At 42.5% G+C, this 72,089-nt stretch overlaps 2 protein-coding genes and 4 long non-coding RNA genes across 6 annotated transcripts; 4 read left to right on the forward strand and 2 right to left on the reverse strand.

The window, feature by feature from the left end:
- The first annotated feature begins 15,711 nt into the window (after positions 1 to 15,711).
- Positions 15,712 to 17,374, forward strand: LOC125727147 (uncharacterized). Its single transcript, XR_007388570.1, has 3 exons — positions 15,712 to 15,767; positions 15,954 to 16,117; positions 17,256 to 17,374. It is a non-coding gene; the product is annotated as an uncharacterized LOC125727147 (long non-coding RNA).
- Positions 17,375 to 18,114: 740 nt separating this feature from the next.
- On the forward strand, positions 18,115 to 18,636 carry LOC125727148 (uncharacterized). The gene is made up of 3 exons (XR_007388571.1): positions 18,115 to 18,205; positions 18,302 to 18,407; positions 18,538 to 18,636. It is a non-coding gene; the product is annotated as an uncharacterized LOC125727148 (long non-coding RNA).
- Positions 18,637 to 26,728: 8,092 nt separating this feature from the next.
- LOC125727145 (uncharacterized) lies at positions 26,729 to 28,047 on the forward strand. The gene is made up of 4 exons (XR_007388568.1): positions 26,729 to 27,127; positions 27,250 to 27,500; positions 27,703 to 27,780; positions 27,977 to 28,047. It is a non-coding gene; the product is annotated as an uncharacterized LOC125727145 (long non-coding RNA).
- A 1,539-nt stretch (positions 28,048 to 29,586) lies between these two features.
- LOC125727146 (uncharacterized) lies at positions 29,587 to 33,461 on the forward strand. The gene is made up of 5 exons (XR_007388569.1): positions 29,587 to 29,741; positions 30,694 to 30,852; positions 31,679 to 31,770; positions 31,966 to 32,120; positions 32,880 to 33,461. It is a non-coding gene; the product is annotated as an uncharacterized LOC125727146 (long non-coding RNA).
- Positions 33,462 to 44,186: 10,725 nt separating this feature from the next.
- Positions 44,187 to 51,744, reverse strand: LOC125727122 (uncharacterized). The gene is made up of 3 exons (XM_049003830.1): positions 51,067 to 51,744; positions 49,081 to 50,571; positions 44,187 to 44,205 (listed from the first exon to the last, which is right to left on the reverse strand). Exons 2-3 carry the CDS (start codon positions 50,277 to 50,279, stop codon positions 44,187 to 44,189), a joined length of 1,218 nt encoding a protein of 405 aa, XP_048859787.1. The 5' UTR covers positions 50,280 to 50,571; positions 51,067 to 51,744.
- A 16,395-nt stretch (positions 51,745 to 68,139) lies between these two features.
- LOC125727144 (uncharacterized) lies at positions 68,140 to 71,456 on the reverse strand. The gene is made up of 2 exons (XM_049003872.1): positions 71,040 to 71,456; positions 68,140 to 69,520 (listed from the first exon to the last, which is right to left on the reverse strand). Exons 1-2 carry the CDS (start codon positions 71,045 to 71,047, stop codon positions 68,755 to 68,757), a joined length of 774 nt encoding a protein of 257 aa, XP_048859829.1. The 5' UTR covers positions 71,048 to 71,456; the 3' UTR covers positions 68,140 to 68,754.
- Between the last annotated feature and the right edge of the window lie 633 nt (positions 71,457 to 72,089).

The raw sequence follows: 72,089 nt of genomic DNA on the forward strand, positions 1-72,089 counted from the left end.
CAAGACCAAAACAAACGAACATTAGTTTTGCAGTCACATTCACAGAAAGAACAGCTTGTGTCAATCTCTCTCATCCTTTTAGATTGAAAATATTTGGACGGATAAACTTTATGTGTCAATTTAAAGGTGACTTCTTCTACATTATTTGTTAATAAAAATTTACATGGTAAAGTCCACACCTTTTTCCAGGGTATATTATCCACTATGCCATTCCAGTATGAAACAACATATGGAACAAAGGTGTAGTTTTGGGTAAAGAATGTCCTGATTTTTTAATTATTATTTCTTGAAAAGCATGTATAGAAAAACACACCTTACCAACAGCAGATTCAACAGGATCCATAGATGGAACAAAATTCTTCAACAACATAACTACTCCATCAGGGATTGTATCAAAAACAATGGCAAACTTTAGCGCTTATTGGGATTTCAAAAACTGACAGAAACTCTGAATAGCTATAAAGCTGCCCAGCTCTGCTAAATAGTTGACTTATTAAAAGTACACAGCAAATGTACCAGTGTTAAATTAACACTGCATGGTGTCTATATGGGTTCACAGCCATATAATATCAAACAGTGTGTCATGAATTTCTGAAGGCATGATATATATGACCATTTGTTGGATACGTCCCTTGTAGTTGCAGTTTGTCAGGACAAAAGACTGTTTGGCTAATATGACATGGTGAACAAGTCCTGTGATTAAACATATCTGCTGCTTAAAACATTGTGTTGTATGCTGAATATTTCTTGCTGGTAGAGTACATGTTGAATTACCGTTCTATTAGAATATTCTTGAATAATTAGTGTATGTACTGAATGAAAAATACAGCAAGCTTTAAAAGCAGCTAAAAATGTTATTGCTAGCCAGCTCCCTCCTGGCGTTGACAGCAGCATTAAGAGCAAATATACACGAACCTGGCTAAAGTGTCTCGGGGATAGTTAGCCGCATCTTAAAAACGTAAGAGCCCCACTGTTCACAGCGTTACATCAGCTAGCAGCTCGCGCCACACCGCACACTCCCTCGCGCTCAGTGCCATTGACGTGTCCGACATATTACCGACCGATAGGTGGTAAAGTAAGAAAATGAAACTTCGTTCACTTTTCGCTCAGAAATCTCACTGCAAAGTGAATGACGACTGGTTCTGTTGAATTAGGACTAGTTTCATTAAGTGTGACACATGGTGCAGCTCAGTTACCGGTGTTAACATGGCATCCTCAGTAAGCATCTCAAATCAGGCACCCGGATGCTATAAGCATAGGCCTCGGGGGTCACCTTGTAGGAAAGCCAACATTTACTGAAAAGCCATCTTTATTAAAAAATAATTAAGGCTTTATTCTTTAAAGTCTTTAACGTGTTTTAATGCGACTGCTAAATGCAGTTTACTAGCTCCTACTGTTATAAATTAAGTAAGGAATAATTGTCGACGGGCCGTTGAATTATTAAAAAATAATGCACACTCGAGGTGGTAATGCGGCCACGACGCGAAGCGGAGTGGCCGTTACACCTCGGGTGTGCATTATTTTTTAGTAATTCAACGGTCCGGAGTCAATTATTCCGCTTATACTACGGTTGCCACACCTCAAGACATCGATCAGATGATATATTTCAAGGGATTCGTCCGGTTTTTTCTACTTAAATCGCTATTGTGAGTAGGATTATTTCTTCCGCATCTCATCCAACGACTCTTTTGCTAGTTCCAAAACGTCATTTTAAAGCTGGCAATGGAGGCTTGAGCCGTTGATAGCAGACTAATGCAGTTAATAATGAAGTTATTAGAAAGAGAGCGAGAGAGACAGAGACACAGAGAAAGAGAAACAGAGAGAGAGAGAGAGAGCTTGTATGAATTAGGCTACCTCTGTGTGTCCCTCAACAGTGTTCTGAAGCACCGTCTCTAAACTGTAAGTCTGCTTTAAGATGCAGCGCTGTTATTACCTCACTAGTGAGAAATGTCATGTGTAGCCTTTAAGTTGCTACACTAGGCTAACTGATAAAATCGTCAAGGCAGCGCTGACAACAAGTTTTTGTTGTGAGTGTGTAACCGTAGTGTGCGTGTGCAAGGACGTGTGATTGCAGTAATGAGACAGAAAAGCTTGTGCATGTATATTTATTCATTTAATTATTTATTTGTTCGTTGCATTTTTCTATTTATCGCAATATTATTACAGTTAACTATGCAAAGTGATATGGAACTGTAATGCGGTCAAGAGAGCTGCCTGGAACTACGTTCGCCGTGCGTTTCCCTGAAAATAATTGCACACCTCAGAACGTTCATCAGCCAATCAGATTCAAGCATTCAACGGTCCCGTAGTATAAATGCTATTAACCAGGTGCACTCATAGTTCTCTGGACCTGACCCTACACTGGGTACATGCGTGGGGACCATTGCTGACATAAGGATCTAATGCCTAGGTGTCGAGTCTCACGGTTATAACCCCCAGTCCCCGTGTGGCTCAGGGTTCATCAGCTGGTAAAAGATTGGTAGATTCCATGAGAGGTACCCCTTTAAATACGCTTTATTCCCACCACCCCACAAAATTAGTACATTTTAAAAACACAACCGTGCTGCATACATATAACAAAACATATGTGCAACTTTTATTTTGAATAATAAAACACCCGGTCATGTTACATTTTTAAAAACTCATTTGATAAATGTACACAAACATTTTTGTACCAGCTTGAAAAATACAACAGACATATACATGATACATTTTAAAACACTTGTGCAAATCTGAAAATAAAAAAAAACTTCATGTTACATTAACAAAATCTCCTTTGATAAAAAGCCTACAAAATTTTTACAACTTTTGTAAAATAAAAGCCATGTTCATATTAGATTTCAAAACTAATTCACAGAATGAATGCATAAAACTTTGTACATTTTAAAAATACGCTTGGGCTGCAAACACATAACAAAATGTTTTTGTAAAAACGCCTCTGGAAAATATAACACCCAAACATCTTACATCTTAAAACATCTGTACATCTTACTTTGAAAAAACTTTCATGTTACATTTTAAAACATCTGTATATCATTGAAAAACTTTCATGTTACATTTTAAAACATTTGTACATCTTTGAAAAACTTTCATGTTACATTTTAAAACATTTGTACATCTTACTTTGAAAAACTTTTATGTTACGTCTTAAAACATCTGTATATCATTGAAAAACTTTCATGTTACATTTTAAAACATCTGTACATCTTACTTTGAAAAACTTTCATGTTACTTCTTAAAACATTTGTGCGACTAAAAATGTATGGTCAAGTTATATTACCAAAAAAAAAACTCATCTGATAAATTTATACAATTTGTGTAACAAATTTGAAAAATAAACAATGTATAACTATGTTCAAGGTAAATTAACAACAACACATTTGATAAATGCATACATTTGGTGTAACATCTGTAAAATGTTACACTACTTGATAATGGTTGTCCGTTCTTCCCCATTGCTAGCATTCCGATCTTTTGCTCACCCCAGACATGGATATTACATTACAAGTTTTTTCAACGTTTGCATCTCCTTACGCCCCTGACTATCCTTGAACAGCGAGTGGAAGAAATCCCCCTTTTCTTCAAACATCCGCATCCAAATCACAAACGGTATTCTCAGCCCAAAACAGTCGCATTTAGGCCGCTGACATATATATATTCAGCATTCTGTCCCCAAGCTCCCCGGTCACATCCCACTTTATAAAGGTCCTCCGATCTTTACCTTCGTCAGGATTTTTAAACTGCATGGCCATATTGTAGATGTTCCCCCGATTGTCATGGTTGGTGGTCACTTTCATCATCGGGACGCTGATAGACTTCAAGTTTTCCCATTCATCTTCAGAGAAACTCAGTAGATGCGGGTCGTCTTTCGCGGGGTCTGCGCCGTCTACGGCGATCTGAAACGTGCAGTTCCTCCTCATCGTAGTCAAAGAGCCAGATCAGTTTATCCCCGTTGGGCATCTCCCAGGTAGCCCTCAGGTATCCTGACGCTCGCATCGTAGGTACCCGTCTACGTACGAATCTTCCTGGGAGCCCCCGGAGGCCGTACACCATCCTCCTCCTCCTGAATCTTTGACCGTGCCGTAGAATCTTTCATTTCGGGCGTGTCGGACATGTCTGTATCTATATTCTCTGTATTACCTCTTACTGTTAGGCCTACTGCTCGAAGCTTGTTATATTACCCACGGCCCTCTGGGGGGGGGGGGGGGGGGCGTGGTACTCCCGACATGCATCTTTTGCGTTAGACAAACTTTTTTTTTTTTTCTTAGGATTCTTTAATGTCGTGTCAAGTTTTAGGTGACCGGGGATTCCTAATTTTTTTTTTGATCGTCACGGTGTTTATTTCGTTTGTAGTTATGCGCAAACACTGCCGGTAAGCTTGACCCAGGGATGATCTATGACGGGGGAAAATAACAGGTGCATGGGAAAAACTAAACAGGGTATGTGTAAAACTACCGGACCCCCCAACTTCAAACAAAAAATAGCTTGTTATATACTGTAAGACAAAATGTCAATTTGATGTGTGACTTTTCTATTCTGTCACTTAGCCGACAGACAGGTGCACAAACGTGGGAGCGCTGCGAAGGTGGGGGTCACGCACTACCCCCACCCACACTCCCCCTCCCCTCCCCTGCACTTTTCACAGACACACATCCGAACCGCTGCAGGAGGGAGGGAGCAAAGCGTTCGTTGGAGGAGGATAACGTCGGACACACCTCCTCTCATTCTACGCTCTCTCACTTTCACAGGGTTTCTTTCATACTCATACAACACTCGCTCCAACACAGAATGTCCGAGTCTTTTGCAGACACAACCAGCCTACAGAGGGTCAGCCTACAGAGACCCAGCCTACAGAGACCCAGCCTACAGAGACCCAGCCTACAGAGAGTCAGCCTACAGAGAGTCAGCCTACAGAGAGTCAGCCTACAGAGAGTCAGCCTACAGAGAGTCAGCCTACAGAGATCCAGCCTACAGAGGGTCAGCCTACAGAGAGTCAGCCTACAGAGAGTCAGCCTACAGAGAGTCAGCCTACAGAGATCCAGCCTACAGAGGGTCAGCCTACAGAGAGTCAGCCTACAGAGAGTCAGCCTACAGAGAGTCAGCCTACAGAGAGTCAGCCTACAGAGATCCAGCCTACAGAGGGTCAGCCTACAGAGACCCAGCCTACAGAGATCCAGCCTACAGAGATCCAGCCTACAGAGAGTCAGCCTACAGAGAGTCAGCCTACAGAGAGTCAGCCTACAGAGGGTCAGCCTACAGAGATCCAGCCTACAGAGATCCAGCCTACAGAGAGTCAGCCTACAGAGAGTCAGCCTACAGAGAGTCAGCCTACAGAGAGTCAGCCTACAGAGAGTCAGCCTACAGAGATCCAGCCTACAGAGGGTCAGCCTTCAGACTTGTATACTCAGATATTTTCCACTCGTGTTTGTCAGAGTCCTCAGACGCCGAGCTCCTGGCCTGCGCAGTGGAGCATGAGACGTCAGGTGAGTCTAAATGTATTTTTGAATAAATGAGATTATTGTGAATTGCGCACAAATCTGTCAAATGGTACAAAAACTATGAACTCTATATTTACTGTCATTGTCATTGTTGTTATTATTTATCTCTGTTAGCCCTAAATGCTGAAGTGGGTTAAGGTAAGCAGCAAAGCTGAACATTAGCCTTATTGTACTTGGTGCTGGTAGCCTAGGCTGCATTGGTCTGCATGTTCTGTCTGCCTGTCTGCCGTAGTAGGTGAATTACATAGAGAATTTTGTTCTCACCCAGCTTTTCTTTACGTGCCTGTGGCCCTGTGCTTAAGCTTGCCTTTCAATTAATTAATTCATTCATTCATTCATTCATTCATTGACTTGCTCATCTTGTCAATCAATCTCTATTTACTTTTTAATCATTTAGTGCAATCAAATAACAGTACGGCTTCTGCTAGTCGCTTTGTAACACTGCTCGCAATAAACTAAAAGAAATGCTGTATGTCATGTTTCCAACAACACTGGCATGTAGCTGCCAGTCTGTCCGCGCCCCCCACCCCCCACCCCCAAAGCGGTCGCTTCACGCTCCTCTCCCCGGAAAGCCCCCGCGAAGGGAGAGGTTTCCCGTGCTGCTTCTGAGGTGAGATGTTCCCATGACTGCATTCTTCTTTATTTATTTCATGCTAAAAATGCGGAATAGAACGAGGTAATATTGACATTATTATTACTGTTGTCCTCGTCTTTGTAGGACGTCCCCCTTCCAGAAGCCTGGAAGGCCCAGCTTCCAAAGGAGCAGCACGAGTGGCTCAGCCGCGCCCTGTTTAGGAGGAATAAGGACGGAAGGCCCGTCCTTATCGACTCCTTGCAGTTGTGGTGGCACCCGCCCGCACCACGCCCTGTGTTCCACCAGCCGCCAGCTTCACCCGCCCCCTTCTTCACCCGCCCCTTCTTCCTGTGGATGCCCTACCGCATTTGGTCGTTCAGGCTCCTGTGCGGGCAGCCCAACTTCCACCGGGCCGGGCAGCGTCTGACGTCCTGCGGACTGTACAAGACGGTCAGGAGGGTGCTGGACATAGACGGCTGGTACTTCATGGCCACGGAGTACCTGGAATGCCGTCTGTGTAAGAAGAAGGTGGCGGGCTGGTCACAGGACGTCTTGGAGCAGCTGGACCCTGCGCACCGCGCAGAGTTTCCGGCCATCCTGACGTATAGGTAAGCATTTCTCTCTTGACGATGCGTCGGGACGCAAACATCTCGGAGCCCCGGTGTCTGCTACGATCTCTCTGATCTGGCAGCTTGGCCGCTTTGATCTGCTGTCACCACTCGCTTGGAGATTTCGAAATAAATTCTTCTGTGAGAGGGCGGAAGGGATGTCCTTTGAGGACTGGAAGGCACGGCAGGAGGAGCCGCGCTAAATCACATTTACATTTTTACTTGTTTTATATGTATAAAGTGTGTATATGTAAGTATGTATGTATGTATAATAAATATGTTTTATATATATTTATATATGTATATTATATGTTATTTGTTTGAATATTTTTGTATGTTTTTATAAATAAATGTTTTTTTTTTCTGAAGCAAAGTGTGCAGGAGACTCCTCCCCCCCCCCCCCCCCCCCCCCCCCCCGTATTCATACCATACAGGTATAGATATATATACACACACACAGAGGAATTCTTTGTTTTCCCAGGTGAGGTGTATATGTGACTTTTGAATATCTAATAATAAATATCATTTTCAGAGCTGGATCACCTTTGACTTTAGTAATTATTTAGTAATTATACATTAGTAATTATTAATATAAACTTGCAATAATAAATAGTGATGATAAACTTGCAAAATAAATAAAATAAAATACAATAAATTTATTTTCTTGAAAATTTTCACAAGATTGCTCGTAAGTCTTGCCAAGGTAAGGGGTAAGACAATTTAGGGGTATCTTTTGGAAGTTCTCGGAAGCGCGGCCGAGGCCGGATTCGAACACGCGACCTCCCGCTCCGCAGCCCCGTCTCGTAGCCCTAGACGGCCGTCTTAAAGCGGCGACGGCGCCCGGGTACGCCTGTGGGGCCCGCCACCCCCGGCACCCGGGCGGGGCGGTAGAACCCGCCGGGATGGGGCCTCCGGGGGAAAGTAGGGGTGCCCCTCGGGTGGGGGGGCCGGACCCTCTGACGCCCGGGGGCCCGCAGAGAACATCGCGCGCCACCTTAACCTCAAGTGGATGCCCGATGTTATCGGCTGTTTCTTCTTGTTTCATTCAGTCCTGTGTATTTAAGTCCACGTCAGAGTACGTATGCCTAGTTCCGTCATTGACGTCGTGCTACGCTTCGTCAGTTTGCTCTACTGAAGGGGGGCTAGGTTGCGTGCTAAACTTTGTCACACTGAGAAAGGGGAACAAACTGGAACGCAGGCAGGAAGAGAAGGGGGGCTCCAGCCCTCCTCGTAGGGTAAGTAAATTCCGGAAAGCAGAAGGTACATTGACAGGGTCGTGGTGACATTAAGCTTACGCTTGACCTGCGGGGACATAACAAGGGAGGGGGTCGCTGACGCTGCTAAATTGCAACATAACAAGACAAGGTAAAAGGGAACGGGTGTGGGGACTAATGCCAGCAATGTCAAAACAATAGTTGTATGTTACGCCAACTGGAAAGATACCAACAAGAACAGTAGACGCCCTAAACGGGGTATAAAAGTTAGACACAGACAACAGGGAGCTGAGCTTCCCTTGGTGTGTACTTTTGTGCATCTGAGAGTGGCTCCCGGATCGATCTGTACAACAAATAAAGAGAGCTGACTTACAACCATCCTTTGCCTCACGAATGCATCTTTTCCTCATCAACGGACTCGGTGGAGTCTAACTCCAACACTACCTAATAAGCCGAAGCTCCTGATTCTCCGCTCCCTGCTCGCCCGACGGCGATCGTGACATGTATTCTAACAGTCACAAAAACCCGCAAAAAACATCTTTACAAGAAAACTGAAAATTATGACATACATTTGTTTGTATCATGTTAAGCATATCAGAGTAGAATTTTTCAGAAAAAGGGCAAGACCAAAATAAACGAACATTAGTTTTGCAGTCACATTCACAGAAAGAACAGCTGGTGTCAATCTCTCTGATCCTTTTAGATTGAAAATATTTGGATGGATAAACTTTATGTGTCAATTTAAAGGTGACTTCTTCTACTTTATTTGTTGATAAAAACTTAGAAGGTAAAGTCCACACCTTTTTCCAAGGTATATTAACAGGTGTTGTGCCGAATTCTGCACCCCTGCCGTGAAATGTACCCTCTGTCGGGAGCGCGCACCGCTCTTTTCTTCTATTAGAAGTGGGAAAATGCGCAGTTCCGTCATTCTAAATATGCAACAGAAATATTAAATTACGTTTGCACATTTAGAAGACCACTGTCCTACTTCACGAAGGCTGCATTTAACCCATATAAAACTGATAAACTGTAACGTAAACGATGAGCCCCAAACAAGAACGTAGGTGATTTATTTGTCTCGTCATCAGTTTACTAGTTTGACAATAAGGAAGTCCTTCGCTTTAAGAATCAAAGCAAATTACACAATATTATTCCCAATACATATCTAGTAATTATCTTTTTCCACAATGAAGAGAGTGTTCTGGTACAGTGATCCGAAATACCTAAACAAAAAAGATATTTATCTTTATGAGGGCTAATCTGGGAGGAACTTCATTTCCAATCTCCCCTTTGATTCTATCATGAAATGCTGCTAGCAAGCGACATATTTAAAGAAATAGATATTATAAGTTCATGAATGCCATATCACGTGCAGCGCGCGTGGGGGGGGAGGGGGGGGGCGCATTTTACGGCAGTTTACTTGTTTTGTATTTAAGAAACTGTCTCAGTACCTGTGTTATTAGTACCTTACAAAGTTCGCTCTGTTTATTGATCTTGTTCTATTGTGCAGGTTTATGAAAAACATATTAGGAGGAGGTGAACTGACAGGAACATGCAGGGGTGGAAGGGGGTGTGCCCTTTAGCATAAGGGTATGCACCCTTTTCAAATCTATCTGCTAAGATAACTTTAGGGGACCTGCCGGGAATTGCACCCCCTTTGAATTCTGGGTCTGAATGTCCTACATAAATTAAATTTGCTCAGGTAGTACTATTTGTTACTGTTAGTAGTATTCTTTTCTTTTTTTCTCGGAACTATTTTTAAAAGCTGTATGATTTATTTTTCATGTTTTGACTGTAAATCAATTAGAATCAATAAAAGTGATGACACTGAAAATTGTTGTCTACAAGGCTGTGCCCTTTATTTTTGCACTCATCAGCAGGACTCCGTGTCTAAATCTAAATAGATGAGACCTATAACTGCAACACAATGCATAATAATCATGTTCCAAATCTGGCTATTGGCTGTGTAAGTTCCCAGTTTCCCTGTGATGTGCTAAAGATTATTAACTGGATATGTGGGTTAGTACTGTTCGGCATTACTTCATTATTCATATATATGTTTTTGTCTAAAATATAGCTTCAGAATTACATTACTCATCAACTATTTAATACTGACATTTTGAATATTTAAAAAGATTTCAGTTTTTTTATGTTACACGTACACCTTTAAGGCGCTCTTTGACATCAGCCAATTAGGCAAGGTCCTCGACTCAGAGACTCTGTGCTAGAGAACCGGTTAGTTACATTTCAACTACATAAAATCGCATAATCTAGCCATGGATACTGAAATTTATCAGTAGATTTTTATTTATAAAACTAAAGGACAATACCCACCAGGTTTTTCTAAAGCCCAAAAAGGTGATCTTCGACGCAAAGCATCTAAATATTGTGTAGAAGGCAAGTATGAAGTTGCGCGCACTAAATTGGCATTTAGTCAGAATTTCATTATGTACAACCATAAATAATTTTTAATTGAGGCATATGTGGATTATGACCTTAGAGCTGAGTGATTTTTAGGGGTCCAAGCGATTTATATGGTAGGCCTATTTGGCAGCAACATTAATGTCCAAAAAGATTTAGGATTGCGTGCTGATTTTTATCGATTCGTATTTAAAATGTTATTCTTAGAATATTTGGTACCACTTTACAATAAGGCTCCCCTTCACCACTTATAATTGGTAGGAATGCATTGAAAATGTCACGATCGGGGCTAGCAGAACGGCGATCGTGCGGGCAGGCAAGCAACAAACAGGCTGGAAGCTGAAAATCAGGGCAAACGAGGGGTTTATTTGGAGACGAAGCACGAACATCGACTAACATCCGGAAGGCCGGAGCCGGAGGGGACCTCGGAACGGCCGAGGAGGCAGGGCGAGGGACAGACAGAGGGGACGAGAAGGGAGTCGGAGGGGACCCTGGTGAGGGCAAGGAGAGGGGGGGAGCTGCAGCAGGTGGCGACGTCCTCCGACGAGCCGGAGCGGGAGGACCCGCAGGCGACCGCCGAGGAGTCGGCGGAGGGAGCGAGGCAGGGCGACGAGGGTGTGAAGGGGGACCCACAGGCGATTGCCGACCCGGGGGACCAGGACCTGCAGGCGCCGACCTAGCTGCAGCGCTGGCGAGGGAGGACGAGCCAGGAGTAGGGCGGGAGGGACCCCAGTCCTTCGTCTGTGTCCCGTAATGGGGTGTCCCCGGTCGGGGTCGAGTTCGCCGAGGTGCGGGCCAAAGAGTCATTAGAAGGGTCCCTGAGGGGTCCCATTCGAGCTCCTCCACCTCTGAGGAGGGAGGAGCGACGGTGGGGTCCTCCGGGACCTCCTCGGGGACTGGGGCAGAAGGGACTGGAGAGGGGTCAGGGACAGGAGTCACCGGGGTAGAAGGGACTAGAGTGGGGCCAGGAACAAGGGCCCCAGGGGCCACAGTTACAGGAGGTGGAAGGAGCGCCTCGGGCGTGGGAGCTGCAGGCAGAGGGGACACCTGCCCGGGAGCTGCAGGCTGCTACAGAGGGGGCGCCTGTCCGGGAGCTGCAGGCTGCTACAGAGGGGAGTCTGCGCAGGCGGCGGCTGCGCAGGCGGCGGGAGCGGGGTCCGAAGGCAGAGGCGGCTGCACGGGAGCGGGGTCCGTAGGCAGAGGCGGCTGCACGGGAGCGGGGTCCGAAGGCAGAGGCGGCTGCACGGGAGCGGGGTCCGAAGGCAGAGGCGGCTGCACGGGAGCGGGGTCCGAAGGCAGAGGCGGTGGCTCCGGAGCAGGGTCCGCGGGTAGGGGCGGCTGCGCCGGCGCTGGAGTTGTGAGCAGAGGCAGTAGCTCGGAAGTAGGCGCCGCAGCCTTCCGGAGCTGGATCAGCCTCCTTACACCCTCTGCCAAGCGCTCGAGGTCCCCTTGATCAGAGGAGGGGGTGAAGGCATCAAAGTCCCTCCTGAGCTGTCCGGTGAGCTTGTCTAGCTCTGGGCTACCCGGGGTGGCCGAATCTGCAATCACCCTCCAGTAGAGCCCTTGGAGGGTGAAGAATTGATTGGCCAGGGCAGCCTTTGCGTCTGGCGGAGGCGTGGGGAGCGCCTCAGGGGCGGCTGCCGCTCTAATGCCTCCCCCGTTGGCCAGTGGCTCAGGCCGGAATAAATACCGCTCGGGGGGCGGTAGATGTCCCGGGGGGAATGGCTCCGGGTCCGGGAACATGAAGGGCTCTTCCTCTTCGTCGTCACTTGCGAACCCCAGCCGGGCCAATGAGCAGGCTCCCAGACGTATCGGTCCTGGGTCTGGGAGCGAGACAGGTTCCTCCTCGGTCGGGAGCCATAGCCTGGAGAGCAAGCGAGCTCCCAGGTAGATCTCCGGCTCCTCCGGGATCCTCCCTCTCCTCTGTCTCCTCTTTTTTTTGGGGTCTGTCATTCTGTCACGATCGGGGCTAGCAGAACGGCGATCGTGTGGGCAGGCAAGCAAGAAACAGGCTGGAAGACGAAAATCAGGGCAAACGAGGGGTTTATTCGGAGACGAAGCACGAACATCGACTAACATCAATGACAGACAAGGGAAACAGGTAAGACCAGGACTTAAAATAGGACAGGACTAATCAAAGTAATCGGACACAGCAGGAGACGATCAGGGAATCACACATGGCTAATCAGGGGGCGTGGCACAGACGAGAAGCGGACGAGCCGGGCATGACAGAAAACTGTGGTATAACTTGTTTATAATTGTCTATTAATGATTTACGAAGTGGTACAACCTAATTTATAACCTGCTTATAAACAATCCATAACCCCTTTATAAAGGTAGCCTTATTGTAAAGTGGCACCGAATACTTTGTTATACTTGGGAAATTCTCTTTTCACCTCCCCCATTTTGCGCTCTGAGAGCAAAAGACGGCTTTCTGCTGTAGTACCTCAGGGATGTAAAGGCCTTGTTTAAGGACCCACAAACATGCCGAGAGTAGATTTGAACCAGTGACTTTCTGATCATGAGCACTGAGGTTTAACTTGCTGAGCCAAACACTGCCTCCGGACGTTTTGTGTGCGAAGTACCTTTCTACATCTTTTTTTTTCATTATTATATGCGCAACCATCATAATGTGCGCTCCAGACTTTGTCACATGCGCATTCGCCCGTAACTGGTGCGCACAACTCGCGTGACTAAAATACATCTCCCTATAACTACTTTAAAGTAAAACCTGTTAATCAATTAAGACTACAAGGTGTGAACGTGAAAAAAAGAAATGTGACCACCTCGTTTTCATTCTTGATTACTATATTTCAGTGTAGCAATCCTATGTGCAGTATTTGTTAAAATACAACCAAAAATACCTGATTAAACGTAACTGTTTCACAATCAAATGAACCAAACCTGGAGGAGAACATGCCAGGACATCAAAATCTGATAAAGAGTTGGGATTATTCAGCAACATATTGATTGACCCACAGGCAGCCAAATGCGCCCATCCCCCACCCCTGAATGACTGTTTCTGTGAAACAGTATCCACCCCCCTGAATGACTGTTTCTGTGAAACAGTATCCACCCCCCTGAATGTCTTCTAAGCAGCACTATGCATAGGGCAGGTCATTAAGCACACACTACCTTGACTGACATATTGTACACCTTGCACTCAGACACTCGTACTGTAATAGGATGTCTGTCTCTTTTTGTGTTGTTCTTATTTCTCTTATTTATTACTCTACTGTAACTTATGCTGCTAAACAGGGAGCCACTGGACTGTTTTTTCACTGTTTCTGTAATAGAGACAATAAAGATCTTATCTTAACTATATTTCTCCTAAGGAAGAATTTATTATATTATACAATAATGAATATACTTTTGTTTAGTGTGAATTATTGTAGATATGATATAATATTATTGTATGTATGTGTACCATGTAAGTGACATGCATGTAAAGGAATAGATGGCTGCTGTAAAATTACTCCCTTATTATTTATGTATTATGAACATGCATTTTGAAGTGTATAGGTGTGTATGTGTACGTATGCGTGTGTCTTTCTGTGTGTCTGTTTTCATATGTATATAAACAATTGAGGACCTTGTGCCTCAGTTATGTTTCTAAAAGGCACAATAAAGACTGACAGCTGCAGAACTGCACAGGCAGCTACTGATTCTTGATTAGCACAGAGGAAGAAAAACCTTGACAATATTCGTCCCCTACACTTCGCAACAGGAAACAGTGCCCTTGTTACTATCTCCGGGTATGTCTTTGTTGCTGTATTGGTGTGAAGTGTTTATTTTTAATAAAAATTATTTCATTTGATATTTTTAGGTGGATCGCTATACTATATAAAAGGACAAGCAAGGCCAGTCAAAATAAAGGTGGTCTGTGGTGCTGAAGGAGCGAATACAATATTCATCGATTTCCATGCAAGTTCCACCGGAGCTCACACTGGCCAAAAAAAACAAGAGATGCAATTTCTAAGAGACTCTTCTGGCCTGGAATGTCAGCTGACATTGATAAATGGGTGAGTAAATTTCACAAGCTATGTTCTCTTGCAGGTTTCTCAAATGTGACACTGTTCTTTTTCTATTAATATAGGTAGATAATAGGTTCATATTTATTCATTCTCTGGTCATCACAAATTAAGATCCCATAAGGTATCTTAATAAGATACAACTGAATTAAAATGGTTTTAAAAGCATTTTTTCATGTGAGTAATGTAGCAAATTGTAATCAGTCTGTTTCAGTTTTAAGAAATGCAGATTTTTGCAGATATGTGTTTTTTCTCTTTGACAGTGATGGTTTAAATCTTTTTCTTCTATTTTTTGTCAATTCATTCAATCTTTAATGCAGAACAATATATTTGATGAGTGCCAATTGATTGTGGCAGTTGATTTCAACTATTTGATGTCTATGTCTTTATAGGTGTCAGAGTGTGTGACATGCCAGGCCAGTCAGAATGTAATAAAACAAGTGCAATATACACCCATAAAGGTAAGTATAGTTTGTTCTTTTAACTTATAGTTCTCAAACTAGAATAGATGCACCACCACAACAGTCAAAGTTGCTCATTAATGAAATATACTGTATGTATACTATGATATATTCCATTCATTTGGATAAGCCAAATGTTTACCTTTTTAGTTTAGTTTAGCTTTTCTGAATGTTCTGAATGCAACACTAGATGTGTCAGAGAAATATGAACTCTAATCTGAGAGCCTCACGTCATCAAATATGACATTAAATTTCCATCTGATTTTACTGGCACCCAGTGAGCAAATGCACAGGCATTTACATTTGCATAATTCAGCAGATTCATTTCTAAATTGACTCCCTGTAGCACAAGGATCAACATGATGGTAAAGTTAGGATACAGCCAGTGTTTAACTACTGACATTTGTGAACATAACCAAGCATTCCACCACCACAGACAATAATCGCATTCCGTTATTTGTTATATAATTTTACTCTTCTTTTTAAGGTCACGGAACCATTTGAGCTGGTTGGGATGGACCTGATAGGGCAATTGGTGACAACAAAACAGGACCATAAATATATATGTGTCCTTGTGGATTATTTTACCAAGTGGTCACAAGCCTACCTGCTAAAATGCAAATGTGCAGAGGAAGTCACCACATGCATTTTGAAATTCGTTTATCGTTTAGTTTGGGGCTCCGAAAAGAATTCTGACTGACCAAGGAAGGGAATTCGTCAATGCGGTAAATTGGATTGATCAAATAAGTGACTTTAATGGACAGAGAATATGATACTTAAATTGCAAACATATTCCTTATTATACTGTCTGTACACTTTTTTAGCTTTATTACATGTTAATCTTTATTAACAGATCAACAAGTGAGTCTGCACAAAACTTTCAAGTGAACGAAGTTTATGCTCTCCTTATCATCCGCAAACCAATGGCTTGGTGAAGCGGATGAATGGGACTATCCAAAGGTTGGGAAAATGCATCTTACTAGTTTTTACCTTCGTGACTTCAAGTGTTGTTTATGAGTAACATGAATTGTCATTATTAAGGTATTCCAAAATATTTTCAGGAAGCATTGGTTTCAAACATTAGCTGATATTTTTTGCTTTTGATTTAACAAATACTCTTTCTGGTTTTGCCAAATACTTTTTCAGAACTCTAAGCAAATTAGTGGGTGAGAGACCAGATACGTGGGACGTATATCTGGATGCAATTATGTTTGGATTGTGCACAAAAAAACAAACCACAACTAAATTTTCACCGTACTTCCTCATGTTTGGAGGCCCGCTACCCTTCTGAGGTGCCAGAACAATACCAGGTTAGGCTGTAAATGTTAATACATTTTCAATTAATTATAATTAATTATTTGTCACATAGCTCAGTTGTTTTATTTTTCTATTGTTCCTGAATAGGTCTAGTGTATCACAGTCAAAATGATGCAATTGAAAGATCCCATATATATATATATATATATATATATATATATATATATATATATATATATATATATATATATATATATATATATATCTTGAAAGTATTTTCATAACATACACTTTTTTTTTTCTCGACTGCCTATTTATGGTGGGCATATTATAAATATATTTTTTTTTTTCTGCAAAATACCTGCACTCTGAATACTAGTTCATATAATTCTGTGAAAAAGTTAGACTTCATTTGGTTCCCATACAAATACTGCATTACTGCCATAAGTAATATAATTAGTTTTTATGTCAGGGGTGGTCAACTCCTGAAAAGCCTGGAGGCCAGATTCCTACTTACATTGGAGGCTTCTTTGCTCAGACACACCTGATTCGACTCACCAGTTACTTACCTCATTTATTAGACGTATCAGAGCTGGGAAATCAGCAAAATGGGCTGCACTCAAGGACCAGAGTTCTCCACCCCTGACTCATATAAGAAGTATTTTTACTAATTATGCAGCATAAGAGGGCAGAGGGAACATTTCCGCACTAACCAGCATTGGTAGTGATACATTTGGAACTATTTTTTTGTTCTTTATCTGTCTCCTTATTCTCTCTACTTGAAGGTGATGCCTAAACAACTTAAACAGAAAATGAAGTTAGAAGCATAAAAATTATATTTTACATTACTAATAATAAACCGACAGGTTAAAAATGAGCACAATTTGGACATTATATCTAATATTTCAAATGTCATTTCTAATATGACCATGAACCTGAAAATAATTGACCTTTCATAAATGACATATATGCTGTAATTCTCATCACTAATAAAGTTATTTAAATATCACTTCTCAAAAATGAAAACTCCAAATAATGTAAATAGACAACAAAAAATTTGATGTAGATTGACTGAATTGTTATGGTTTTCATATGTACCGGTAAATATTTGCTTTAAATGTATAGAATTGCTTTATAGAGATGGGGTGTATCGAACACAAAGTTTAATATTGTGACTTTAATATTTCACAGGTCATCAATGGTTATTTAACAGTTTTGGTGAGAAAGTACAACAGCAGAAATGCAGGCTGTGCCACTTTGATTGACAGCTATACAATGAGTAACATCTGGATGGGTAAAGGATCACGGCTAAAGGTTTGTAGTTGGATTGCTGTGTACAATTTATTGTATTGTAGGTACATTTTTACTATTCAAATTTTCTAATGTTAAGTACTTTGTTTATACGTTTTTCAGATCAGTCCCATGGATTTTAATATAATTGTACGTATCGTAAATGACAATCAACACTGGATGTTAACAGTGAGTTGCTCATGACCCATCAAAGGTTTTAGATACTGTTTAAACCTCAGATAAACGTCATTCAACTGTTAAACTCTCTTCTAAAACGTTGGAAAATGGAGATGAGATGTTTATAGCAGTAGGAATATGTGCTTCTGAAATTCTGTAGAGGATGGTACATTCTGTAGAGGACGGTGCATTCTGTAAAGGATGGTACATTCTGTAGAGGATGGTGCATTCTGTAGAGGACGGTGCATTCTGTAGAGGACGGTGCATTCTGTAGAGGACGGTGCATTCTGTAGAGGACGGTGCATTCTGTAGAGGACGGTGCATTCTGTAGAGGATGGTGCATTCTGTAGCCTTTGCTTTCTCTCCCTTCACCTGGGCATTATACGTTTTACCAAAACTCTTTCAAATGCTCAAGGATTGCTTGATACCATCAGAATCTTCCTGATGTGATTGCCTTCAAAATTCACTGTTCACTGAGTCACTGTTACATGTCTTTAGTACATATATAACTTAATAAAACTTGTTTGGGTTGAAAGTGTTACTTAGGTATAAAGTAAAGCAGCATTCTTGGTGTTTCTTACGCAGGTCATGTACCCCCATGAGAAACGGCCCCTTTATTTGGATCCTTTGGGAGAGTCTCCAGTTAAAATGAGGAAATGCTTAGAATCGACAAGGTACTTTCTGCTGTAACATTTTCTCCATAATAATAATTATTATTATTCATGTAATAACATATGATAAAATCGACTGATCTAAATTTGCTGTTCAAGGGCATTCCTGCTCAGCAAAGGCTGCAGTCTTCCTAGGTGGACCTGCAGTACCCTCCCTCACAAACTTCAGAAAGGCAGCACATCCTGTGGAGTCTTGGCTTTGAAAGTAAGTATTGAATAGTTGTTTCCATGGGCACTTTGTACCGAAATGGTACTTGACGTTGGAGTACTTAAGTGTTTGTACTAAAACACTAGATCTTGTCCTGAAAGTCTGATTTGAATAAAATCTTTTTCAGTTTGCTGAGAGCATTTTGAAAGGGGAGGATATTAATATTAGTACTGACCAAAAGGCAGCTGAGAAGCTGAGGCTGGTTATTGCCATGACTCTCATCCGAGAATCTGGTACGTGATCAGCGTGACTCTTCTTCTGAACTGTGTTCCTTATTAAAAGGACAGTATAAAACCCCGTACCTGTTATGTACAGGATGTTTAACCTTACACCACATTTGTTTGTATATGTTATTGATGTATTTACTAAACTGAAGTGTTTGCTTTCTTTACAGACGGTCTCAGCAACCTCTGCCATTTTTGTGGGTTGAAGGAGTCTGGCAAACTATGGGTAATTTCTACAATATTGCAATACATTAGTGATAACCGTACTTATAAGATTCATTTCTTTGATAATAATATAGTAAAACAAAAGGTATTGCTTTTCTTTTCATGGGTGTGGATTGAGTATTCAGGGGTCATAGTAGCTGCTGGTTCTAGCTCTAGGAGCAGAATGCTAACTTGACGTACGTGTCTAGTGTTTGTCATTATTATTAGCAAATTTCTGCTTCTGTTTTGTGTAATGGTGTATACATTTATCAAGTTGGTGGCTGCCTTTTTAAACCATAAGCAATACTGAGTGGATCTGGGCATTTATAAAGCATCTCACTGTGCTCCTTCCTCCTAGATTTGCTGAATCATTTATTTTTATTGTTTTTTTTCCCTTTTGGAGAGAAACTTTGTCTTTCAGTCAAAAATGTACAGGCAAATGGATTTAACTTAATCAGTCAGGCTGCTGTTTGGATGAAAAGGGTGTTTTGCTAGATAACACAGATAAGAAATTCACTATTTCTCAAGTGAGTGCAAGTGAGTTTCCAGCTGTAACCTGTACAAGTAATTTGATGAAACACTGGACACTGACTCCAACAGGAGTCACTGAGAGAGTATTTACCTGTCAGATAGTCAGTGAGGATATGAGGGCAGATAGTGAACCAGCTAGTATTGGTGTTTACAAAATGTTAACAGCCATTAAGTTGAGCAGTTATATCAACGGCCTGTCATCCTTATTCTGCTCATCTGATTTTTCTATATACTGATGTTTTAGGACATCAACTGCTATTATATGTAGACAGCAATCTTCCCTGAATTTCCTATTATGATTACATTAATTGCTATGAATATTAAATGTGAAAAGTGTAAACTATACTACACTGGAAACACTCTCCCTTCCCTGTAGATCTGCTGTGATGTTTGCAGCAGATGGTACCACCATGACTGCGTGCAGAATCCTCCTGTTGATCAGGACTATATTTGTCCAGCATGCACATAAGGAATTGTCAGTTTATTAGTTTTGTGTTTCATGTAGGATTATTTATTTATTTATTTGACAATGTGACTAATTTTGCTTATTTATTTGCTTATTGCTTTTATTTGAATCATATTGCCTTACTTGTTTGTTTTCTAATATTATTATTATCCATAATAATAAGTTCGTTTTTGATGTTAAGCCTTTAGTTTGTAGTCATTGTTCGAATTGTTAATTGTATTATTAAAGTTATTAAAGTTTCTATGCCTTCACAAATAATTTGCCTATTGAATCTCAGATATCTATAGGAAAACTTTAATGTTGAAATGAATAATTACAACTAGAACATTAAGTTAAGTTCCTACATTATATCCCATTTCATGCCCACTTGACATCAGCAAGGTCTGTTTCATAATCTGTGTAAGTACAGTGCATTACATGTGTTGCCATGAGACAACATATTCATTTTTTGGCATTCAAGATCATTGGCCTTCAAACTGTAATTTTAACTACAAATCATGATGCAAACTTGGTACCAAAACATACATGGCAAGTTGTTACATTCCGTGCGTGGATGGGGGGCGAGGAAGCAACTCCAGGAGCCAGGAATCTAGATAGGCAGAATTATGAAGGGGGGGACGAAAAGGATCGGGGAGACAGCAACAAACATCAATGACGGATCTCGGGAAACTGATTTGAACGCAGACTGAAATACATAAGACAAGCCAAAAAGAAGAGGAAACAAGGGGGGCACAATCAGGGAAGCACACGTGGATGATCAGGGGGCGTGGCACACACGAGGACTGGACGTGCAGGTCATGACACAAGTTTAGCAACTGATATTTACATTACTTGAAAAAGGGATCCTGACATAAAGGAGCCCTCTGTATCTGTCTAACTCTGGGTCACTCCATAAAACATCATGATTCAGGGGAACCTAAGTAATTTAAAATTTGATGTCCATTTTCCTTCAGAATTCAAAGTAGGTGCAATTCCCAGCAGGTGCCCTGCCGTGAATGGCACCCCCCGTATCTCTATTTCTGGTGATTATATCCCAAAATGCTTTGGACAGTACACTCTATGTGGCAAAGTATACTACCTGAGCAAATTTCATTTATGTAGGACCTACAGAGCCAGAATTCAAAGGGGGTGCAATTCCCGGCAGGTGCCCTGCCGTGAATGGCACCCCCCTGTATCTCTGTTTCTGGTGATTATATCCCAAAATGCTTCAAGAATTCAAAGGGGGTGAAATTCATGGCAGGTCCCCTAAAGTTGTTATCTTAGCAGATAGATTTGAAAAGGGTGCATACCCTTATGCTAATGGACACACCCCCTTCCACCCCTGCATGTTCCTGTCAGTTCACCTCCTCCTAATATGCTTTTCATAAACATGCACAATAGAACAAGATCAATAAACAGAGCGAACTTTGTAAGGTACTAATAACACAGGTACTGAGCCAGTTTCTTAAATACGAAACAAGTAAGCTGCCGTAAAATGCCCATCCCCCCACCCTGCACGTGATATGGCATTCATGAAATTAAGTAATTATTATCTATTTCTTTAAATATGTCGCTTGCTAGCAGCATTTTGTGATAGAATCAAATGGGAGAATGAAAATGAATTCCCTGCCAGGTTAGCCGTCATAAAGATAAATATATTTTTTGTTTAGGTATTTCGGATCACTGTACCAGAACACTCTCTTCATTGTGGAAAAAGATAATTACTAGATATGTATAGGGAATAATATTGTGTAATTTGCTTTGATTCTTAAAGCGAAGGACTTCCTTGTTCTCAAACTAGTAAACTGATGACGAGAAAAATAAATCACCTACGTTCTCGTTCGGAGCTCATTGTTTACATGTCACGGTTTATCAGTTTTATATGGGTTAAATGTAGCCTTCGTGAAGTGGGACAGTGGTCTTCTAAATGTGCAATTTAATATTTCTGTTGCATATTTAGAATGACGGGGGCGGCATGGTGGTGCAGTGGTTAGCACTGTTGCCTCACACCTCTGGGACCCGGGTTCAAGTCTCCGCCTGGGTCACACGTGTGTGGAGTTTGCATGTTCTCCCCATGTCATCGTGGGGTTTCCTCCGGGTACTCCGGTTTCCCCCCACAGTCCAAAAAACATGCTGAGGCTAATTGGAGTCGCTAAATTGTCCATAGGTGTGTATGTGTGAGTGCATGGTGTGTGAGTGTGCCCTGTGATGGGCTGGCCCCCCATCCTGGGTTGTTCCCAGCCTCGTGCCCATTGCTTCCGGGATAGGCTCCGGACCCCCTGCGACCCAATAGGATAAGCGGTATGGAAAATGGATGGATTTAGAATGACGGAACTACGTATTTTCCCACTTCGAATGGAAGAAAAGAGCGGTGCGCGCTCCCGACAGGGGTTGCAATTTCACGGCAGGGGTGCAGAATTCGGCACAACACCTGGACAGTGCCGAGCCCGACAGCCGATTCTGGCTGACACGCGCGACTTCATGTGGGCCGGAGTCGGTTTGAGGCGCTCAACGAATCTAATTTTCCTACATTTACTCTTTTCTCAGCAGTTGGCAATCAGTTTTATACATGCCCCGGCATCTGCCTACGTGAAATATGTATCAGACTTCCCATTCTTTATAGGTTCCTTTAAATCCAGCGTATTTGTGTTTCCTCTTAATACCATTGCTATTTTTTTCTTGACCTAACTCCCCTGAATATTTTTTACAAGGGGGGAAAACAATGCCAGTTCTTGACTCACAGGTGGACGGTTTTCTCTAATTTAATTGTACTGTTTAGCGCTGTAAAAATATTACAATAACTATTTTATCTACATGATTTTTTTTACACATTGTCAATTTGTCTTCATATATGCTTAATTTTCCATTCTTTCAGGAACATATAAACGAAATATTCATATATTTAAATATATATTCAAACTGCAATGTAAAAAAACTGGGGCAAGTTAAACGATAGGTAAACGATAAATGGGCAGAAACACATTTGAAAATTATATATAGATTTAAATATGTCTGTTGCCGGTGTCACGCCCAGCTCGTCCGCTCCTCGTGTGTGCCACGCCTCCCTAATTATCCACGTGTGCTTTCCCGATCGTGCCCAGCTGTGTCTGATTATTTTCAACCAGTCCTGTCTTTTTAAGTCCACGTCTTGCCTGCTGCCTTTGTCTGTCATTGATGTTAGTTGGCGTCCTATGGTTCCCTTTCCCAGTCCCTTGATTAAACCCCTAGTAGGGACTTGGAAATTTTTCACCAAATTGTCTTGATTAACTTCACACATATTTTACTGGAAAGAGATGAAAAAACCATAAAAAATGATACCTCATTTGTCAATATATCTTTAATAGAACCAGAGATATTGAAGATTTAATATGCCTGAAATGGGATTTTTGTTCTAATGTAATTACAATTAGAGCTGCAGAAAAAACTGTGACTACTTAGAACAACTTCGCTCTGCATAGGCGGAGGGCAGCCTGCGCCTCATTCAATAAATGTAAGAACTTGTAAATAGGGTATGGTGCACTTAAACAACCAGAACTTTGCCAATATCTAACCAATCTTAGTGATTTTTGTTGTTGAATGTTGAAATGAAAATTTACTTGGGGGTATCTACATTAACTGGCATGATGTCCAACCAATCAGGAGCCAGATCGGTGGTCACGTGACATTGATCCATCCTCCGTACAGCACATAAAATCCCTTCAATCTTCAATCATCCAGAAGTGGGCACACGATTGTATAGTGTGGGCATGCATCAATCGTCGTCATAGTTGGCAGTTTTCACATTTAGGGTGCAATAAATATGCCTGTGTACAAATAATCGATGCCCCACGATTCTTTCGATTTTTATTTAGTGCGTGAAAGTTACCTTGTTTTCAAATTGTTGTAGCTCCGCGAATACGGAACCGATTTTGATCCGGTAAAAAATAAGAAAATCAAGGATAAATAAATTATTCAAAACGGCGGATATCTCATAAGTTGAATGCAGAGCTAGCCGCGAAAACCGCATATTCGCACCCACCTCGTAGCCACCGCTGAAAAAATGATGACGTAATCACACGGAATATTAGAGTGAGCGACCAAAGCAGGATTTCCAAGTCCCTACCCCTAGTTTTTCCCCGTATTTGCCTGTCTGCCTGCTCATTCCACGCCTGCCCGCACGATCGCCGCTTCCCGCGAACGCGATCGTGACAGACGGTTTGCAGTTTTAGCGCCGTTTTCCCGGTGCGCTTAAGTACCCTTGAATGAAACTGAGCGCAGGGACATTGGTCATAAGCTTAATTTTCCAGTATCCTGATTGGCTGTAAAGTCCGCCAAGGCGTCCTGAAACTACAGTTTGCTCTCATTCTATCTTAGTCGCAAGACTGGAGCGGTAAGTATTTTATTTCAACATGTCAATATGAATTTATCATACGATATAACTGAAATAATTGCCGTGGCCCACGTACCTGAGGCGAGTATACTCACAACTACCGGCGAGTACAAAAACATGTACGTTCGATTACAACTAAGTGTGATTTATCGGGGCTAGTACATTGCTTATGCGCCACCCTGTATATATGTAACCGGGTGGGAAAGTAGTTTTGTTTTGTGTGTTGCCACTGGGAGGGGACAGACTTTGTTTTGGTTTTGTAAAAGGTGTACTCTCTCCCTTTAAGGTGGTAGTCTTGCCCGGGTTGGGAACCGCCCCGGAGGTCGTGTTTTTGTTATTCCCCTGCCCCGCTCTTTTTGGAGAAAGCATGGCCATGGAGCACGTGGGGAACGAGGCCGGAGTGATCCGCGCAGAATAAATGTACTTTTCCCTCTATCTAAATGTAATGTTTAAAGTAATGTTTTATGTGTCTTAGAGGGGATTAGTGATAGTCGGGTTTGCATTTGTGTATTAGTAAAGCGCAATGCAATGCAATGTAAATGTTTTATTAATTTACATTAATGCGTAGTTTTTTGTTTCGTTGCGTATATGTCATCCATGAACGGGGTATGAATAGCCTGGGGCTTTCGTGTAAGCCATTCTGAAGGGAGCGGACCGTACGTGGAGAGATACTGAAATGTGAGTTTAAAAGAGCACTATTGTTCATTTTTGTGTTAAATGACTGTATGACTTAGTATTCACAACCAACGGTTGTATATATTTTTGCATTTCCTTGTGCAGTTAGTCCACTGCCGTATTTTACACACGGTAAAAAACAAAAAGTTAGATTTATTTTATTTAGAGTATTTGCTGCTGGGGAAAGCTGATCTGCACCCGTGTGTTGTAGACATTGTACCGCACGGTAAAAACTTATAAAGGAAAGAACGGGAAAACTCCGCTCAGTTGCCTTTCTATTTTCTTTTGGGCAGCTAGCAAATAAAGAACCCCACATTATTTGTGTTTGTCTGTGTGATGTTAATTGCACTGGCCACATCTATGTAGGGCTCCAACATTATGAAAAAATCACGTCATGATAACCGTATATCCAAATATCACAGTTTTCGATGTATCTCGGATTTGTCACCTTAATAGAATGAGAAACGTAATATTAAGGACTAGGCTGGGAACCCTGGCCTGGTGTCGAGGCAAAAGTATTCTATCGGCCTCGAAACGTTAGAAAATCTACAACTAAACTATTAACCAACAATATACCGTTATTTTGGGATATATGGATTAAGATTATTATATACAATAAATTATTAAGGCTGAAGTGTAGCTCTTGGAACAGGTATTCGCGTTAACAACTGTAGCCAAAAATTGCAATAAAAATTTATATCTGCGTTTTAACGGCCGCTTTTTTAAAACGCGCGGGCAGGCGTTAGGTGACCAATACAGACACTGCACTTTATAGCACTGTAATGAACTCTAGTTAACCATATTTTACTTTAATTATTAATTGTTGCGAATTTGTATGTGGATCACTTATGTATACATTACTGTATTTTCTAAATGATTATGGTAATATTCTATCGACGTCCAAATCATCTAACGTCCTGTTTTACAGAACGTAATGCAGACATTAAACGGGGGGTACCTGTAGTTGCAGTTGTCAGTGGGAAGGTAGAATGGTTTTTGCAAACATGGAATTTATATCACTTCCCAGTATGGCATTGCAGGATCACATAGTCAGCCACACTGAATATTGACACAAAATTGTCCTCGAATGCAGTATGGTAGTAGTGTAGGACTGATTGGATTCATTTGTGTAGAGATAAGCGATCCACATAATTTTGTATCTGAATCCAATCAGGTAAATATAATATTAAAATATCTAAAGGCAAATGTGTTTTATTTCCCCTCATTTTTCCTTTTCTTCCCAGAGTGCACAGAAGTAACCCACACACCATATAAGGTACTTTAAATATGGATAGACGTAAGGTTAGGAAAAAAGCTGTGAAAAAAGTGAACATGTTTTTAGTATCGCTTATGAGTGAGAATACAGAGGGCACTGAGACTGTGATGGAAGGTTATCATACAATCGGTGATACCAGTGTAGATCAAGCCTATCCTTTCTATCCCAGTCAGAGAGTGAGGGGGAGACCTCAGGGGAATTTGAGGGTGATTATGCAGGGGGTGATATGAGCAGTTTGTCATTGGTGGGCGCACTGAGTGACTGGGCTGTCAGGTTTGGTGTATCTTTAGTTGCTTTGTCTGCCCTTCTGGGAATTCTCAGAATACACCACCCATATCTACCCAAGGATGCCAGGACCCTACTCAAAACAAAAACCCTGTATTGTGTGCAGAATGTGGCTGGTGGTCATTACTGTTATTTTGGCATTTTAAAAACCTTTGGCAAAACAATGGAGAGGATGTGGTCTGAAGTTACAGTACATGTAAGTAATGGTCTGATTTGGATGTGATTTGGTACATGTGCAGACCAGCCATGGGACCAGCAGTGTGCCTATTCTGCCAACTCTGTTGTCTGTGTGATCTGATATTATAATCATTGCAATACAGTCACATGACCTTTCACCTCGTCCAGATTCATGTCCACCAATCCGTCTGGGTGCTTAACTTTTTTTTTGTCACTGAGTATATTTTGTTTATTATCATCAACAGCTATGTTCAAAATTGTGGAGTTTAAGGAGACAAATGAGGTAGAACTGGTCCCTGGTGTGTGGGTGAAAGATGGTGTCTGCCACTGGCCCCCCTATAAAGGAAAGCAGTTGGATTCATCAATGAAGCATCAGGTCACTCCAGAGCACAGCTGGATACAGTGGGAAGTCAGAGTGATGTTTATAACAGAGAGTAATGAGGAAGGGAGACGGAAATGACGGGAAGCTGAACAGCGTTCTGACCTCCAGTCAGAAGCTGAAGAGTCTGGGAAAAAGAAAAGGCGAAAAATGTATGTATGCGTCTTTCAGTATTTATGTTTCTTAATTTTTTAATTGCTTCAAGAAAGAATGGTTTATTTATTTCATATGTTTTATAATGTTGATCTTCAAAATGTTTTTTTTTTTTCTTAAGGCCAAGTAACAGACTTCTAGATGCCACTAATGGTGCTTCAAGTGAGAGTGAAGAAGAAGCAGGACTGCAGCAAAGTGACAGACGTCTACCTGAGGCCCCACCAATCAGCCAAGTTAAAATTTTAACACCATTGCAGACTGCTAATACTGGAAGTCGCAGTACTATTCCCTGGCTGAAGAATCCACTTCTCCCTCTGGAAATGATGTGGCAACCTACTGATGCCCTACGTGGAGAGCATGAGCTAAACAAAAGTCAGTGACAGGAGTTTAGTGACCAGTACAAGACTCTGTATGGCTCGGCACTTGCCATATGCAGATGCATTTCCCCCTGCTTTTCTGTTTATTTTCTTAAGCAGATTTTTTTGATTATTATACATTGAAGAATTGCCACCAGTTCATTATGTCATTTAAGGTATGGAATTGTCATCCCCCCTTGTGCTTTGTTCTTCTTAAGACCGTGCAGACTTGTTTTCCTCACCACCACCTCATCCAGAGCCTTCAAAAGTTCAGAAGTCCTGGATACCATCTGAAGGTAATATTCATATATTTCGTTATTCATGAATGTTACTTCTCAAAAGGATTATTGTTATCTGCAAACTAAAATTTGGTGTTTAAAATAGCATAATTAGCCAGTGTTATATTAGAAGGAGCATTTATTGTCCTGTGACGTTACCTTTTCATTTGCCATCGCTGACGCTGTGTATTAGGGCCATTGTTTTTGCCTTTAGTTAATCAGTTTCACCAAGACCATTCAAAAACTTGACACCACCATCACAGCTACAAAGGACTCTTGCTGAAGGCAAGTAACACCTGAGCAATTTCCTATTAGAAATGAAAGTTTTTTTAAGGGTAGGCACTGTCAGTAAAAATATTAGTATTTCTACATTGGTTGCCATTTCTACACTGCATTGGTACTCATTCCTGAACCTTGTTCTAAGTATAAATATAACACTAGTTGGTATTCTCTGCAGTACACTTCTAATTGCTGGTTTTAATTCTGAAAGTATAGGAATCACTAAATTTGCATTGTGGAAGTGGTAAACGTGTTTGAGAGTTGCTGTGGTACCTGAAATAATAACATTTACATCATGGTTGTATATTGGGTTTCTGAGGCTGACGTACATTGATTGGATTGCAACCATTGTAATACAAGCTAATCAATCGGTCTTCTACAATAATTGAATGTAGCAGCTCTGTAATAATTAAACATTAGCCATGCAATTGACTGATGTGGATCAATCAAAAATAATATACATTAAAAATATCTTCTGGTCTTTTTCCTCTTCTCTCTATTACCCCAATTTCCTCAAGGTCGGGCTAATTCATTTACCCAGCAACAATCATTACAACAGCCACCAAGAGTTTGGAGCAATCAAACTTCATCTGAAGGTAAGTTCCATAAATGTGTAATTTAATAATTTATATATTTTTTTTTTTTTTCAATGGAAATAGTTTTCCATTGAAAAAAGGTATTGTGTGCGTGCATATGCATGTTATTTTCAATATACATGCACACAACCAGCTAAATAGTCAATTAGTCCAAAACTACTTTCCTTTGTACAACCCCATTTATACATGCACAGTATATGTACTGATTGTTCATTCTTTTCTTGTGTTTCCAGTGTGGATTTCATGTGTCAGTAAATATTTCATTTGTTAGCACCCTGTTGACTCTTACCAGTTGCTGTCTGTATCTTTGCAAAGGATTCAGATACATGAGAATACCTTCAAAACTTGGTCGGGACATTTAATGTTTCTTTCTTTATAAAGTAAAGAGTAGGGTTTATGATTTGACTAAATATCACATCACATGGTGAACTCTAGCAGGCAGCTGACACTGGCAAATATCACCTGGTATGACTACTGACTACTGGAAAAATAATTCTCATTGTCAATATCTGATAAAATCTTGCTATAAATCAAACTTACTATAACATTGCAAATGCCTCTTTATGTGTTTCAGCACTAATTCGGGAAGTCCTAACAAAGCAAGAAATGATCCTTGAGCAACAGACATTTCTTTTGCGTCTTCAAGCAGGGCAAAACACCCAGGATTGTGAAATTGAAGAAGGGCTTCTGCCAGTGCATGATATAGAAGCGCTACAAAACGTGGAAGTACAACTTAGTAATGGAGAATTCAAAGAGATTGGTAGGTTTTTATATATCTTAGGGGGGAATACCACTTTCTGTGGTCACTATTTTAAAGTTTAACAGCCACTTTTGGACTTTATGATTAACTTTTTTTAAAATGCAAAGTGAATGTCCTGTTCCATCAGTCGTAAAGATTTGGTAATTTGTGACTAAATGTTTTGGTGTGTCTCTTGTAGATGAATCACTTAAGTCTTACTGGAGGATGTGACATAAAGGATGCAGTCTGGCGGCTAATGAGGAAAACAATTTCCAATAGCCTTGCTAGAAACATGAATTGGAAGGGGTTGAATGGGAAGACATCACTTGCAGCACTGCGATTGAAGGATGTGATGATTGGTAAATGTATATGCAAACATATCATATGGGTCATTAGCTGGACAAGGTGGTCGTTGACAAGGATAAAATATATGGAACACTCAAACAAATAAATGTCACCCATCACCACGAAATGAGTCTTATGGGTGCAGTTCTATCAGTGCGACTTCAGACTCATTTTGTGGCGACGGGTCATATATTTGGAAATAAATAAATATTTCAATAATTAATTAAATGTGTCATTTTATTTAACAATTCAATAAATGGAATTACATTTCATAATATGCAAAAGTGATTGCTTACATAGAATTTAAATTATGTCACAAAGTTAGACTTCACAATGATGTATTTCTGAATAATGGTGCACTCTGTCAATCACTTTGAGGAGGGCGGGACTGAGCTTGTGATTTGTTAATCCCATGTGATCCATTATTCAGCCTAGCAGATATAGGAAATACTTTGAAAAGCTTTGGAGGATGTAATTATTTTATTTATTGAGATATTTATGTATGTATTTATATACACATATACATTTACTTATTTAATTTTGAGTATTATGGTGTTCCAAAAAATATGACTTAACATTGCTAATAACTTAACATCTATACACTCAAGTTAAAACAAGTTAAGCACCCAGAAATAACGGCCTGGTTTGAATGTATGATATAATCATTGTAATAGTCACATGACCTTTCACCATGTGCAGATTTATTTCCACCACTCCAACTGGGTGCTTAACTGTTTTGTCACCAAGTATAAAAATCTTTAAATAAATGAGTTTAATACTAGATGAATTTTTGGATATGTTGAAAAACTAAATTTACATATTTTCTTGACTGGTGTTGCTGCATTGAAAAGATACATCTTAAAACCAATGTCTATTCATGGATTATTTTTAAACATAAAAAGCATAAATTTGTTTTAAAATCTCAATATTGTATGTATTTTGAGACATATCTGTTACTTTCTGCCATTTTAGCTACAGTTCGAAAAAATCCACTGATGTCCAAAGCAACATGATGATGTGGAATCTGTCATGAAAAGATGGCTGCAGCTTGCTTTAGATCGTGAGGGCGGCAGAAAACGGCGGCAAAAAACACTCATAAAATGTCTCTCTTGTTCAATCAACCACCCACCAGTATGTGTGCCAGATGTGGAATTTAAATGCAAAATTTTCAATTTTGTGAAATATTTTTCTTACCATGTGCTTTGCTGTTCTGAATTTTCTGAATTTCAAACCAATTGAAAACGTATTGTTTTGCTTTTTCTTCACTGTAATGCTAAGTGTAGTTCTATGTAATTCGAAGTACTGCAATTTGTAGTTTGATCATTACTTCAGCCAGCTCTGTGCTGTACCGTTACATAATACATGGGTCAGACCTGGGCCAAGCTACTTTACAATGTATCATCTTACGTAAGGCCCAGATCTGGGGGGGGGGGATCAGATCTGTACTGTACCTTTAAGAAAACGTCGTTTTGTAGTGTCTGGGCCACACCCCCATTCTGACAGGCGTGCAGGATGTGGGCCAGATCTGGACCGTACCTTAAAGAATAAGTCATTCTGTAGTGCCTGTGCCACACTTGGGCCAGACTCTCATTATGATTGTTGTGCGGTATGTGAGCCAGATCTGGGCCAGCTTTTGGAAATAAGTCGGGATGCTGTACAAACGCCAATTCTGGGCCGAGGACCCAGGCGGGTTGTGGGCCAGAAGAAACTACACTATGTGGCCCACATCAGAGCCAGCATAATTTTGCTATCTGGGACCGGAGTTAAACTTACGCCGTGTTATTTACAGGCACTTCTAACACCAACATTTGCAGCCATTAATTCATAGGTGGTAGTAACACTGAAAATTTTTTTTTGCATCAAAATAAAGTAACACTGTGATTATGATATTTTATTTTTTATTTTTTTTTACTTAACCGTACCTTCCTCCCATTTCTCCATCTCTGATTATTGACAGATAGGAGAGTGCCAAATATAAATTAACAATACAAAATTAACAAACCATGACAGACACAACACTGAAGAGGTGACAAAGACACAGTTTGAATAGTAAGTATATGTTTTATTGTAAAGCTCTTATTTTGCTTTATCTTAGCCTATCCTATCTTAGAGTGACGCCCACAAAAAAATTTTATGTAATTTTTGACGTTTATGTCACAAAGGGAATGCTATTTCATTTAAAGGAATTTAATTTGAGATATAATGGACAAGTGTTGCCTTTATAATGTATTTATGTTTAATTAGGAATGGGGAAAAAGAGTAAGGTATGAAAGTTGCCAGTAGAGGGCAGAGTGACGCTTTGCTTTTTATTGTGAGCGGACGTCGTTTCCTCAATGCTGAGCGAAGCTGTTCAAGTAAAGAAAAATGTTGTTTCTCCTGTTCTTTCTCCTGTTTTACAGGTTAGTAACACTTTAAAAACATGTAGACTTATACCTACGTAATGTTAATAATTTCAGCTAAATGCTGGGAAATATCTGTGACAATTATTGTGTCTTCAATAGTTGTTAAAGTACTCCATTTCTTTTATGTCAATGCGATCCAAAATGGCAGCTGCCATAATCTTAATTTAATACGAGTTTGTTCAGTTTTCAGCTCCAGTACATTACGTTTTGGTATTGTACCATGTTTTTTTTTACGTTTTTGTTAAGGCGATTTAAGTAAGCTGTTTTTTTTTTTTTTTTTGCTATTTGTGAACTGCAATCACGTGACATTTTAACGTTCCAGAAGTTTGAAAAAAAAAGAATGGCACGTGTGTAAATCATTTAATTTTATTTGTTTGTGTAAATTAATGTACTGCCAGTGTCTGTGGTAATTATTGTTTGAAGCACTGTGTCATTTTCATAACAATCATTATGGGTCTGAAAATAATATCATATACTATAGAATAGATCATATACATGATCTTAAGTTATGGAACCGTGTTTATGTGATTTCTGGTGAAACGTGGTGTGGCTATTAAGAGTGTAAGAATAAAAAAAGGAAAGGGAAAATGTATTGGAAAAGATATTTAAACGAGACATTTTATTATTAAGTCTGAGTTTTGTACTCCGCAACATTGACACAGGAATTGTCCTGAAATGAGCTGATTGGCAAATAAAGTATACTGAGCGAAGCTGTTAAACTAAAGAAAAGCAAGCGTCGTCTCTCCTGTTTTACAGACAGGTTTGTGGGGGCTCGTCCGGGATCAGCAACACCTGTGATTGGAGAACATCGGTGTATGACATATCATCAGAGCTAGGGACTTCGAGCTTCTGAAAAATGTCTACGATGGCAGACAGCGAGAGGAAGAAGCTGATTTGGACTGTGAAGAAAAGACTTTTCCATCTTTTTGAGTTGTTCCAGCTTGCGACGGAGATTCCACAGACACCTGACCAAGACCCAGCTAAGTTGAACAAACATGATGACGAAGGCTGTATTAATTGTGTGGACAGCACAAATTTGCTAGAGTTAGAGGATGAGGGCGTGTAACAGTTACTTATGTTAGAAGACGTGATTTCTGAGATTATCCACAGTCGTAATAGAGAGTGACGTAGATCTACATGAGGTCATCATTCATCCTGGCCAGGTGACCCGCATCAGATGTAAGGTGCCTGTTGATTTCACCCAGCCTGTGGCTTTGTTTGAGTCTAACCACTCTGACCTGAGGCTGCAGCAGTTAGATCTTAGTGATTATCTGGTAGAAGTGCACCACTGCAGACAACCTTATGTTGAAATCCCAGTATGTAACTACACACAGTAGAACGTTGCATTGAACAGTTTTATGGTGCTGGGTAGCATCCAGTGAGTGAAGAAGATTGTGGAAACAGATCAGACAGAAAGTATTGAGGTTATCACTTTCAATTTAACAATTTGCTCCCCATACTCTGCTCCAGTGGTCTGTGTCCACAAGAAAGATGGAAGCATGAGGTTGTGTGTTGATTACAGAATTCTAAACCAGAAGACTGTACCAGACAGACACCCCCTTCCACGGATGCAAGACCTAATTGACACACTCAGTGGGCTCAGCTGGTTCTCGATTTTGGATCAAGGGAAGGCCTAACATCAGGGCTTCATTGCAGAGGGCTCATGACACATGACTGCATTCACCACCCCATGGGACCTTTATGAGTGGGTGCGCATTCCTTTTGGACTTTCTAATGCTCCTGCAGCGTTCCAGAGAAGCATGGAGGAAATGCTGTATCCCATACTTAGATGACGTCCTCTGCTATGCCCGAATGTTTGAAGATCATGTTGAGGTATTGAGGCGTGTCTTGAGGGCCCTCCAACATCATGATGTCAAGCTCAGGCCAACCAAATGTGAACTCTTCAAGAAGGAGGTCAGTTTTGTGGGAAGGCTGGTCTCTGCTGACAGGGTACGGGTCGATGCCAAGGATGTAGAAGCTATCCAGGCTTTGAGAGAGAGGACACTAGGTACAGTTGGGGAGGTACGCAACCTCTTAGGGTTCCTCAGCTATTATCGGACGTACATACAAGACTTCTCCCGGATTGCCAAGCCAGTGTATGAGCTGTTGCAAACGAGAACCACGGCCACACAGGGGCCTCTATCCAAGCAGGGAAAGGGGGTGCAATACAGTGGACAGCAGAGCACCAAAGAGCCATAGACCAGCTCATACATATTCTGTCTAACCAACTAATACTTGCCTACCCAAACTTTGATCTCCATTTTGTATTACATATGGATGCTTCAGAACAAGGGCTTGGTGCTGTTTTATACCAAAGGCAGGAAGGGAAGCTCAAATTTATTGCTTATGGGTCCAGAAAACTGATGCCTGCAGAACAAAAGTACAACCTTCACTCAGGCAAACTCGAATTTCTGGCTTTAAAGTGGGCCATAAGTGAAAATTTTTGAGATTACCTCTTTTACGCACCCTACTTTACGGTATATAAGGATAACAACCTGTTAACATATGTTTTGAGCACTGCAAAGCTAAATGTGGTTGGACATAGATGGGTTATCGAGCTTGCTGACTTTCGGTTTGACATGACATACCGACCAGGGAGAGCAAATGTGGATGCCGATACGTTGTCCAGGTTACCACTAGACATCAATGGCTACATTGACTCATGCACAACAGAGCTACCCAGAGATTCCAATATGGGAAGGCAGCAGGGCTGCGGAACACCATGAAGTTGCATATGTTGCGGTCCTGGACTTGTCACAAAATGTTTCAGCCACACATTCAACAGTGCCACTCCTAACCATAGGCCATGAAGAGCTACTGAAATCTCAGCGAGATGATTCTGCCATCAATCAAGTCATCAGGCTCAAAGAGACTAGCAATAGTCTGCTTGGCGATATGAAAAGGGCAGTTAGTGGTTTAGCACGTAAACTTTTACATGAGTGGGCTGTTGTATAGGAGAACCAGCCAGAGGGATTAGCTTGTTCTGCCTGACCAGTACCGGACTATGGTTCTGAAACATCTTCGTGGTGATACGGGTCACATGGGAACTGAAAGAGTCCTGGGACTAGCTCAAGATCGCCAGGTTCAACCAGGTTTGGATCGCCATGGAACCAAAGAACATTCCAACCATGTTGTTGTTTCTAAGAGATTCGACAATGTAAGACCACCTCTACCAGAAAGGGGAGCTGGTGGAGATATTCACGTCAGTGGGAGAAGAGAGAGTGGTCTTGTAGTAAGGAATGAAGAAATTAGACTGAAAACACATGGCGAGGAACAGACAGAAGTGGAATTTTCACCAGTTAATCCATTACCTATAGAGTGTGAGCAGGAAGATGAAGTACAGCAAAGGATTGGGGAAGTGCCTTCCAAGACGATACCCTTAGGCTCTTTACTGGGTCCTAAGCACCCAATTTAATTTGCGGTTTAGAAGCATTTTTTTAAACATGTTGGGATTCAGTTGTAGTGCGCTGACTTTGTGTGTTTCGGGGCATACCTCAGGACCGTAGGATATCGGGATGTCGGAAAAAAAACGTTTGCTTTCAACAAAATGGCGCCTGTGACTACGTATAGGTCCTAAGGACACAGTATTCAAATTTAATGGGATTAGGGCAGAGCCTGCATTCAACGCCCATGGAAAAAAAACTAAATCCTAATCAAATATGAAACCACAGGGCTATGGCAATGCAGAAGGGATGGGGCTAAAGGTATGAACCCTAGAAAAAATGATAGCTAGTAATAAATAAACAGCTAAACTTGTAATAAAAAGCAGAAAAAAAAAACTGGCTCCGAAAAGACCGCCCACTGTGAATACGCTCTGGGTCCTAAGGACCTAGGATTCAAATTAGTGGGATTAGGAGCGGAGCCTGCATTCAACGACCATGAAAAAAAAAAAAACTAAATCCTAATCAGATATGAAACCAAAGCAATGCAGAAGGGATAGGGCTAAAGGTATGAAAGAATGATAGTAATAAACAGCTAAATTTGTAATAAACAAGTAAAATGTAAAAAATACAGTTTACACACAATCTGGGTCGCAGCATTCACTTCACCTGCATCCTAATAAATAATGAAGACAATGAGCCAGCCAGTACTAAAGGGATGAAACTTGTGAAATACATTTTAGAAAACAAAAAAACAATTACAGAACTAGAGAACACACAATTGCGGGTAAAACGGGAACACAGAACAAAAGTATGGTTACATAAAAGTGCTAAATTAGATTGATGACATAATTGCGGGTAAAATGGGAACACAGAACACAGAAAGGTAAATACAATTCTTGAAACAAACGGGAAAAGTTTAAATTCTTAAAATGGGAAAAGAGGAACACGGGAACACAAAACACAAACAAGTGCGGCAAACAATCTTCAACTACAACATACACTATAACACTATGAATAATAAAACTAAACTATTTACAGTGATTATTATTTACAGTTTATTTATGGTTTGCATTTTTTACAGATAATGCTATAATGTTCTTTGCACACTTGTGCCCCACACTCGCGACACAGCGCGTTCGTTTTGCGGTCAGCAGAATAATGGCACAGGCTGCACCTCTTTCTCTGAGATTTCCCTTCCGGGGGAGGCGGGACTGGACCGGGCTGGGTGTCCCTAAACGATCTCACCGTTGCTGCAGCAAAGGGCCCTCGAGGAAGACACTTTCGCTGCAGAACGGTGGGAGCGATTAGGGCTTCGCCTAGCTCTTGCAGGAACACCCTGCGCCTCCTTTTTGATCCTGACCTCCATCCAGGATTGACCTCCCGCCACACAATGTAGGCATTGTGCGCCGAAATGTCCAGCATATTGTAAAACATTGCAAGGGGCCAGCGAGGGATTTTCCTTTTGCAGGAATAGTTGGAAATGAGCTGGTCCATGGTGTCAACCCCTGACTTCGTTTTGTTGTAAAACATTATTATTTCTGGCTTTTTGTCTTGCCGTTGGCTTATATTTGGCTTGTTGTGGAACGTGCTCATAAGAATCACGTTTTTGTTTTGTTTTGGCATGTAAGACACCAGTGTGGTGCCTTGGGAAAATGCGAACTTTGAAGAGTGTACAAGCCTGCCCTTAGCTGTTAGCAGGGCAGGCGGCAGCTCTGGACGATTTCGGCGCACAGTGCCTACCATCGTCATGTGGCGCTTGAGGAGCTCCTGTCCCAGACTGAAGGAGGTGAAAAAATTATCAAGAGTGATGGTGTGCCCCCTCAGCCCCTCAGACAGTTCCAACACCACTTTTTTACCCACATCGACCTCCCGTGCCTCCCCCAAAGGCTTCCCCGTGTACAGCTTCACTCGCCAGCAGTAGCTTGTCCTGGCGTCGCACAGCGCCCAGATTTTTAGTCCGTACCTCCCGGGCTTGCGAGGCATATATTGCCTGAAGGAGCAGCGTCCTGCAAGGACGCATCGGGGGAATATCAATTTGATGAAATGAAGCAATCGGATACAACGTGCACATTTTTAGGTAATCCGTTACAATCTAACTCCTAAGTAACTACTTGGGCACAAATCATGAACAAGGTAACTGGTCGAAATCAATGAAACATTACGATTCATTGCTAATGAACATGAGATCTATATTTGAACAATAAACTTGAAGCAATGTATATATAATAACTGTAGATAAAAAATAACACATTTTACGTACCTTTGAATGGTACCAGGCGCTCGTCCACTGTCAAGTCGTGGCCAAGATTGTACATCGCCGGGAGATTTCCTGACCACAGGTCCCAGATGTCTCAGATAAGTGCGATCTTGTCTGCCGTTCTTCTACTTGTCCGCGATCCTTTGTCATCAAATCTTAGTGCGACTGTCAGCTGCCCAAACCGCGTCCTGCTCATGATTGCTGGGAAGATAGGTCTCCCAAATTTCGATTCCCAAAGGCTGGTGACGGACTCCCCTTTGGACTTGAATACGCCTGCTAAAATGCAGACGCCGGTGAAGGCATCCAATTCAACAGTTGTCATGTCCACCGAGCTGCTAGTAAACCTCTTTCTGCCTTCTAGGTTTGTCATGCTGACAACGATGCTCTCTATTTGGCTAGGCAGGAAAGCTTTGAAGGCAGATATAATGTCCCCTGCCTGTGACACGCACTGCCTCGTTGGTCTTGGAGTTGTCCTCAGGATGTGTCGTGCTGGCAGTCTGCCTGCAGCACGATCTTCTGCTCTGGTTGTCCATATTATTTCGTTTTTGCGGGAGGGAAAGATCTCGTCCTCGGCGCAGATCTCTTCAACCTCCTGTGTTGTAATGCTGGGCTGTACACTATCCTCATCGGAGCTGCTGGTTTCCTCACCCGTAACGAAGTCGACGACCTCCTGAGCACTGTACCTTGCCATGATTGAATTCCAAGTAACCCTCTCCTCAGGGTTCACGCTAGATAATAAACACACACTTCTTTATTTTGGAAATGGCTTGGCAACAAGGTAGGACCAATTACAGCAACGATCATCAAACTGTCATTGGTCACTTCCCCCGCCCTTGCCTCCCCATACGCAGTAATTTATGGCAGTAATTGCTGTGGGAGCCTGCCTGTGTGGGTGGTCGGGTCGGCTTGGTCTCTTATCTTTTGTTAGTGACTAAATGGTAAGATAGTAACAGGTACTAAAAACAGCACAGCACAGTTACAGAGCAGAAAAACGGCAAAAAGCAACCAAAGATATAATAGCATGCTCTTTTGTTTTTTTAATAAACAGTTTTTTATAAGTCAGCATATTTTATACAACAAATTATGCATTTTGCATAAAAAATTGCAGTTCAGAGTGTTTTCGAGGCTTTGGAATAAACAATTACCCATATGTCGGGAAAGCCCATTGAAATGAATGGGAAGTGGGAGGCATAAGGCACTTTGAGGGGCTTGCGCAGTTACTTAGAGTGTTATAAAAGCAAACCATATGAACATGTTTGCTCTAAAGAGATCCTAATTCATAAAAAAGTACAAGTCATTACATTTTAATTATTATTTTTTTTTTACATTGATTTAACAATAAATATTGTAATTACCGCTAGGTGTCACACTTACTTTGACCGGCTTTCCACGCTCTATGTTGACATCCAATGGTCAAAAAAAAGCATTACATTGCACATAAGGGATGACATTTTGCAGTAAAGACGACATTTTTTGTATTCGCAAATTTAAAAAAAAATATATTAATAAAACTATTAAAATTGGGTCGTGACGACCCACAGCAGAATCAAAGGATGGTGAAATTTGCGTAGCCTAAGGAGCAGCTTCATCACAATCAGACTAGTCAGCCCCAGGGCTGGAGGTCCCCTCATGAGAGAAGGCCTATAAAGATGCTCACATACAAATCATTAGGCCAACCTTCTTACTAACCTTGAACAGTCTGTAAAACAGTGAGGGCCCATGCATCATCACCAATGCCGATGCTGGACAGGCAAACATACCCTATGGCATTATTCATGCCTTTCAATTTGCAATCATACCCCACATCATACCAGATCCTCCCTTACACAAGAAACATCCAATACACTACACCACTAGCTGTATACTAATGAACACACACATACATACCTCTATTTACAACTTTCCTTGTGTATTAAAAACGGTTATGTAAAACTAAATTTGTTAATGTTTTAAGGTTTAGAGGTGTCTGGAGCTACTTTTATTTTGTCAGGGAGCGTGTTACGCCTACAAAATGCGTGGTCACAATTTTATGTAATTTTGGCATGTTTATGTTACAAAGGGAATGTTATTTTATTTAAAGGAATGTTTTTAATTTGAGTTATAATGGACAAGTGTTGCCTTTATAATGTATGTATGTTTAATTTGGAATGGGGAAAAGAGTAAGGTATCCTCGAAGTTACCAATAGAGGGCAGAGTGACGCTTTGCTTTTTAGTGTGAGCAGACGTTGTTTGCTCAGAATACTGAGCGAAGCTCTTCAAGTATAGAAAAGTGTCGTTTCTCCTGTTCTTTCTCCTGTTTTACAAGAAATCATCTCTGATTATTGGTCCCTGTGGTGGGACATTAGGCTAAGTTAAAATAGAATGAGATAAGCTATCTTATCCTATCTCATCTTAGCCTCTTATCCTGTCTTATATCTATAATAACATTTAAATAATATTAACCCTCTGTCCCCGGCCATAACCCACAAGTCCATCAGCAACATCGTTATTATCCCTCCATCCCCGGCCATAACCCACAAGTCCGTCACCAATAATGTCTCTGTCAGTCCTCCGTTTCCGGCCGTAACCCATGAGTCCATTTATCCTTGTCAGGAGTTGCTGCTCCGCCGATCGCTGACGCTGCCCCTGGTCTCTCTCTGGTCGTTGATCGCAGGAGCCGTTGCTGTCTGTCCGATGGAGGAACTTCAGCTGGGGCCTCTTCCTGGTCGCTCCTGCTTCCTCCAGGGGGGGTGGCCTGTCCCTCCCGCTCCAAGGACGACTCCTCTGGCCACGGAAACTTTCTTCGGTTCCAGTCTGGGACTGCCGATTGTTAAAACAAATAAAGATGATTGATATAACACATTTTATGCTCTAATTAAAGTGTTCTAATAAGGTCTCTTAAGCCAGGGCTTTACCTTCGGTATGTAAGACACCCTCCATGTCGATCCGGGCTTGTCCGTGTCATCCTTCTTAATGATCTTCACCATATCCACCCTCTCGCCGATGTTCTTCTCCAGTGCCTCATTTTTTGGGGAAAAAGTTCCCCCTTCCTTAGGTGTTATTTTAACTTTGATTTTAATTTTAATCTTAACAACTTTAATTTCTTGCTTGTCCATTTTTTTAAATGCTGTGAGTTTTCGAAATGCAAACCGTCTCTCAGATGATCGTAAGAAGTTTGAGAAGATAAGTACATGTGATTCAAAAGTAACCAAGCTGTTGTCACGGACGCCTATTCGTACCATAACAGACGATGCGATCCTCTGCAGCTCGTCGGCGACTTTCGGCCGCGTTCGGCTCCGACTGACCGGTCGTAGGTCCGATTCGGCTGTAAGCAGGTTGCCAACTCTGACGCATCTGGCGAGAGACTCGGGCTTTCAGACTCAAACGCTCACAGCAAGATATCTTACAGCAAATCGCTATTAATCCATTTTAAACCTAAAATTAGCTACATCAAAAGCGTTGGGGCAGTTTGCAAACCATACATGCTATTTACAAGGTTATAAAACTGTTATATAGATGTAAATACATGTATAGGCTTGTCTCAAATTGAAAATCTCATGCCAACCAGCTGACCAAGGTTGGCAACTCTGCGTAAGTCGGCCCTTTATTTTATATGCGGTTGTATGTGATTTTGATTCTTTTTTTTTTTTTACTTAACCGTACCTTCCTCCCATTCCTCCGTCTCTGCTTATTGATATTTAGGAGAGTATCAGATATAAATTAACGATGCAAAATTATCAAACCACAGACACGACACTGAAGAGATGACAAAGACACCATTTGAAAAGTAAGTATATGTTTTATTGTAAATCTCTTATCCTATTTTAACTTAGCCTATCTTATGATATTTTAACTTAGCTTATCTTATCATATGTTAACTTAACCTATCTTATCTTATCCTATATTATATCTACATTAACACTTAAGCCGTATCTCTATTATCCCTCCGTCCCCGGCAATAACCCACAAGTCCGTCAGGAACAATGTCTCTGTCAGTCCTCCGTCTCCCACCATAACCCATAAGTCCGTGAATCCGCTGCATGAGTTGCTGCTCTGCCGGTCGCTGACGCTGCCCCTGGCCTCTCTCTGTTCGCAGGGCGCAGGAGCCGTTGCTGTCTGTCCGATGGAGGAACTTCAGCTGGGGCCTCTTCCTCGTCGCTCCTGCTTCCTCCAGGGGGGGTGGCCTGTCCCTCCCGCTCCACGGACGAACCCTCTGGCCCTGGTGATTTTCTTCTCTTCCAGTCTGGACAGCCGGTTGTTAGAACAAGGAAAGATTATTGATATAACACATTTTATGCTCTAATTAAAGTGTTCTAATAAGGTCTCTTAAGACAGGGCTTTATCTTCGGCATGTGAAACACCCTCTGTGTTTATCGGGGCTTGTCAGTCTCTTCCATCTTCTTAATCACACCTTCCTTCGTTGTTATTTTGACTTTAATTATAATTTTAATCTTAACTATGTTGCTTTCTTTGTTCTCCATTGTGAAGACTCTCTTCAAAATACAAGCTTTCCCTGAGATGATCGGAAGAAGTGTGAGAAGATAAGTACTTGTGATTCAAAAGTAACCAAGCTGTTGTCATGGACGCCTATTTGTACCATAACAGACAATGCGGTGCTATGCAGCTCGTCGGTGAATTTCGGCTGCGTTCGGCACCGACTGACCGGTCGTAGGTCCGATTCGGCCGTAAGCAGGTTGCCAACTCTGACGCATCTGGCACGAGGCTTGGGCTTTCAGACTCAAGTGCTCCCAGCAAAAAATCTTACGGCGAATCTCTATTAATAAGTTTTAAACCTAAAATTAGCTACATTAAAAGCGTTTGGGCAGTTTGCAAACGCTAGAGACTATTTACAAGGTAATAAAACAGTTATATATGTGTAAATTCGTGTGTAGGCTTGTAGACTTGTCTCGAATTGATTTGCTGTTTAACTGTAAAGCGATACGTGCAGTAATGTCTTGTAGCAGCGCAAATAGGTATTTATTTTATGTGCATTCGCGCTGTTATGACAAGAAATCATTGTGTATTTTAGCCTTCATGCTGCAAATTAGTCCAAATTAGCTATATGAATCTTAAGATGCACGGTAATTTCTTGTCATAACAGCGTGAATGCACATAAAATAAATACGCATTTGCGTTGCTACAACAAGGAATTGCCGTGCGTGTACTGGGAATGCATACTTGAGCAGCCAGACGCCGTGCAACAGTGAAAATTTACAAATGTGACAAAAGATCTTCAGTGTGTCTATTAATTCCTACACAGAGTTTTACTCCCATTTCCATGAAAAGCTGTAGTTATTGTGCCCCTGACAATTCCAACTTTCTATTTGCAACAAACCGAATAAGCCCAGGACACTGGAAAATACTTGAAAAACAAATTTCAGCATTTTCTGTCGTTAAATTTATATTAGAATTGTAACAAATGTCTTCGTTTGTATTATATTGTATTTCGCAGGATGTTCCTCAACAGATTGGTTCTGTGGACTGTGGTGTGTTCATGTTGATTTTTGTCACGTTACGAATTGGGGAAACAAAGGATTGATTGGGGAAACCAGCTAAGAACACGGAACAATAGAAGTAGCGACTTAAATGACAGGTCTGGGGAAACATATTTTGATGCGGAGTTAAATACATAGGACTAATGAAAACAACTGCCGAATGACATGGAGATTCCACACGAGGTTAACGAGGGGCACACCGGAGGAGCGGACCAGCGCGCGTGACAATAAGACAGACCACCTTGAATTGTTGGACTTGTGATACAGAGAATGTATTGAAGTTTTTCCCCTCCCCTCCCTTTTATCAGTATGCACTCTGCATGGTCTTGGTGTGTCTTGAGTATTACAAAATGCACCAGGAACTGTCTATATTATATGTCTATATTCAGGGACGGATTATGGGTTGTGTGGGCCCCTGGGCAAAACGTTTTGCTTTTATTTTTGACAAGTAGTGTATCTGTCAGGTTTACGACACAACAGAGAAATTAAATATTTTATTTAACTCCTCAGGGTCAAGACTCTGGTCTCCAGCTCACCACTCTCTGTTACATTTCCATGGCCATTTTGTCCGATAGTATCATTGGATTTTTCTATGCTATAGTTTTTTATGTTTAATCATTGCACGCTATATAAATTATTATAAATAATAGATTATTTTCCTTGTGATCTGTGTGTGCATAAAAGTATTAAATAGAAGTAAAAGACAGTTTCCTCAGTAATGTATTTCATTAACTGATATTTTCCCAACAAAACCCATGTATGCATTCAAGCCTCTGTCATGGTTTGTACATAATATTTGCAATAACCATTATGAAAATTTTGTAGAATATGTACTACAAGCTTCTCCAGTTGCAGCCACACCCATATCCAAACTCACATATAAGGTATATTTGTGTTTCCAAGGTACCAACATTCCTACAGAACCCATCCATCCTCCAAACTGCTTATCCTAGTGGGTCACAGGGGGCCTGGAAAAATGGGCATGACCAGGATGGGCAGACTCACACAGGGAATATATAATATACACTCAACCCGACACTCAACATGACCAGGATGGGCAGACTCACACAGGGAATATATAATATACACTCAACCCAGGGAATTTCAGTGTGAGTCCTGATGCATTATGCCTACTGTTCAGCATGTTTTTGGACTGGGGGGAAACCAGAGTACCTGGAGGAAACCCCACAACGACGTGGGGAGAACATTCAAACTCCACACACATGTGATTCAGGCAGAGACTCGAACCCGGGTCCCAGAGGTGTGAGGCAACAGTGCTAACTACTACACCACCATGCTGCCCCCTTCTACAGGGTATTATGCATACAGCTTTCAAATCTGTGATCAAAGCGTTAAGTGCAAAAAACATGGAAACGATAATGTCCCCATCCATCTATTTTCCAAACTGCTTATCCTATTGGGTCGTGGGGGGCCAGAGCCTATCCCGGACGCAATGGGCATGAGGCAGGGAACAACCCAGGATGTTGTCCAGGGTTGTTCCCTGCCTTGTGCCCATTGCTTCAAGGATAGGCTCCGGACCCCCCACAACCCAGTAGGGTAAGAGGTTTGGAAAATGGATGGATGGATTTATTACTTTATAACATCTGAAAGAATCTGAAATAGAAAAGCTTATTTTAGTTTATGGTCCACTGGATAAACACAGACATTACAGACGGTTTTAGAGTCTAATGCTGAATGTTGTTTGCTGTCATTTTTCTGCCTGCATATGCTGTGATTGGTACAGTGAAATTTGAGAATGTGTTTGTGGTCAGTATCATAGCCTCAGACAACAAACCAACGCTGTAGCGCGTCACTGTGTTTACATGTGAGAGGGGTTCCAGTTACATAATGGGCTCGTTATAATTCAGCTGTTTTCAACTGTTTTTATACAACTTTTTTTAATACATAATGTGAAAATATCAAGCAACTGTCTTCTCAATAAACAACATATTGCATTTTTTGAGTGAATTTCCATTCCTTAATTTATAGGCTTATAATAAATACATATATTTTCCCCTAGAATGCTAGTGAGTGGATCATTGCGGAAGCGAATATATATGCTTTGTTTTCTGTCTAATGTGAATAATCTCAATGCTTTATGGATTGTTAGGGGTGCATTTTAGTGGAAAGTGTTTAAAATACATGCCTCATTGCTCACAGGATTACTCTAGCGCATAATGTTGCAACTTGGACTCCCGGATCGAGTACGGTCTCTCGATTGCAGATATGGCAGGACAACCTGACTGCAGGAGGGGTCTGAAAGCGCGTGTCCTCTGTCAGCATCCAGACCGCTCTACCCCAAAACCTCATTCCGTACGGAGAGCCGAAAGGGTCAAAACGTATTGTTTGTTTTGCGTTAATAAGCTGAAAATTGACATGCTTACGTGAACATTTTGTTTTGGCATACAGTTCGTTACAAAAATGGAAAGCCGCTCATATGGGTGTTTTATCAGAGTAACAGAACACCTTAACCTGTTAATATAAAACGATATAATTCAGAAAATTAGGGCAAACATGCAGTTTTTGTTGTGGTTGCCGACCCCTGAGCCAGACTGACATCCATCGAGCTGGACAGAAGCATCTGTCGTGAAATTGCTAAGTGTGGCTGCATGTCTAAGCTTTTCTGTTAGTGTTCAGGTAAACAAGCTATGTATAGAAATGAGGTTTTCCTTTGGATAAGCAGACAGATGAAATATCTGTGTTCAGTAATAAAACGAGTTGAATAAGTACCTCTAACTGTCAGTCTCTTTCCCATGCGCTCATGCTTTGTGTGGCTCTGCACTGCCATCTGCTGACAGAATAAAGTAGCTGCACCCAAGACATGCTAACGACATGCTGGAGAATTTCCACAGCTATAGGCATGTTCATGTTCATTATAACCACATTCACGGTGCCTCCTGCTGACAGGCTTGATTGTAGCACATTGCTATGAGTCTTCAATCAAACTGACACAAATGTATAATATTCATGGTAACTGATATCGTGTTTCTCTCCCAAAGCACCTTCTGAAGTAAGAATTGTGCTTTTGGGAAACACAGGATCTGGGAAGAGCAGCACAGGAAATGTTATCCTGGGGGAAGAGAACGAGTCAGTGAAGATGGTACTGAAGTGGTTTGGGGAGGAAGCCCTGAAACACACAGGTGTCCTCTTCACACAGGCTGATGGGCTTAAAGAAAACCAAACCACTGAGGAATATGTGAAGGAGAACAAGGATCTGAAGGAACTTCAGTGTGGAGGCCGAGTCCATGTCATTCACTCTAAGCAGTGGAACAGAAAAGATAAAAATGCTCAGTCTGCAGATCTCGTGGAACAACTACAGCAAGTGATGATAGAGAGGAGAGAAGCTGGGGAATCACAGGCTGTTCAGACACTGGAGGAAATGAAGAACTGGCTGTTAGAACAAAGATCATCACACCTGATCAGGAACCAGGCCAAGGGTCAGGAAGACCTTCAAGCTCAGATGGAAACCTGGATGAATCAGAGTGCAGGAGTAACAGCCTTCAGATTAAACAGCTGCTGGCAGCTACAGAGAACATGGTGACAAACAATGGCAGCAGTTATTACGGAAATAAATCACTGCAGGTCATAGCAGACGCTATAGAAATGGAGGTGAAAAAGACAAAAGAAGAGATGGAGGAGAGAGGAGAGGAAGCAGGGGAGTTTGAGATCAGGAGAAGAGAAAGAGAGAGAGTGAGCTGGGGCAGCAGGAGCTGCAGCTGCTGGGGCAGTTGGGCATTAGGGGCAGGAGCAGTAGTAGGAATAGTGGGTGTAACTGCGGGGGGGTTGGCTGCAGCAGGAGCCATGGGGGGGGGGGGGGGGGGCTGAAAGAGCCAGAGCTGCAGCCAGAGCAGACAGTGCAGGAGAGACTGCAAACAATGCAGCTGAAGCTGTGGCAGAGATGGCAGGAAAAACTGCAAAAGAAACTGGGGAATTGGGGCAGAGACTGAGAACAGCAAAGGAAACACCTTATAAAACACTGTAGTAGGTCACATGCAGGGAAGCAGCCGCCTGAGTGATAGATGCAAGTAAATAGCTGCTGCATTAATTATATGCAAGGAAAGAGCCGCTTCATTGGTTAAGCTGCAGGCAGGCAGGACTGTCTACTGTGACAGAAGTGTGGGGAGCCACACAAAAGCCAGTGAGACCTGGAGAATAAGCTCACAGACAGCTTCAGCAGGACTCTGCTAAGACGGGATGACTCTGCCCAGCATGAATGGGGTCAACTGTGATCAAATGCTGCACGTGAATCGGGGGGTTTAACCGGCATCCTACCCACATATTTTACATACATGGGCACCGACTGGGGGCATCAAGAATAATTTGCTGTAAGAAGCAATGGTAATAGAAAATAATAATGACAAAACATTTCTTCTCAAAGTATTATTAGGTATGTAATTAATGTAATTTAAAGATGAATGTCACTAATATTATTATTGCATTTAATTTGCATATTTTGTCAAATGAAAATCTATACTTTTCTTCAACACAACATGCAGCTTCTACCCCAAGCACAATCCACATTATTACTTAAAAGCTTATTGACCCCCTGATTCTGGTATCACTTACTTTTCAGTAATTTCAAGTAAACATTATCTGTGCTGTATTTGTATGATGAAACCAATCCTTGAGCCCAATATAAAATAACTGAAATAAACACACAGTCATTCAAACTTCAGCACTTTTTAATTTTGTTTTGTCTTTCAATAAAAGCTGCAACATCAAATCTGGCCAGTTTTGATCTGCTTGCCATTTTTGCCTAAAAATAAATGCTAGTGTTATCAAAAACTATGTCATATAGCTATATTCCAGATTTATTACAGCCAAACATCTCGGAGCTCCGAGGAACCTCCTTCTCCTTACATTTCCCTCCTTCTCACTCTTCCCTCAAATACTATTACATTTGTCTTTTTTCCACACTCACACCCTGTCTTGATCATGCTCTGACTGCATGGCATCCTTATGCAGGGCAAACTATTTTCAGTCTTATCTTGTATAATATGACATAAACATTGAATTTGATAGTCATCTTCTATTTTCACATCCGAACACAACGCACAAACATTGTTGGAGAAAGCGTCAGGCTTTCCACTCCAATTCTGCACACAGGACCAAACTACAATACAGTATATGTTGGAGAAAGCGACAGGCTTTCCACTCCAACTCTGTACACACCATTAATTACGAGACAACACACTTAGAGTTTTACTTGCACAAGGGTAACCACACTCTCTGCATGCTAGGCTACAAAGGAATGTGTTACCAAGGGTGGTTCCCCTTGGCACCTTTATTTATAGTCAATGGGGGGCAGGGGTCTTGGAGTGAGAACAAAGAAAAGACTGTGAGAGTAAGAAGAAGTTCTGGTTTTCCTCAGGTGGACAACTATTTAAACACGTGCTCAGGATACGTGTAAACTAATATAATCTAAAGTATGAAGGTGAAGTAAAACAAAATAACGTATATACATATTTACACTCATTGCTGATTATACAGGAATGATAACAAATGATTAATAACAGTTTCTTCAACCTAACAGTCCCTCCTGTTTATCATGACAGTATGATCAGAAACATCAGTATTGTACAAATTGCAAAAGCACTTTCAGCACAACCGTCATTCAGATCACATCATCATCATTATTAAGAGGGCTAGACAAGGTTAGTAAATCCATTCGTTCTTCTGCAGTGTATAGCAGAAAAACAGAACTAAAAGTATGTTGTATCATGGAACGGAGGCAGGGTATAATACAAATGAAACAACAACATACAAATAATAATGTAACAAGAATGGGGAGTGAGAACTTTAGCAGTAACTGCCACCAGGACCCAGTAAGAAACCAATTCAACCATGAGGGGCCAGCATGAGGGTCTAGGGTCATGATCTTCTGAAGTTCTCGCAGACGGTCCAAGGCTGCAGTCATGTTGGGTGAGTGCACATTATCGGGAATATATGTACAGCAAGTATTATTCAAAACCACGCACACACCACCTTGTGCAGCAGTAAGTATGTCTAAAACCATTCTATTCTGAATGACCATCTGTTTAATAGCATCTATCTCTCCATTCTGTTGCTCATTTATTATGATGGAGTTATTTATGAACAGCCCCAAACGATAATCAATAGTTTCTAATCGTAACGTATTCTTTGCTGTTCCTACCCAGGGAAAAAGAGACATTAATACTTTCTGGTCTGTAGACCAATGTTTGAACTCCTGGGGAACATCTGAACCCCAGACACTGTCATGAGGACGGAGAGAAGCTGTAGTTATGATGGACCGGCGCCTGCGGTTCGCTGGTGTAGACGACAGTGACACCAGGAAAGTATGGTCTGACACAAAGATTGGAGCGCACACACCATACCAGTTATAGGGCAAAACGAAATATGCGCGGGGTCCACATAACCAAGCTACTCCTTGCACCCAGTAGGTGCCATTACTAAATCCACTTATGTTTACCGGGGCACCTTCTCCGTGTACTAGTATTTGGGCACAGTTGGTGGTGTTCCCCATATGGTGGGTGCCGTTCATTTGGTCATAACACATTGAGTGATTAAATGTTTTAGGGTCCATGTTCAGGTGGACAGATAAAGGTAAGGATATATTTGACACTTTTATAGCAAAATCGATCCAAAACTGCTGTGCACATACGCCATTATCCAAACCAGCAGTATATGGATCTGTGTCATTTATTTTTATATTATCATGCTGATAGCCTACACCTGCAAAAGAGGCAGCACACTTTGCTTGTGACTTATTCATAGGTTTCCCATATATAGTTAATCCGTCGGCATGAGATGGCATGTGGGTACAGACATAACAATTAGTTAAATTGTCTTTCTTTGCTGAATCATAAACATAACGGTACCAGTAGTTTTGTAGGAAAGGATGGGTCTCATTTGTAGAGATAGGTCTCAGGTGGGAGCCGTCATGTGTCCATCTAGGTGGGCGAAACACCTGCTCTGGTGAGTGCAGAAGCAGACCAACAATTCCCATAAAGAGAATTACACCGAGAGTTACCTTACCACATCCCCACCCAATCAGAGCCATTCTAAATGGAGTGCAGATCAGCTGTTTTCTTCACCGGGTTGAGACGTCAGTATCCTATTGATTGCTGCGCCTTTGTAGCGGACTTCCACTGCTACTCCGAAGGTACAGAGGTCTCTGATACGGGCTTGATGGGCTTACAGTGACTCTTATGTATCCAGGAAGGTCGCTCTGCTATCTTCACCGCTGTTGGTGTTGTGAGGAGGACTTGATAAGGTCCGTCCCACCGAGGCGTGCTCCAATCCTTTCGCAACAGGACCTTGACCAGGATCCAATCTCCTGGCTGCAGATTATCCTGTTGAACAGAAACAGAATTTACTGGCAGACTACTGGGGTTATGTTTTTGTTGCGATGATAATAGCTTACGCATCCAATCGGCTAACGTATTTTCTCTGTCTGCTTTTCCTATATCACTCATTTCGGTTGCTAAGGGAAACGGTCTACCATACACTATTTCAAATGGTGTCAATCCTGCAGGAGTGGGAGTTATTCTCATCCATAATTTTACTAGAGACAAACATTCTGGCCACGGTCTTTTTGTCTCTTCCACTGTCTTTCTGAGTCTTGTTTTAATGGTGCCGTTGGTCCTTTCCACTAAGCCTCTATAATAGTCTTAGTCCAGTCATTCACACAATACATGCATGTTCATATTTCGCTTAATTACAGCTAAGCCTAACCCCTTTTCTGCTTAATTACGGCTAAGCCTAACCCCTTTTCTGCTTAATTACGGCTAAGCCTAACCCACGTCAATTGACCCGGTTATTTCGCTGAATAACCTGTGTTGTCTCACCTGTCCTGTGTGCCTGTGTTCCGCCACCGAGGTCCGTCAGACATCACCAGACGTTGAGCGCAGTTCTAACCACCGGCCTGATGACGAATTCACGTCACAGGTCTTTCTTGCACCCGTCTCCGAGTGGCTGTCGACAGACTTCGGTGTCGCTCTTCTCGGTGCGCTGGCGATGTCGTCAGGTGTCCTCGGATCCGGCTCGAAGGACCAAATTATATGTTGGAGAAAGCGTCAGGCTTTCCACTCCAATTCTGCACACAGGACCAAACTACAATACAGTATATGTTGGAGAAAGCGACAGGCTTTCCACTCCAACTCTGTACACACCATTAATTACGAGACAACACACTTAGAGTTTTACTTGCACAAGGGTAACCACACTCTCTGCATGCTAGGCTACAAAGGAATGTGTTACCAAGGGTGGTTCCCCTTGGCACCTTTATTTATAGTCAATGGGGGGCAGGGGTCTTGGAGTGAGAACAAAGAAAAGACTGTGAGAGTAAGAAGAAGTTCTGGTTTTCCTCAGGTGGACAACTATTTAAACACGTGCTCAGGATACGTGTAAACTAATATAATCTAAATTATGAAGGTAAAGAAAAACAAAATAATGTATATACATATTTACACTCATTGCTGATTATACAGAAATGATAACAAATGATTACTAACAGTTTCTTCAACCTAACAAACATGAAGGGATCGTTTGCATTTGCAACCAACACCTCCGCAAACCCCCTGTGGAATACTGGCTTCGGACCGGGGTGGGAATCCCCAAGCTGCAAGACTGTACTGCATCACGTTAACATTAGCTAGTTAGTTAGCATGGATACAGAGTGCACCGGACTACAACTATAAAGGACGTAAGGTGCGTGATATAGTAAAACACTTATTAACTGGTAATGCACGTTAGCATTACGTTAAATGACAACTTTACCAGTTACTTACCAGATACCAGATCTCCTATATGTTCGCCGAATGACAGCAGGCAGAGGGCGGCGCGTTTTTCAGAAATACACCAGAGTTAAACTTACGCCGCGTTATTTACCGGCACTTCTAACACCAACATTTGCAGCCATTAACTCATAGGTGATAGTAACACTGAAAAGTTTTTTTTTCTGCGTCAAAATAAGGTAACACTGTAATTTTGATAATTTATTATTTTTCTTTACTTAACCGTACCTTCCTCCGTCTCTGTTAATTGACGTTGAGGAGAGTGTCAGATATAAATTAAAGATCCAAAATTATCAAAGACAGACACAACACTGAAGAGATGACAAAGACACAGTTTAAAAAGTAAGTATATGTTTTATTGTAAATCTCCTATCTTAACTTAGCCTATCTTATTATATTTTAACTTAGCTTATCTTATTTTAGCTTAGCCTATCTTATATTTTAACTTAGCCTATCTAATGATATTTTAACTTAGCCTATCTTAACATATTTCATCTAAGCCTCTTATCCTATCTTATCTTATCCTATCTTATATCTATAATAATACTTAAACAATGTCTCTATTATCCCTCCGTCCCCGGCCATAACCCACAAGTCCGTCACCAATAATGTCTCTGTCAGTCCTCCGTTTCCGTCCATAACCCATGAGTCCGTGCATTCGTTGCAGGAGTTGCTGCTCCGCGGATCGCTGACGCTGCCCCTGGTCTCTCTCTGGTCGTTGATCGCAGGAGCCGTTGCTGTCCGTACGATGAAGGTATTTCAGCTGGGGCCTCCTCCTCGTAGCTCCTTCTTCCTCTAGCGTGGGTAGCCTGTCCCTCCCGCTGCATGGACGAACCCTCTGGCCACGGTCGTTTTTTTCTCTTCCAGTCTGGGATAGCCAGTTGTTAAAACAAGAAAAGATTATTGATATAACACATTTTATGCTCTAATTAAAGTGTTCTAATAAAGTCACTTAAGCCAGCGCTTTACCTTCGGCATGTCAGACACCCTCCGTGTCGATTGGGGCTGCTTGTCCGTGTCATCCATCTTCTTAATCACGCCTTCATTCATTGTTATTTTAACCTTAATTGTTATTTTCATTTTGATCTTAACTACGTTGATTTCTTTGTTCTCCATTTTTTAGACGTCAAGACCCTTCAAAATGCAACCAGTCGTTCAGATGCTCAAAAAGTTTGAGAAGATAAGTACATGTGATTCAAAAGTAACCAAGCTGTTGTCACGGACGCCTATTCGTACCATAACAGACGATGCGGATCCTCTGCAGCTCGTCGGTGACTTTCGGCCGCGTTCGGCTCCGACTGACCGGTCGTAGGTCCGATTCGGCTGTAAGCAGGTTGCCAACTCTGACGGATCTGGCGCGAGACTCGGGCTTTCAGACTCAAACGCACACAGCAATAAATCTTATGGAGAATCTCTATTAATCCATTTAAAACCTAAAACTGGCTACATCAAAAGTGTTTGGACAGTTTGCAAATCCTAAAGATTATTTACAAGGTAATAAAACCGTTATATAAATGTGAATACGTATGTAGACTTGTCTCGAATTGAAAATCTCACGCCAACCAGCTGACCAAAGTTGGCAACCCTGCGTAAGTCTGCCCTTTATTTTATATGCAAAAATGATCATATGCAGGGGGGGGCGGCATGGTGGTGCAGTGGTTAGCACTGTCGCCTCACACCTCTGGGACCCGGGTTCGAGTCTCCGCCTGGGTCACATGTGTGTGGAGTTTGCATGTTCTCCCCATGTCGTCGTGGGGTTTCCTCCGGGTACTCCGGTTTCCCCCCACAGTCCAAAAACATGCTGAGGCTAATTGGAGTTGCTGAATTGCCCGTAGGTGTGCATGTGTGAGTGAATGGTGTGTGAGTGTGCCCTGCGATGGGCTGGCCCCCCATCCTGGGTTGTTCCCTGCCTCGTGCCCATTGATTCCAGGATAGGCTCCAGACCCCCCGCGACCCAATAGGATAAGCGGTTTGGAAAATGGATGGATGGATGGATCATATGCAGGGGGCACATAACTGGTATGAAAGTACTTATTCGCTGTTTAAACCAATACGCGCGGTAATGTCTTGTAGCAGCGCAAATACGTGTTTATTTATGTGCATTCGCGCTGTTATGACAAGAAATCATTGTGTATTTTAGCCTTCATGTCGCAGAAGTAGTACAAATTAGCCACATAAATGTTAAGATGCACGGTAATTTCTTGTCATAGCGTGAATGCACATAAAATAAATACGCATTTGCGCTGCTACAACAAGGAATTACCACGCGTGTACGGGGAATGCGTACTTGCGCACCATGCAGTTATTTGCGCTCCTGATCATATGTACACTGTAAGAAATGGCAGTGAATTTGACATAAAAACCATGTAAAATCACTACAGAAAAGTATAGTAAACCCAAAAACACAATTTTCCTGCTTCAATCACAGCGGACTTTTGTAAACTATTAAATATAATGTTTTTGTTATATGTACAACATCAATGTGTGATTATAATCAAATTTATTTGTTAAAACTACAAATACTGGGAACAAAAACAGTGAAATACTTTAATACTTATAACAAAACAATTTTGTTAATTTGACGTGTAAATATTGTAAAAATTATAGTTTTAGGGTTAGGGTTAGGGTTAGGGTTAGTTGTTTTTTAAAAATACAAGAATTATATGTAAGTCACTTTTCAAGTTTATACTGTAGGCATTTACTGGGCCTACTTTTAACATGATCATGAAATGATGCAAATTCAGGTATAGGACTAATAAAAATGTTTTCACAGAAGATGTGAACCTGAGAGGTTGCCTCTCTATTTATAGGCTATATAAAAATATACCAATTATAATTGTTTACATTATGTGTTTTTTTTATCATCCGGGCTATTTGCAGCCTATTGTTGAGTAACCTATAAGAAATTATCATTTAACGCCTAAGTAATGCTTCTGTTCAGTCATAATGCTTGTATTCTTTATGTTTCTTTTAATGACAATGTGATACTTAGACTAGATTACTGTTTTGGGTTATGTTAGCAATGTCTCATTATTACAGGCTAAACAAACTTACAATGCCACCCATAGGATTTCTATGGTGCCTCCTCTTCACAGAGCTGTAGGTCACTCTCTGCTGCACTGAGTGCGCCTAATTTTGAATGTGCATCTGAAGCTCGTCTCTGATTGGATAATGACGTGAGGGCGGGAGCACGCACCATTTGCAGAGTGGAGAAGGAGAAGACAGAAAACGTCGAAGTCTTTAGGACAAATTACAAACATACGATTTGAATTTTCTTTTGATGATCTGTGTTTGTTCATCAGAAAGTTTGCACAGTAAGTTTAATATTTTGGCGACTTTTTTCGAGATAAAAACATCACAAGCACCAGTTGATACTTAGACCAATGCTTGATAACTTAGCGCTAGCATGCTAGTTCAGCGAAAAAGCACGGGCAAACTTTTGAAATACTAAAAATGATCACCTGTGTCTTTTGTAAAAAGATATTGGTCACATTAAGAGGCTATGTACTACATTGCAGAGTGCATAGGAATGAGCCTTTTTGTCTTTTTAAATGTGTTGGCGCCAATTGCAGTCAAACATTCACCACTTACTCTGCTTTCAAGGGGCATTTTTATCGTGTGCACAATGCACCTGCACTTCAAGCTGCTCCTAAAGCTCCTGTTGCAGATTTAAAATGTGCGGTTTCATTATGTGCCCGCCATTTTCAAACAGTGAAAGAGCTAGTGTCCCACTTAAATGATCATACTGCAGAGGGCAGGTCTGTGTCATGTCCAGTAAGTGGTTGTAAGCATGTGTTTACAAAAAAGTCATCATTTACTTCTCACATGTGTAGGAAGCATAAAGCATGTTCCCCAGATGGTATTGATGACATGTACAAGAAATCTCGCCCTCAGTCCCTAAGTGACGGTACAGAATATTCAGAAAACACCCATGAAGCCATGCCATCTGCTAGTTCAGCCAGTGATATGCCAGAAAATGATAGTCAGTCTTTTCTCAGAAACCTGTGTCTCTTTTACCTTAAACTGCAAGGACAGCTGCTAATTCCTGCCTCTACTATACAGAGTATTGCTGAGGAAATGCAGAATGTGCACGAATTGGGTCAAGCCTACACAATAAATAAGGTAAGTTGTTTACTAAAAAATGAAATGAGCCTATCAGATGAAGCCGTCACTAAAATCTGTGACTGCATTAAAGAGTCAGATTTGTTCTCTGCTTGCCATCAGGGACAATTAGGAACAAAACACACCAGAAATCAAACATTCAAAAAAATGTTTAAATACACAGAACCCAAGAAAGTGCCATTGGGAATGGATGAAAACATGACAGAAAAATTTGCTTACTACATACCAGTGGGAGAAACTCTGAAGAGCTTTTTAGAGTCACAGTTATAGAAGAATACACTGTCACAACAGTTTGGGGGTCCTGATGTAGAGATTTTTAAGGATTTATAAAAATTTAAAATGTCACCAGTTCTTTAATGAAAACCCTGAAAGCCTCAAACTGATTTTGTACCAAGATTCATTTGAGGTAGTGAATCCCCTGGGTTCTGCTAAAAAGATGCACAAACTTCCTGCAGTCTATCTGTCATTAGCAAATTTACCCATTCATTTGCGTTCAAATACAGATAATATGTTTTTAGTCTTGTTGTGTGTTGAGAATGACTTCAAGCGTTTTGGAATAACCAAAATCTTTTCAGAGTTGTTGGAAGATCTGAAATCTTTGGAAACAGATGGATTAGATGTAGACGGAGAAACAGTAAAAGGGGGTCTTTACTGTATTGCTGGGGACAACTTGGGTTCTCATTGCATAGGAGGGTTTACAGAAAACTTCAGCTGCTCTCAATATTTTTGCAGGTACTGTGAAGTAACATGAAGTGAGTTTTATGCTGATCCGAATGCCTGTGGTCCTCCAAGCACTCCGGAGACATATGACGCAGCTGTTGCTGATCTCCAGGCTGAAACTATACAAGACGTTAGAGGAATAAAGGTAAACTCCATCTTCAATACCCTTCAGTCTTTTCACGTATCCCAGAGGAGTGGCAATGCCATTTTGGTTTGATGAACTTGGCATGTCGGTCCACTTCAAGGAACTTACTGGGATTGACCTCAAAAAGACATTCACACGAAATTTGGATTTGAAGGGGAAAAGGCTTCTGGCAGAGTGGCTGCTCAGATGATGTGAAAGAGATGGTCCTGCTTCTGCTCAGCTACTTTGATGAGAAGGAGGAGTACATGCTTTTCCATGTTGAAGATGCATGTCTGGCAGATGAGGTACAACTGGAGCAAGTGCCTCTGACACCCACTATTATTGTGTGTGGTAAGTCTGATTCATAGCTCTCTCTTTTTTTTAATTGCACTTTTTATAGAAAGTCATGTGACTGCTGTGCTTATTAATATAACCTGTTAAATTATTTGTTCACAGGACAGTCCTGCTATTCCTCAAGAAGATACATGCTGAGCATTGATCGGAACCTCGTCAGCACAAACATATCCTCCTTCGTTTCTGCACTGTGCCTCATGTTCGGGAGCTACTACAATTTTAACATCCATTATCCATCTCAGCTGGCTTCCACTCTGGAGTTTCTTCAGAGGTGAGCAAATAAGGCTTCTTATTTCTGGACTGATAACCTGGACTCTGGGATCTGGAGTCTGGCTCTGATGTGGTTGGAGTTCAGGTCTGGCACTGAGTCTCGGTTTGGTTTGGACCCAGATTCAGAGTGTTTTTTTTAATAAAATAAGTCTGAATCCGGGTCCAAGCCTGGCCGAGACTCAGGGCTAGACCAAGGGTCAGCTGACGTCTGACTACCTATAACCTTTGCTTTGGATTTTAAAATGCAAAAGTGTGATTTATCACTGCAAAAGATACTCGTGAAGGGTGCCAATACTTTTGACCATGCATTGTTCACTTCCCCACAGCATTTTGGTTATATTTTGTCTTGAACGTGGTGAAACCAATTGTTGTTTGCAGTTTGGCCATGACTGTGTATATATACGTATATACTTAATTTTTACTTACTTACTTTGTACTTATATTTTAACTGATAAATTACAAAACGCTTAATATACTTTTATATGTTTTTATTCTACAGGTGTTTCTTCTGCATGAACCCAGAAAAAGGAACCAAGGTAGAGAACAAAAACTCAAAGCATCATCTCAGTGTGAACCCTCGAGTCCTCACCCTGATTCAGGATCTCGTCGACCACGAGTGGCGCTAAGCCTAAGTATTGACTCTCTGTGGACTGTTAGTTTTACTTTGTTAAATCCACAATGTGTACTTAAACCTTTTTCTGGTCGAATGCATGAAGCCAATTCATGAATGAATTCATGAAGATGTTCTTGCTTTGAAGGAATGTTCCAGTTTTGTTTGTTTTTTTTAACCATGCTGCTACTGCAGTGTTTCTAGACCACCTGTGTAGGTTTGTTTCACCACAGGTGGTTTTCCTGATGTGTTCTTTGACCAAGGCCATGGTTGTGGTGACAGCAGGGTGCGTGTTGCATTGCATGGTGATTATGATAATTTTGGCACAATATGTCATTTTTGTTTTAAAATCTTAACAGGTTATTTAACTTTTGCTGGTAGAGTGTACAAATGCTTTTTTCATGAACATGGTTCTTGCTTTGCAGGAATGTTCAACAGCTTTATAGCTTTTGATTCAATTGTGTAGTTGCTGTGCGCCTTGCATATTATGTTAGTTGGAAAAAATGCATCCAACTGTTGTCATTTGCTTTATTGGCTGCAAAATAAATTTCCCAAAAGTGATATTTTCCTCTCTTGTCTTTTCTCAAGATGTATTTTTGCATGTTTAGCTATAGGAATAGCAGTAATTAGTTTGTTAATTAGGTTTGACTAAAATTTTACATTAAAACATAAAATACAGCATGTATGTATGTATAATATACAGAGCAGCTCCATTTAATATGCACAGTTTTGACGTTGTTCTACCAGTTTAAATTAGTTTTTTGTTTGATATTTCCCTGTTAATTTTACAATTTATGTGTGACGCCCGCTCCGTCCGCTCCTCGTGTGTGCCACGCCCCCTAATTACCCACGTGTGAATTCCTGATCGTGCCCAGTTGTGTCTTGTTTCCTGCTGCCTTGTTCCATGTATTTAAGTTCCTGTTTTGTACTAACCCGTGTCTGTCATTGATGTTACCCAGTGTTTGTCTGTGCCTGTTACCGAGTAAATCCTGTTTTCCCGATTCTCGCCTGTGTGCCTGCTTCCGCTCGCTCGCCTCTCTGCCCGCTCACCAGGCGATCGCGAGCCGTCCCGTGACAGAATGACAGACCAACAAAAGAAGAAGCGGAGACGGAGGAGAGTCCCGCAGGAGACGATCCGTCTCGGCGCCTGCTCGCTCTCCAGGCTTTGGCTCCCGAAGGAGGACGAGAGGGAAGTAGCCGCCCTACCTCCAGCCCAGGGACTGACCACACGTGACCCCGATCCCGTGTGGAAGTACTGGCTCTCGAGTGAGGACGAGGACGAGGAGCCCTTCCTCTACCCTTACCCAGAGCCGGAAGCCTTTCTTCCGCCGTCCGTTTTTACGGACGTCGCGCCGCCTCCCGCCACCGCCAGGCGCCAGCGAGGGAGACGGAGGAGACCGGCGATCGCCGGTACAGAGGACCTCCCTCCGTTACTGCCGGCGGACCCCGCTCCCGTGCGGCCGCCGCTGCCGGCGGACCCCGCTCCCGTGCAGCCGCGATTGCCGGCGGACCCCGCTCCCGTGCAGCCGCGATTGCCGGCGGACCCCGCTCCCGTGCGGCCGCCGCCGCCTACGCAACCGCCTTCGCTGCCTGTTGCAGCTCCCGGGCCGGCGCCCCCACTGCAGCCACCTGCAGCTCCAGGGCAGGCGCCCCCACTGCAGCCGCCTGCTGCAGCTCCCGGGCCGGCGCCCCCTCTGCAGCCGCCTGCTGCAGCTCCCGGGCCGGCGCCCCCACAGCCTGACCGTGTTCCTGTCCCGGCGCCCCCACAGCCTGACCGTGTTCCTGTCCCGGCGCCCCCACAGCCTGACCGTGTTCCTGTCCCGGCGCCCCCACAGCCTGACCGTGTTCCTGTCCCGGCGTCCCCTGGCCGCGCTGCAGCAGCTCCCGAGGCGCCCCCTGACCGCGCTGCAGCAGCTCCCGAGGCGCCCCCTGACCGCGCTGCAGCAGCTCCCGAGGCGCCCCCTCCGCCTGCTGTCCCTGGCCCCGCTCCTGTCCCTGGCCCCGCTCCTGTGACTCCTCTGCCCTTGCCTCGGCGTCCTCGGCCCCGACCGAGGGGCGTGATGTCCGTGTCCCGTAAGGGGCGGGGACACAGACGCAGGGCTGGGGTCCCACCCGCCCTGCCCCCTGGCTCGCCTTGCCTCGTCTGCGCTGGGGCTCGGTTGGCGCTCGCGGGTCCTGGCCCTCCGGGTCGGCTGTCGCCTGCGGGTCCCCCTCCGGTGCCTCGTCGCCCTGCCTCGCTCCCCCCTCCGGTGCCTGGTCGGTCGCCTGGGGGCTCCCCGACGGCGGCTCCTCGGTCGCCTGCGGGGCCCCCACCTGCGGCTCGTCGGGGGACGTCGCCGCCTGCGGCGGCTCCCCCCCTCGCCTTGCCTTCGCCCTGGCCCCCTCCTGCTCCCTCGTCCCCTTCCCCGGTGCTCCCTCCTGCTCCCTCCCTGGCCCCTCCGTGGGTCCCTCGCCCTGTCTCCTCTGCCCCTCCAGGGTCCCCTCCGGCTCCGGCCTCCCGGCCGCCTGCGGCCCCTCCGGCTGCCTCCCGTCGCCCGCTTAGGCTCCCTCGGGCTCCCCTTGGTGCCCCCTCCTTCTCGCCCTGTGCCCCTGCCTTTGTCCCTCCTGTCTTTGTCCCGCCATCCTCTGTTCCTTGTCCCTTTGTTCTGCCCCACTCCGTTCCTGGTTTCCCGTCGTTCCCTCCCGTCACTCCCGCTCCTTTTGTCCCGCCTGTTCCCTCTGTGTCCCCGTTTCTTGTCTGTCTGTCTGCCTTTCCTGTCCTGTGTCGTGTCCTGTCCTGGCTCCTGCCTCTTTGTCAGTTTTGCCTGTCTGTCTTGTTCCCTGTTCCCCGTTGATTTGGTTTTGCTTTTGTCTTTCAGGTTCTGGTTCCCCGGTCTCGTCCCGTCCGTCGCCTCCTCCCGGGCGCGCCCGGTGAAGCGCGCCTTTGGGGGGGGGTTCTGTGACGCCCGCTCCGTCCGCTCCTCGTGTGTGCCACGCCCCCTAATTACCCACGTGTGATTTCCTTATCGTGCCCAGTCGTGTCTTGTTTCCTGCTGCCTTGTTCCATGTATTTAAGTTCCTGTTTTGTACTAACCCGTGTCTGTCATTGATGTTACCCAGTGTTTGTCCGTGCCTGTTACCGAGTAAATCCTGTTTTCCCGAATCTCGCCTGTGTGCCTGCTTCCGCTCGCTCGCCTCTCTGCCCGCTCACCAGGCGATCGCGAGCCGTCCCGTGACATTATGGATCCACAATAAGCAATTATTACATGTAAAAGATACAGGAAATAGTCTATTTATATATAACATCATTGTGTGATATTGTTTTTTTTTTGTAGATTTAACAGTTTTTAATGTGTTTTTCATTTACTGTAAATCAATTTACATATTGCATCTGTAAAGCGATCTATTGTGCTGCTGTATTTTTTACAGGAAGTCCCTGGTAACCCCAGCTGCCAGCGTTTTCCTGTAAAAACAGCACTTTTTTTTTACAGTGCATTTGTAAATGTGTGGTGTAAAACTGATTACAGTAACCTGAAAAGGCTTCATTTATTTCAAATTGGAAGAAGGTAGGGGCGGCATGGTGGTGCAGTGGTTAGCACTGTTGCCTCACACCTCTGGGACCCAGGTTCGAGTCTCCGCCTGGGTCACATGTGTGTGGAGTTTGCATGTTCTCCCCATGTCGTCGTGGGGTTTCCTCCGGGTACTCCGGTTTCCCCCCACAGTCCAAAAACATGCTGAGGCTAATTGGACTTGCTAAATTGCCTGGAGGAATGCATGTGTGTGTGAATGGTGTGTGAGTGTGCCCTGCTATGGGCTGGCCCCCCATCCTGGGTTGTTCCCTGCCTCGTGCCCATTGCTTCTGGGATAGGCTCCAGACCCCCGTGATTTGGAAAATGGATGGATGGATGGATGGATGATGATGATGACGATGATGATGCGTAACGTTCCTATGAGCCCCCCCCCCCCTGCCCCCCTGCACTTGTAACTGCCCTCAATAACGAACACAAGTTGATCTCTGATCACGGGCATTTATTCGCATATCCATTCGGTCAGGCATGCCATGAGAACTAGATAAAAAAGCACATAAATCATAAAATTAATCGGCAAAAACACAGGCATCCTCCTAAAAATAACCAAAGACAAACAAGAATACAGCTCGCTCACGCCATTAACTTGCAAATTGGACATAAAATCTCATACCTCATTGGCCGTGATAATTCAAGAGGAGTTAAAGAAAGAAAACTTATGACTGCAGCTTATACAATAACTCTAATCTCCATGAATATTGACACTTATAAATTAAAACACTTTCTCTGCCGCAAAACACGTCCCGCGTTTACCTGAGCGAAACGAAAATGTCACCAGCAAAACTGACCAGACCACAACTCAAAAGCCAGATTAGTTCCTCTATAGAAATACTAGAAAGCTCCTTACAAACGTACGCCTTTAATTATAATTATGTTAATTACTAAATTCTTCATTTAAATCAAATAATGCTACGGATTCAGTTATGAATCCGTAAATCATTCTTATATTTAAATTAATTAAATAAATTTAAAGCAGCATAACTGATCCAAACGGCAATTATACTCCTCCGTCTATTAGTTTTTAATTTAGGGCACTGTCTTATTATTTAATTTAGGTTTACATTCATTCGATTTACATGTGCAGCATTTAACAGACGCTTTTATCCAAAATGACTTCAATTTCTTAACTACTATATAACATGTGGTAACGTCATCAAAATCACACTTTAGCTAGTTGATTTTTTAAAGACTGAACTGCACTTTAAAGTGTGACCAAGTGCTGCTCTGTACTTCTGTACTACGGGTAGAATCTGGAGGCCGTTAGCTGGGAAAGATGAAAAGAATTAAGGTATGAACATTATGTAGTGAAGGCTTTGCAAATAAATCTGCCGATCAGCTGGCTGTCATGACTTTCACAGTCACAAATAATCCATGTTGTTGCACATTTAAAAACGATGTCTATGAATAGATATGAAGGTGATCAAAAGGCTACAAAAAACACTGACAAATCCTGACAATCCCAAGTCATAGCAACCACTTTTGAAAGGCCAATACATCAAAATGTATTAGAAAAAATATTGTAGGTCAATGAAACGTGTCCCACCCCAGTGGTTAAATGACACAGAATTTGATGCACTCCCCAAAGGTGTGGCCCCAAGTAAAAATACCAAGTTTGGCCTCAAACGACCAAAGAATTGCTGAGATATGTTAACACACAGTGATTGGCGGCATCACCATCAAAATCATTTGAATGTGATGGACAAATTGCTTTGCAAGTCAAAAGTCCCTCAGGTTTCACTTATGAGGCTGGGTACTAAGACTATCCATCCATTCATTTTCTTAACCGCTTATCCCACTGGGTCGCAGGGGGTCCGGGGCCTATCCCGGAAGCAATGGGCACGAGGCAGGGAACAACCCAGGATGGGGGGCCAGCCCATAGCAGGACACACTCACACACCATTCACGCTCACACGCACACCTACGGGCAATTTAGCAAGTCCAATTAGGCTCAGCATGTATTTGGACTGTGGGAGGAAACCGGAGTACCTGGAGGAAACCCCACGACGACATGGGGAGAACATGCAAACTCCACACACACGTAACCCAGGTGGAGACTCGAACCCGGGTCCCAGAGGTGTGAGGCAACAGTGCTGACCACTGCACCACCATGCCGCCCCCCTAGGTCAATCCATTCAACAGTTATTAGCCACAAGGCATGTTTACTTATTGCAACACCACCTAGTGGTGGAATGACACTATTTTTGTTCTTATTCCTCAGAATTGGGCCCCAAGTCCAGTCACCAAATCAATTTTATCCAATCAAAGTTTTGTTGAGATATGGCCACACATCCTGTTCAGTGGCTTTGTCATCAAATTCATTGGATGATAGTGGCCATAGCATCTGACTTTTAGTAACTTTTGGTCACAATCCCTTCTAGATGATACACCCCAAATTTGATGATGATTTGATCAACAGCCTAGGTTTCCAAAAAACTTTTTTTTCAGAAAAATTCAAAATGACAATATGACTGACTTAATTAATGAGTGCAATCGAATTAAGTCAAGCCATGGCTTTAAACACACCAAAGATCATAATCCCAGGTTTAAGAATTCAGAATTTACATGCAGAAACATATCTTGAAATTTGGCCTGATGCTGTTGCTACAGGAATGAATGGATTAAACCCAAATTTGGTGAGCCAGTATTTTGGATGGGCCTCTGTCAGGGTGCCAAATTACAAAGTAGAAGATTGGACAAAATTTTTGTCCTGTGCAAAATAAGTAGGTTTTCTGAAAAATTCAGAATGACAGAAAATCCAATAAGGAAATTAACGGCAATGGATGAATTTGAATCGGGATGACCAAAGGATTCAGAGGAATGAAAGATCACATATCTAGGCCAAGGGGTGTTAACATACTTCATATATCAAGTATAATACCCGTAAGAAATGAGTTTATTATAAGAATGTCCGCTAAAGTCAGCTAAAACTGCTTACTTTCATTCTTTTTAGCTTTGCTCTGACTTTAGCTGAGTATTTTGTTCACCCTGGTGCTTGTTGGTAATACCCCAGTGAGTACAGTGCACGCCCCCTCCCCCAAACAGATTCTTCCCAAAAAAATCCCAAACTTCCTTCACGAGGGAAAGATTTGGGATCCATTTAGCCTTTATTTATTTGTAATAGAGTATAAACGACTCACATATTTTAATTAATTACTTACATTCAGTGCTGTGTGTGGTTGTGCATTGACTTTAATAGGAAGGAGTGTCTGCTGGTTTTCTGCCACACACAGGTACCAGCCCGTGTCCTTCCTCTCCAGTCGCCTCATTGTGACGCTGAGCACTTTATAAACTCTTTCATCACTGAGCTCCACAGGCCTCCCATCCAAACTCCCAGAATTCTCTACACAGGAGCCCCTGCCCATCCTACACCACATCATGTCAATGTAAATGTCAGTATAGTGACACTGAATACTGACAGTGTCTCCTTTCATAGGCGTCACCTCCTGTTTGTCCACAAGCTGCCCTGGAGATCCTGAAGACACAAATCAGAAACAAAGGAAGCACTAACGTTTGCATAACAATAAGATATTCTCACTATGATTATGAACCAGTAACAAGATGTTTATATCGTCTTCCCGTACATTTTATGCATATCTATAGCTAAGCTATGACATTTGTCATATTACTTATCATACTTAACACGGGGGCAGCATGGTGGCGCAGTGGTTTGCCCTACTGCCTTACAGCAAGAAGGTCCTGTGTTCAATCCCAAGTCCTTTCTGCGTGGAGTTTGCACGCTCTCCCTCTGTTTGTCTGAGTTTTCACCAGGCGCTGTAGTTTCCTCCCACGGTCCAAAAGCATTCAAGAGGGGTTGAATGGTGAGTCTAAATTGGTCCTGTAGTTGTGTGTGCACCCTGTGGTGTGTTGGTGATTCCCCAGGGTTGGTTCCCACTTGTGCCCAGTGTTCTTGGGATAGGTTCCAGTCCCCAGGCAACCCCAGTTGGAATTAAGTGGCTTCAGAAAATGGATGGATGGATACTAAACCCCCTGTAGAAGCCCATGTAAACTGATATGGTTACTTTTTCCACGCTACATTTATCATATTGGGAAAAATTCAAATGCATAGCAGCGGCCCTTCTACCTCCGACGAGCTAAAAGGTGTGGCACAAGTCCCCTTATCCTCAGGACACTTTATAACTGTGTCATCAAGAGCATCCTAACTGGATGCGTCGCCGGCTGGTATGATAGCCACACCACCTACCCCAGCAAAGCTCTGCAAGAAGTAGCACGGTGTGGGGAATATCATTATGAGATGAGCTTCCTGTCAGGGTCAGCTCCTGTTGTCCCAGTCTTGCATCCATAGCTTCTGGCTTTGACCTTGAATAGGATAAGTGCTACAGCCAATGGATGGATATTCCATACTTACATGCACTCCACACATTAATGTCAAATGAGAGTATAATTTTCTTTACATGCACTATTAAGTATTAACATGGTCTATATGAGTAATTATGTAACTAATATTAAATAAATTTAAAGAATATATACCATGCAGTGTTGGCCTCCCATCTGCAGGGTAGGCCACACGAATCCCAGCCATGGTCTGTGCCTATGTGTATAGACTTTGCATGTCCTGAATATGTCACATTAGACATGGATTGATATCAAACTTGGTACATCATTAAAGCTAAATCAATAACGTAAAACATTCCCATTTAAATATTCAATTGCTTGGAAAAAGGCCTATTTACCAATTAAACCAGTAGCAATAGCACATAAATCCATTAAATACACAGATTAAGTTAAATTTGGTCTCAGATATTACAAAACCTCATGAATAATACACTGACATTAGGTCCATATATTTGTGTGTTTTTTTTCCCATTAACCTAGCCTACTTTTTGTCTCTGGGGAAAAGGATATGAATGAACTCGCATGTACGCTAAACATGACTTTATACACAAACACGGAATGTAGTGTCCAGTGTTCAAACTCATTGATTTCAGGTCATTTTCACCTGTTGAAATGATTGAAGACAACAAAAAGATCATTTAAAGCATAAATGCATTTATTTTCTAATTAGATGTCAGCAAAACATTAAACATTTGTATGTAGTAATTGCAAGAAAACAAAAAGAAAACAAAATGTACCATTTTAAGTTTCTGGTACTGTGACATAACACTGATATCAGCGCATTTAACAACGTTACACATGACAGGCTAAACTATTCCTTCTAAGCTAGGTATCCTAAACTCAGTACGTCCAAACAAAAGCAAAAACAGAAATACTGTCACAGGTCCAGGGCGGATTGAGAGCGACAGCGTGGCATGGAGCAAGCAGAAACAGAGAGTGGACGACTCACTCAGGGATTCAAAGGAGGAAAGGGGAAAAACACTAGAGACACTAATAAAAACAAAAGCAGACCACGAGGGGTCAAAAACAAGACAAGAAACAACAGTAATCGAATAAGAAATCGGTCGGTGGGTCACAAGCTTTTTTTTTTTTTTTTCCCTCCACCACCCCCCCTCTGCGGAGGACCACTTTATTGTGCCCGAGATGTTATTTCAGGTGGAGTCTAGGACCCAACCTGACACGTGTGTATAGACAAACAGGCACACACATATACAAGCATACGTTCCCACCCTCATGCAGACATAAACAAATATTTACACATTCACCCAACATTTAGACACACAGAAATGAACGCTGTACACATACTCTCACTCCCCATATATACTCTATGTGGATCCCTATTTTTCCTCTGGCGAGGAGACCAGAAGATCACCCCGGACCCCGCAGCAGCCGAGAAGCCCACCAGCCCAGACCCCGACCAGACGGCCAGCTCTTCCTCTCAGCCCCAAATGGCGAACAGGGAACGGGGGTGTGAAAAGACCCCATGCCCCCCTTTGCCCGCTCAGATGTGGTGTTGGTGTGTGTTGTTCTAAAGTGCTTTTAAAACAGGTGAAGGGCATGGCACTAACCACCCCCTGCCCACCAACAGCTGGTGTTAGCTCGGCCTCTCCCCAGAGCCCTCAATGTCTATGTGTGATTAAAATTGAGATGTGGGCCCTGGCACCAGAGGTAAGGCTGAATGAACAGACCGCCCTCTGGATGCCATTCTGTGTGCCCATCCCCAACGCCCTAAATGTATGTGTCATGAGAGAGTAAGTAATGAGAGTGTCTACGTTGTAGTGTATGAATGAGGTACAGGTGGTCGCGAGGGGACAGAGGAGGAATACCTACCCTGCATCCCAGCAAACGCACCTACACCTCAAAGCCCTACATGTGTGGTGGTGTGATGGAGCGGGAGGAGGGAAGCATTTAGGGATGGGGAGGAAAGGAATGGGTGGGGGCAAAATACCTCCCCCCCCGGAGCCAGCTCCCCCGCTGACCCCCATAAGCACTCCCCGTTCCCCGAAATCCATCCAGGGAGGGGGGCCCAGGCCCATCCAGACCGGGGCCCAAGGCAGCAGCACCACCGGGCCCCATAGAGCCCAAGGCGCCCCACCGGACCCCACTACAAAGGAAAAGCTACCCCCGCCCCAGCATTCAGTCAACTCCCAGACTGCATAAGACAAAAGACATCCAAAGACATTGTACCTCTCTGAAAGGTAGAAACGTTTCACCGCTCGTCCAAGCAGCTTTGCATGTGCAAATGCACAACCCCTCACTCAACAGAGGTAGAGGCATTAGGCACAACCTGTCTCCAATTTAACCTGCGGCCCTCTCATCATTTGCCAAAACAAAAATAATTCCCAGGAAAAAAACAGACCCAATTCACACCTCCACCAGGTGGACCACCCTTAACGACCCACTCTATTGGAGTAGGAGGGACTGGTTACATCTACCCGCAACTCCCCCCCCCCACTTTGTTTCACTCAACGAGCCCCCTTATACTACTTACCCAGGAGGATAAATATGTGGACACTTACTACCTCCCTCAGTCTGAAGAAGCTGCTTGGATGAACAGCGAAACGTTTCTAACTTTCAGAGACAAGTCCAGTTGCCACGAGTCAACCACCAGAGAGTATGGTCTAAGGTTGCCTGGTTCTTCTGTTCCTCTGTGGTGAAGGGTACCTTAAGGGTACCTTCACCACATTGCCATTTGATACTGACACCTTCACATTGCCTGCTTCTAAATCGCCAACGATCAGTTCTTCCAATAATAATTTGTCCACCTTAGTCTCAACAATATCCAAATTTATTGCATTCAGTTGGAATTCACTGTTTACAACTTCTACTGCCACATCCACAATTTCCAATTCAAATGCTTTTTCAAAAGCCTTTTCTCTAGTCTCCTCCACTTCAACTTCTCCAATTTGTACTTGCACAATTTCAAAATTAAATTTACTTTGATCTAAATATTTGAGATCAAACTGGCAGAGGTCTACCAGCACAGCTCCTATCTTCAGACTATCTTGATGGTTGTCTACAGGCTTTATGGAGATTGTCCTGTTATTTATCACAAAAGCCTCCAACCCATGTACATCTATCCCCTTATCCCTCCCAAGCTGGCTAGTGGGTGGAGTTACTTGGGAGCACTCCTCTTCATCACCCCAGCAGATGATCTCTTCCCACTTGTCCCAGGCTGCCCAATAAGCATCATCCGTCCAGCTAACTGCCTTGGCAATTCGCCTTCGGGAATGTGACTCAGTGGAACTGTCAGCCTGGTCAGAAGGTGATTCTGCTGGGGAGCACAGCTCTTTCTCATCTCCCCAGTCAATCACCTCTCCCCACTTGTCCCAAGTTGCCCAGTATCTGTCATCGCTCCAGCAAACAGCTTTCTCCATTCGTCTGATTCTGAATGAGGAAAAACAACATACAGGCAATGCAATGGAGCTGTCAGTCACTCCTGACATGTGGACTACACTTCTGCACTGACCCACACCTTCCCAATCAACAACCGCATTACTGCACAGGCAGAGCTGCTATCTTTGGTCAGCTGGCTGGCGTGAGATTCTCAATTCCAGACAAGTCTGCACATTCATCTCCATATGTGTAACAGTCTTACTACCTTGTAAATAGTCTGGAGGGTTTGCAGACTACCCCAACACTTTTGATGGAGCTAATTTTAGGTTTATAATGGAACAAAACAGATTGACTACAAGACATCTTGAGTGAGGGTTGGCAACCCTGCATATGACACTAACTAACCTGCACATAAAATTTTAATATAATCCAAATATACTGAATTTTACACAAACATATTTCAATATACAGTCATACCTCGGCTCACGAACTTAGTTCCTGACCTGAAAAGTGCGTGACCTCAATCAATTTCTCCCATTTCAAATAATGTAAATATGTATTATGTTCAATATGTTTAAACCTCAGAAACGCTGCATTTCCTTCAATTTTTAATATTTTTCTGTGACCAAGAATCCATCCATCCATTTTCCAAACCGCTTATCCTACTGGGTTGCCTATCCCGGAAGCAATGGGCACGAGGCAGGGAAAAATCGAGGATGGGGGGGCCAGCCCATTGCAGGGCACACTCACACACCATTCACTCACACATGCACTCCTACGGGCAATTTAGCAAGTACCCGGAGGAAAGCCCACGACGACATGGGGAGAACGCGACCAAGAATATAGACTTAAATTAAAATAACTTTACTTGTAACAAATAATGCTGTTGGCATGTCAAACTGTCGGTGCAGCGGTAAGAAAATCGGGAGAAGACTAACAATAACAGAGGATTTATACATGGAAAAATAAGTTCACAAAACACGTTATTCACCATGAACTAGGACATATCGCCGACTTTCTCTTTAGGTCACTCTATACATACATATATACACTTCGAGCACGCGCAGTACAACTCAACAACCCCCTACAGTACAATCAAATTATGACAGACTGTGCACATATAACTGAGAGCATACATTTACATGCTAACAAATGCTAAATTAAATAAAACATTAAAACTGAGCATACGCTGGTCGCTCGAAAGACGCCAAAACACGGAAAAGAACCACAAAACATCCCCCCAAAAAACTAAACAATCAACATTAAAAGACTGAGTAACAGTCAAATGCAGTAATTTCGAAAATATGATTTTTTTTTTATTATTATTATACTGGACATTTCTGTGGTTCTTTGGGGAGCTTTCATTGGACCCTTTTCGGGACGTTTATGGGTTCGCGGCCCGAAACACGGTTCGACAACCTGTACAAAACATTTTGGAACATCTGGTTCGTAACCCGATTTATTCGTGATCAGGACTGTTCGTGGGTCGAGGTACCACTGTACATACAAAGACAGATACTAAATAATAAGATAAGTTATATGATAAAATGGGAGCAGAAATGCAACGTACCTTGCCATCTTGGTGCAGAAAAGCAAGTGAAGCCGCGTCTTTCAAACCGGTAGCTTCCCACGTGCGGAGGCATCAAATGTAACCAAGCAACAACATAACTAAATAATAACATCATAATACGTGTAGTTGTTATATAATAATGACAGTTTTATAAGTTTTTTATTTACTTTTAGAAGTAAATAAGAAAAAAAATTGTGTAAGAACTGCAAAGCAAGAATATAGTAGTAAGCATGAATCACACATTCAGCTCTGGATAATATCAGACAATGACTTAAAGACACGTGAAATGAACTGCACTCTTGGAGTCTGTCTCTCCCCAAAGCACTATGCACGGTAACTTGTTTAATATGGGAATTATAAAATGACACTTTGGTAACATTTCAAACTGTTGTATCGCGATACATAGCGATCAGTATGTCGAACTGTCACGCCCAGCTCGTACGATTCTCATGTGTGCCATGCCCCCCTGATTATCCACGTGTGCTTCCCCATTATACCCAGCTGTGTCCGATTATTTTCGATTATTATAGTCCATGTCTTGCTTTCGTTCCTGGTCGGTCATTGATGTTAGTTAGTCGATGTTCGTGCTTCGTCCCGTTTTAGTGCTAATAAATCCCAGTTTCCCCGTGTTCTGCCTGCCTGTTTCCTGCCCATGCGATCGCGCTCGCAACCAGCCCAAAACCTGACACGAACATCATCACACAAGCTTCCCACAAGAACCTGTAATTAGACTAAGCGCGTACCACACTGGGCCCGGCTGCCTTATACGGCAACCGAGCACGATCGCATCCCGCCCCCCTCCCCAGTTCTGCCCCCCTGTTGCACTTACTGGTCCGGACGCGAGCACGTTTTGTCATCAACCTGCCGAAACTAAGTTATACACTAAGTTAGATCTGCACCCATCATGCTATATAAAATACTGAAACGTCAGCTAGTTAAGTATGATGTCCATAGCTTCACATCAGTGATTTATGTCAGGGATATACATTGACGTCATCCAAGTTTGATGTTTGAATAATAAATAGATAATAAAGCATAATGTGCTGCGTG

The sequence above is a fragment of the Brienomyrus brachyistius genome, unplaced genomic scaffold (assembly GCF_023856365.1).
Source record: "Brienomyrus brachyistius isolate T26 unplaced genomic scaffold, BBRACH_0.4 scaffold87, whole genome shotgun sequence".
Lineage (NCBI taxonomy): Eukaryota > Metazoa > Chordata > Actinopteri > Osteoglossiformes > Mormyridae > Brienomyrus > Brienomyrus brachyistius.

Bases quoted from the DNA above. Each gene is read 5' to 3' on its own strand.
- LOC125727122 (XM_049003830.1), bottom strand. From the start codon at position 50,279: ATGGCTCTGATTGGGTGGGGATGTGGTAAGGTAACTCTCGGTGTAATT.